The 66,445-nt window shown below is 40.7% G+C and overlaps 10 protein-coding genes across 12 annotated transcripts; 4 read left to right on the plus strand and 6 right to left on the minus strand.

Annotated features, from left to right (window-relative positions):
• Positions 1-10,767: 10,767 nt before the first annotated feature.
• Positions 10,768-11,512, plus strand: LOC108604360 (putative glycine-rich cell wall structural protein 1). Its single transcript, XM_017993800.1, has 2 exons — positions 10,768-10,945; positions 11,247-11,512. The coding sequence occupies exons 1-2, from the start codon at positions 10,871-10,873 to the stop codon at positions 11,397-11,399; spliced, it is 228 nt and encodes a 75-aa protein (XP_017849289.1). The 5' UTR covers positions 10,768-10,870; the 3' UTR covers positions 11,400-11,512.
• On the minus strand, positions 11,267-15,481 carry LOC108604359 (conserved oligomeric Golgi complex subunit 1). Of its 3 annotated transcripts, none has more exons than XM_017993798.1 (6): positions 15,293-15,481; positions 14,532-15,229; positions 13,405-14,468; positions 12,690-13,343; positions 12,585-12,632; positions 11,827-11,909 (listed from the first exon to the last, which is right to left on the minus strand). In XM_017993798.1, the coding sequence occupies exons 1-5, from the start codon at positions 15,424-15,426 to the stop codon at positions 12,615-12,617; spliced, it is 2,568 nt and encodes an 855-aa protein (XP_017849287.1). In that variant the 5' UTR covers positions 15,427-15,481; the 3' UTR covers positions 11,827-11,909; positions 12,585-12,614. The 3 variants fall into 3 exon arrangements, with proteins under 3 accessions (XP_017849286.1, XP_017849287.1, XP_017849288.1); XM_017993799.1 differs by having other exon boundaries at positions 11,884-11,909; positions 12,576-12,632; XM_017993797.1 differs by lacking the exon at positions 12,585-12,632 and having other exon boundaries at positions 11,267-11,909.
• Positions 15,482-15,650: 169 nt separating this feature from the next.
• LOC108602323 (telomere-binding protein cav) lies at positions 15,651-16,962 on the minus strand. Its single transcript, XM_017990408.1, has 2 exons — positions 16,773-16,962; positions 15,651-16,716 (listed from the first exon to the last, which is right to left on the minus strand). The coding sequence occupies exons 1-2, from the start codon at positions 16,896-16,898 to the stop codon at positions 15,748-15,750; spliced, it is 1,095 nt and encodes a 364-aa protein (XP_017845897.1). The 5' UTR covers positions 16,899-16,962; the 3' UTR covers positions 15,651-15,747.
• A 180-nt stretch (positions 16,963-17,142) lies between these two features.
• On the minus strand, positions 17,143-18,564 carry LOC108602417 (short-chain specific acyl-CoA dehydrogenase, mitochondrial). The gene is made up of 3 exons (XM_017990532.1): positions 18,499-18,564; positions 18,203-18,433; positions 17,143-18,150 (listed from the first exon to the last, which is right to left on the minus strand). The coding sequence occupies exons 1-3, from the start codon at positions 18,545-18,547 to the stop codon at positions 17,180-17,182; spliced, it is 1,251 nt and encodes a 416-aa protein (XP_017846021.1). The 5' UTR covers positions 18,548-18,564; the 3' UTR covers positions 17,143-17,179.
• Positions 18,565-19,198: 634 nt separating this feature from the next.
• LOC108601915 (translation initiation factor IF-2) lies at positions 19,199-20,821 on the plus strand. Its single transcript, XM_017989892.1, has 5 exons — positions 19,199-19,460; positions 19,514-19,992; positions 20,045-20,125; positions 20,184-20,201; positions 20,260-20,821. Exons 1-5 carry the CDS (start codon positions 19,277-19,279, stop codon positions 20,731-20,733), a joined length of 1,236 nt encoding a protein of 411 aa, XP_017845381.1. The 5' UTR covers positions 19,199-19,276; the 3' UTR covers positions 20,734-20,821.
• On the minus strand, positions 20,789-21,750 carry LOC108601916 (chymotrypsin-2). Its single transcript, XM_017989893.1, has 3 exons — positions 21,691-21,750; positions 21,035-21,627; positions 20,789-20,986 (listed from the first exon to the last, which is right to left on the minus strand). Exons 1-3 carry the CDS (start codon positions 21,746-21,748, stop codon positions 20,813-20,815), a joined length of 825 nt encoding a protein of 274 aa, XP_017845382.1. The 5' UTR covers positions 21,749-21,750; the 3' UTR covers positions 20,789-20,812.
• Positions 21,751-22,994: 1,244 nt separating this feature from the next.
• Positions 22,995-24,042, minus strand: LOC108602380 (chymotrypsin-1). The gene is made up of 3 exons (XM_017990492.1): positions 23,947-24,042; positions 23,293-23,894; positions 22,995-23,239 (listed from the first exon to the last, which is right to left on the minus strand). The coding sequence occupies exons 1-3, from the start codon at positions 24,023-24,025 to the stop codon at positions 23,084-23,086; spliced, it is 837 nt and encodes a 278-aa protein (XP_017845981.1). The 5' UTR covers positions 24,026-24,042; the 3' UTR covers positions 22,995-23,083.
• A 3,624-nt stretch (positions 24,043-27,666) lies between these two features.
• Positions 27,667-28,954, plus strand: LOC108602393 (chymotrypsin-1). Its single transcript, XM_017990505.1, has 2 exons — positions 27,667-28,342; positions 28,405-28,954. The coding sequence occupies exons 1-2, from the start codon at positions 27,698-27,700 to the stop codon at positions 28,594-28,596; spliced, it is 837 nt and encodes a 278-aa protein (XP_017845994.1). The 5' UTR covers positions 27,667-27,697; the 3' UTR covers positions 28,597-28,954.
• Positions 28,955-30,190: 1,236 nt separating this feature from the next.
• On the minus strand, positions 30,191-31,283 carry LOC108602022 (phosphoglycerate mutase 2). The gene has a single exon (XM_017990025.1). It carries the CDS (start codon positions 31,204-31,206, stop codon positions 30,316-30,318), a length of 891 nt encoding a protein of 296 aa, XP_017845514.1. The 5' UTR covers positions 31,207-31,283; the 3' UTR covers positions 30,191-30,315.
• A 29,638-nt stretch (positions 31,284-60,921) lies between these two features.
• On the plus strand, positions 60,922-61,236 carry LOC108601325 (keratin-associated protein 19-2). Its single transcript, XM_017989223.1, has one exon. It carries the CDS (start codon positions 60,922-60,924, stop codon positions 61,234-61,236), a length of 315 nt encoding a protein of 104 aa, XP_017844712.1.
• The last annotated feature ends 5,209 nt before the right edge of the window (positions 61,237-66,445 follow it).

Below are 66,445 nucleotides of genomic sequence, written 5' to 3' on the forward strand. Positions count from 1 at the left end.
TTGAGACCAATAGCAGCAGCTTAAGACTTGCCTACAAGTTTATGTTCTATTTACTTTGCTTACTTTAAGCAAAACTTTTTGAGAAACATCAAACTTCAGTTTGTACACTTCAGTTTGTAGCTTGCAGTCAATATAAATAGTGCCGCTGACTGCAAAGAGTTTCAACTTATTTGCAACGAAACAAACAGCAACAACAACAGAAATTGGAAAAAACTTTGTGCAATAAAAATATTGTTACGCTATTGCAAATGCAATTTTTGACAACTTTGGCGCAACTTCATTCGGTTTATGTTTATGACTGACAAAGCAAAGTGAAGTGCACTTCACTTCACGCTGCGCTATCGAATGCCAATGACTTGAGCTTGAGTTTGACTTTAAATGCAACAATTGATATGTCAATGTGGCGCAGTAAGTGAAACAAACAGCTGCGTATCTAATTCAAGCTTAAACTTGCTGCTGACTTGTCTGCAGTTTGCTGCTGTTTGTCAACTGCAGATTGCGTATACGCCTGCTTGTGCGCTTTTATTTGTTGTTACTGTTGTTAAGCTACTTGACGCTAATGGACTTTAAAGTGTGTTCTCGAGCGTAGATTGCCAGATTTTGTTGCGACACTGTCCTGAGCTTAAAGTGCACGCTGCATTGTCACACACAAGCATATAACGCATACGCCCCATTGCAGTCAACTGGCAAAGTCACAGTATTAAAGCAAAATGTCTTACTGAGCATTGCCACATGGCTATTATCAAATAGCGAAAATTTGCTTTTTGCTCATTTACACAAACACACACGCATACGCACACATAAGTAGCAGCCAACTCAAACATGATTTTCTTTTGGGGTTATCTAATAAATTGCTTTTACTGCTGTACTGCGCGCAAATAGTTTCCTATATACAGTGCACGCTTCCTAAATAGGAAATTCATTATAAAGAAATATTGAAATTGGTTCTGGCATTGGAATATAGAAACTCTAATAATAATATTCAATTATTGATACAGTTCAGTTGTTGTATATGTTGAATAGCAATTTAGTTAGTAGTAGTAGCAAGTCATAAAGGCAGTTTTATAGATCAATAAAATTCTTTGATAATATGTTTGTTTTATCGATTTCTTGGTACTAATTACCAAATGCTAAAATCTGCATAAATTAAATTTGCTAAGCTGTAAATTTCAGAATGACTTATTATATAAAAAATTGAAGTACATGCTGCTGTTTACATTGCGAGTGTGCACTGTACTTTATGCGCGGCCTTCGCTAAGTGTGTGTTAATTAGAATTATCAGCAACACTTAAATTTCATTGCGTAGTTTTACTGCCTCAAAGTCGAGCTCGCTTGTTTTTAGTGCGTTGAGCACAGCTCTCAAGACAGTCGTTTAAGAAATTAAATAAAACAGGCAGTAGCGTGTTTAAAGGCTTGTTTAAAACAATATTTGTTATAACAACAACTAACTAACTAGTATTTCTCTTAAATTTATTATATGTTTGCATAGTTTACGAGTTACTTTGTCCACTTGACTCTCAGTCATGTAATCAAATGTCTGAGGCTCATTTAAACTACATCAACGAGTTAAGTGGCAGCAGCAGGCTCAGTTGCCGTTTCCCAGCTACAGTTGCAAGTATCAAAAACACATTTGCGCACATTACGTAAATTGTTGTTGCATGGAGAGCGAACGAGGCAACGGCAGGAAGCATTTGTAATATAAAAATGCGCATTTAGCTAAAATGAGCTGCGCTTTGGAAATTAACTTTCAACAACATGTGTTGAAATGCATTTATCTTCCGGACTCATAACGACTTAGCCTGGCCAGAGCAGTAAAGAAACTTCGCTTAACAACTAAAAAGGTGGAAATTAATTTCAAAGACATCCAGACCACCACCCCCCACAGTAAGAGGGAGAGAGAGAACCTGCCAAATTGTGCTAAATGAGCGCAACGCTCAGTGCAAGTTGAAATTAAAAACGAAATGCAGACGCAGGCAGAGAACTTGGCAGGCAGCCCACCCGCTCTCTCTCTCTCTCTCTCTGTCGAGTGCACACAGCAGCGCTGCTGTTGGAGTGGCGCTGCCTGAAGCTGCTCGCATTATGATTGCATCATTTGGGGCTAATTTGCATTTAAATACTTGGCTCTGTTATTGTTCGAGTGCAGCATGGAAACTTTGCCACCAACTTACAGGCGGGTAGAGCGGGCTGCTTGGCTGTAAGCCTGCCACGCCTTAGGGGTCACTTGTGCAGAAGTTATGCCAAGTCAAGGATATCATGAAATTGTCCTGCAAAGTAGCGCCGGACAACTTCAGCTTCAGTTAATGCGTTTGAATAATGAATGCATAAGCGAGCGAATGAGCCAACGAGCCAACGAGCCAGCGAACGAGCGGAGCACCTTGCAACACAAGCCTCGAGAGGCTTTAGCAGATAACCCAACTACAAACTGCCGTTCAGCGCACAGCCAGCGACAGCTGCACGGTCATTATTTAAAGCGGCGTCCGCAACAGAAACAGAGCTGCTCGCTCAGCTCTCGAGCTTGCAGGTGCTGGCTACAGCTCTAACATGAACTCTGCCTGTCGGCCAGCGGGCCTGCAAAAAGCGTTAAGATTTATTGAACGCCAGATGAATCATTTTCTCTTTTTTTTTTTTTGCGCAGCTCAAGTTGTGTTAGCGCATGCCTCTGTCTATGTCCATGTCTATGTGTGTGTGTTGGCTTAACCCCGCGCACATTGCACTTTTAATAACTTGCATAAAAGTTTTATGTCGCTCTTGGTGGCAGCAAAGTTGCATGTTCGTTGCAAAAACTTTGCGTGTGTTTGGCACTTGAAAAAAGTTTCCGGAGTTTGAGTATGCAAAACAAAATAGCTGGAAAATAATCGCATCAAGTATTTAAACTGACGTTAAAAATATTGAGAAACTCGATAAATACTTGTTAAGTCTAGCTGCAAGCTATGCAGCGATTAAACAACAGCGGTTAGTTGGCTTAGCGCTGCGTATGCGTAATATTTAGTGTGAGAAAGAGCGCATAGGGTTATGCATTTAAATAAATAAGCAGCTTTGATTACATTGCTTTACATTTTTGTTGAATGTTCGTTGCTGGGCTAACAACATTTCGTTGTTTGATGTCAAGTACTTAGAAATGCATCTGTGTCGACTGTCGGCTGTCACCGCAAATGTATTTACCGATATCGCACAATTTCATTTCATTAATTGAATTCGATTCCCTATTACTTGCAAGTGCGGCATCATTTGAGGGGGAATAGTCATCAGAGCAGTTGTCAATTTGTACGTGCTGTGTGCTTTGCTCTGCTCTGCTCTGTGTGTATCGCTCCGACTGCTTAAATGCATTTAATGTGCTGCCACATGCAACAGGCGAAGATTGGCATTGAAGCTAATACAAAATGGGTTTTCGTTTCGACAACTAACCGTAAACTGTAATGGATAATAGCACCGCATGAGTCCTCCATGCTGTTTGGTGTTCCCCTCTGCTCCACAGCGCTGGCAGCTAAGCCACGCCACTTGATTTGCCAATTTAGCAAATAAACGAAATTGCAAGCACAATCCATATACCCAAAACGAATATTTAGTTCACTGGTTCAAGCAATTACTGCTGCATGCAGATACTTGCGACAGACACAATAATTACGTTCAGAGTTTGCAACTAGAGTTTGCTATTAACTATAAACAAAAGCGTAATGCAGTAGTGAGCTTTAATTTCAGTTGTAGTAGCTCGTTGGAATTGTAAATTAACTTAACAGCAGCTTAACAGAGCAATAAAGTTTACAGTTTACTATCAGCATAGCTCTATGCTCTGTTTGTGATACTAAATATTACGCATACGCAGCAATTATTCAATTAACTCAAGTCTTGGCAGCCCACAAATGAGTATGAAATATTTTTATGTATTTACATTTTAAATTTCGGCAAGCTCACGCCTATCTACAACCACAATTATGTTTAACATGTGGGTCGACTTAACGCTTTAGCAGCGCAGCAGGCCTTAGGCTGCTACTAAGAAATAATTAAAGCTGGCGCCAACGACTTGACTAAGTTAACACTGCCAAGCTATATTTAGCATATTAAATTGTACAACATTTATTGTAAGCACTGTTGTAATAATAAAACATTAAAAGCACAACATAATTTACATTGTTATAGCCAATTGCAGATTAATTGTTTTGCATGTTAGTTGGCTTAACTTGTAAGCTGAATTGTTTGCTAATTAAAGTTTGAGTGATCAATTAATGGCAGCTGAACTTTTAACAATTGTTGCTGTTTGGCGATTGGCAATGTAGTCTATAATATTTATATCTAAGTAATATTAGTGTAAAAGCAAATGGAAAACATTGAGAGGGGCAGACATGATTAAGGATCTGCTGTTTGCTCTTGGCTGCTTGAAAATGCATTTGTCTATTTAATTTCAAATTATTTCACATGAGCGGAGCAACAATTTTTGCAGCCCTGAAAGCGCAGAACATGTGTTTTCTAGTGAAGCATGCTTCAAACTCAGACTGCTAGCCAATTAGCAAACGTTCTAATCTATGCAATGGTTATAAACAATACTGCGCTCAGTTATCCAACAGACAAATGAATCCTGTCTATAAGCCAAAGTTTTGAATGGAAAGTTCTGTATAGAGTGATAAAATCAATACAGCTTTATGAGTTAATTAAGCAATGTGCACAGCCACTTGTTAGCTTGCACTTGTGATCCGAGCTTAAGTTGTGTGGCATGCGGGCTTTCATTTGCAAACACTCATTAATTGAACACTTGAGGCAATAAGCTGACTTCTTAGCTCCAAGCAGTCAATTGATGATCGAATAAACATGCTGACTTTTCAATAGCGCACAGCAGTCGACGAGAGCAGCTTGTTGTTGTTGTGGCTGCAATGTGAGTTGCAAATGCATGTGAGCGCAGCAAAGATGCCATAAATTGAAATGGCAAATGCCACATGCAACATGCCACAGCTACTACTACTTAGTGCAGAGCTCAGCGCCAAAAGCAGGCCTGAGACACACACACATAAAGCGAGAGAGCGAGACGCAGACTTGTTGGCGTCCTTTGGCAACTTTATCCTGAGCATGTTCACAGTTCATAAAATTGAGCCAAGGCAGCAGCAGCAGCCCCAACAAATCGAAATAAAAATTGATGTGCACACGTTTGAATTTATTGCTCGGGACAGCACTCACAGCGAGTATCTCTCAGTGTGTGTGCGTTTACTGTTTTACACACACACACATGCACACGCATACAGTTGCCAATTGAGGAGTTGGCTTGCGTGTGTAAATGTTATTCAATCAAATGTGAAATCATATGAACGATTGCGTTCCACTCATAAACATTTTATTTACCTTTAATTTCGTGTGAAGCGCCTTTTGTGCCGCCCCGTGATTTAATATGATTTTTAGACACCACCCCATCCACCATCGCCCACCCACACATGTGTGTGTTGATATTTACAGGCTTAGCTGCTGGCATGTTCTCTACCAATTGTTGAATTAAACGCCTGCGATTTTTATGACTAAATAAAATTTTCATTCAATGTATTTTATTTTTTATTATTTTTTCTGTGTGTGTGTGCGTGTGTGTGTCTGCTTTGTTCGGCAGTTACATATATCGCTTTATTGACACCAACTGCCAACTGCTGTTTATACAGCAAGATGAATTTCATACTCAGCTGCGAATGCGACAATTGAACTTTTACAGCCAAAGTATTTATGCATAAATAAACATGTACAAATTTTGTTGAACTTGCTTTATGGCATTTTACATATTTTATGCTCCACAACGAATGAATAATCAAAATTTACCATTGAATTTTTCACTCTTAACAAAACAATATGAAATTTAGGCAATCTTCGAAATGAAGTTAAAATTTATGATTGCCGGAAAACATTAAATACGATTAACGGTTTCAAGGCAACATCAAATGCTAACCCTTGGCAAGGGCAGCTCAGAGCTTTATGCTGATTTGTATTTATCTCATTGCTTTAAAATTTGTGCACCAAATGTTTAAAATATAAATCGTTACTACTTTAATAAATTTAAAAAAATTCAAACTGAAAGCTAAGCAGCGAAAAAATATTTTAAATTTTATTTTCATGTTTAAGACGCTAAAATCTAAAAACAATTGAATGAGCTCTAAGGAAAAATGACGAATCAACAGCAAATTAAATGTTCAGAGCTTATGAATTTTGGTAACGAACATAAGAACTTTAAATAAATAGGATAAATAACTTACAATTAATTTTCACACCGAACAAAGAATAAATTTATGTTTTTTATTATTTTTTTTTTAGTTTATTTATCAATTTATTTATTTATTCGCTTAGCTATTTTGCCTCTGCTGACAAGCAGCCAAATAGCGATTAATAAAACGTTCTTTAAATCATAATTTGCGGTGTAAAAAACACATTTACTTTTTCCTTTTCAATGGCTACCTGTAGTATTATCATTATTATGATGCTGTTTATTTTTTTTTCGTGGAAACATATTTTGTGCATAGACATCGCTTATTTGGTAAGCACTCAACTTACATTTAAGCACATTTTGTAGTATGCCATTAAAATCGACGCAGTTGAATGCAACTCTTGTGCTGCAGCTAAAAAGAGAATTAAGCAAAAAGTAATAATAGTACGAGAAAAAAAAAAAGAAAGCCAAAATGGCATAGCCTGTGAATTTTCTATTGCAGCCAAGTTTCCGTTGGTATAATCTGCCAATTCAATGCAATTGAATAGCTTTGGTTTCGGTTTCCTTTTTCCTTTACACACATTTCTATATACATTTTTTTTCTCCTTTTGCCTTTAGTTAAATTCTTTTTAACATTTTGTGTACATACATATATATATATATTTTTTTTTTAATTTTGCGGCTGACGAAAAAGTTGCTGGAGCGAACATTTATTTAAATACCTCAGCCAAAAGTTTTCTCAAGGTATTTGCAAACATCTGTTTCCTGGTCTTTTGCCCAGTCCCCAGCCCCACCCCTAAACACCAAGCTGAGTACTCAACCCGCCACATCAGCAACGTGGTAGAAATCAAGTTCCAGCAAAACCAAATACTGTGCCACCAGCTGTAACGACAGTCGCCTGATGATGAAGTTCGAATGCAGTTCCCAGCCAAGGACTCTATACAGAGTCATTCATTTGTCGATTTAGCCAACTTTACTTAAGCTAAGATCAGCAGCAACAATGGAAAAGAATTAGTTAAATTATTTATTAAGTAAGCGTATTTAGTAAGTCACCAATGCTATTAACTGAACGCGTTATTTGCGAATCGAACGATTCGTGCTCTTTATGTTCTTGCACTTTTAGCAATGAAAATGAATTAAAATTGTAGCACAAAGGTAAGTTTGAATTGAACTTCAAGCATATTAAATATAGTAAATAAAAATGAATGAAAATAAAAGTGCATTGAATGAAGTGCATTTCATTTGAAATTTAGTTGTGGCACAGCCAAGTGTATAACGCATTTGTGTGCAACTATTTTAACGCTAGTTCTCTTTTGTTAATGGCCAAGAGCAGCGAACACAGCGCATCTTAGTTTGTCGTATTGTGAAGAGCCTTGCTTGATTTTTGCTTAGACGTTGCTTTTGTCGCTTCCTGTGCTACTTTCACAATGGCTAACTAGCCTAGGTTACAACTATGTATGTATGTATTTAGTTTGCGTTGCTTAGGTTTAAGCTCAAGCTCTTGGCTCAGCTCAGCTCAACAGTCTGTTTGGCTGCATGTCCAATTGCAAGTGCTGGCAGTTCAAGTAATTCACATTCTTGTCCCGCTTCCACCTTTTGTAGCTGCAATGTGTTATTATGGCCCACAGTAGTTTGCCATTTTTTTTGGCTTTTTCTCTATTACACACACACACACACAAGTTTTTCATTTGTAATTCAAGTTGTCAGTCAGCTGGGAGAACCAAAACTTAATTAAAGTTCCGCACAGCACTCGCATCAGCCCTTTTACCGTATCCGTCCGTCCGTCCGTCCGTCCCTCCGTCCGTATGTATGTATGTATTTAGTTAGTCCGGTACGCCCATTTTATCCATTTCGTTTAAATGCAGACAGTCTGTCCTTACATTTGCGCAACTTTTCTCTAGCTATTTTTTTTCTATTCTCTGCGCTAGGGAGGAGTTTATCTTGCAGCTTGCTGCACCTGCTGCAAATGTTGAAGCAGCGACTTTGTTGCTGGCATCCGTTTAACTGTGCATGTGTGTGTGTAATTTTATGAGCTTATTTTAGACTTTTCACTTCTAATTTGGTTTTATGCTCTATACAGATTTCAACTTGTTGAATTGGCAAAATACAAGTCCACTACACTGGCTGCTAATATGGCAGCAATTAGCTGGCATAGTTTGCTATCCTATTAGTATCATTTTAGTCCAGCTAAGCGCTTCTAATTAGTCCGTTGACCAAAGCCAACACACACACACACACACATGAATGCATGCATGTCTATGTATTGCATTCATTAGCTATGCATTGAGTTTTGTGAAATTCTTATGCTGTGATAATTAGCATATGAAGAAATCATACAACACACAGATTTTTATCTTTCTTCCTTACACACACTTTCTCTGTCTGTCTGTATTTCTCTCTTGCTTTCGCTCAGTCTTTGTATTTGCATAAGAATTTGACTTTGTATGCAAACACCTGGAAAATTTCAAATTGCTCGTGCACATGCATGCAAAAATTTAATTGAAATATTTTGTGCACGTGTCGAGCTGCAGGAATTAATTCAAGAAAAAATTGTTATACAAGCTATAATAAATTTGTTCTTGTAAAAAATACCCAGCAGCCAGCGTCTATGCAGTTGACTAAACAATTACATTTTACCAAAGGCAAGCATAAAGAGCAGCATCAAAATAAACGCATGTATTAAAGTATAATAAAATTAAATAGTTAAGCAATGTATTGCTTGCCAGCTTAAGTCGATCACGCCACTTTTGTTGTTTAGTCAAAGCAAACTTCCGTTATCTCTTTATATCTGCCTGAAGTTAGGCCTGCATGTTCTCTCGCTCTAGCGCTCGCTCAGCTGCAGTGCTTTACCGTTAAAGCAGCGATAAGCATCGTTAAGTTGAGACTTTCGTCTTTAGCTAGGCGACAGTTTGACGTGGGTGAGTTCAGTAGCTAAACAGAGCTGAAGCTGAGCGCACGTGTGATCGCTGCTTGAGGTTAAGCCTGCATGCTCTCTCGCTATTGCGCTCGCTCAGCAGCGCTGCACTTTCGTAATCTCTTTATGTCTGCCTGAGCTCCTGATAGAATAATACAATGTAGCGGACTACGCATGTAGCGGACTACGCTCCTAGGTTACTTAGCTTCTTCTTCCTTTTTGCTGCATTCTCGCTCTCGTTTCTTTTTGTTTTGTATACGGTGTGAGCGCGACCGACTGAAGCTAAGTACCCAAACACTCAAAAAGAAGAGTGCAGTCCGCTACCTTGTATCATGACTGAGCTTAGGCCTGCATGCTCTCTCGCTCAGCTGGTCTGCTTAAGTGCTAAGGCAGCGACCACGCACGATAAGCTTCGTTTAGTTGAGAGCTTGGGCCTTAGCTTGCCGACAGCTTAGCGTGGGTGATGAAATTTTCCATCATGGGTGAGTTCAGTAGCTAAACAGAGCTGAAGCTGTGCACATCACTTGATCGCTGAGTGCCGAATATTTGCTTTGACTGCTGCTCAAATCACAAAAGTTAATTGCAAATGCGCCCATCAACAAATGCATAGCAATTTAAATTTTAATTGTAATAATTACTAAATGAAAATATTTCATCTGGGCATTATTATTATATTGAATATTATTATATATCATTATCATTATTTACAATAATAATTTAATTGTTTAGTAACTAAACAGCTATTGAGCATACAATATTATTAGGTATGTAAACGAATGCCAATCACATTTTCAATTGACTTATTAGATGATTTGAAATTAAAGCATAATATTATTCCAATTGCATTAACAAGCTTTATGATTGTTCAGTTGTAAAAGTAAAAGTTAAAGTTAGTTTCATATATTTAAATGAGCATTTGCTGCTTCTACATTTGCATAGATTTTATCAGCCAGACACTGAAAATTTATACGCCTTGCACCATTGACTGTGGACCGCTGCTATTCATAGATAAGTATATATATTTTTATCTATATTGCATATATTAAATTTTTATTTGATACCAAACATTTCTTACTTCCCCACAGCCATTTAACCTGAAAAAGAAAACAAGTTCTACAAACCTTTAACATTATTTACCGCAGGCTAAGTGAAAATAAAATTATGCACATTAAGTATACGCAGTGTTGTACATATGTATTCATTATTAACCGTCGAGTGCGCGCCCTTGTTGCCAACCCACTACTTGCAACACTTTCTAGGCAGCCCCCAAGGCACAACGCAAATGCAGACGTGAGACAAAGCCAATGTCAATGCCATTGCCAACGATTGGCGCCTGCCGAGCGGGTGAGGGGAGCACATGCAAAAGAAAATGAAAAAATACAAAACAGAAATGCCAAATACACAGTCCGACTAAATAATCCACTGCACGGCGAGCCAACGGCCATGCCAACGCTTGGCCAGAGGGGAACAACGGACGAGGCGAGGTCCACTAGCTAAATCAGTAAACTGAGTGAGAGAGAGAGAGAGAGGACGCTGTGGTGGCCCCCACTGCTCAATGGCGCACTATGCTCAAGCATTTTGTTGTTGTCGCAGTTTGGTGCATTTTGTTTTGGTTTCACGGTTTATTTTCCCTTCCGCCTTGCGCATGAAAATTTATTTATGCATTTTGTTCTACAGCCCGAGCGCTTATTAGTTGCAATTTGCAATTTGCTTGCGGCGAAAGTTGCTCGCCAACAAGTAGAAACGGATTAAATTATTTATCGCATAGAAATTTGATAAAAAAGAAAAAAATGGGCAAGAATAAAGGCGGCGGTGGCGGAGGAGGAGGCGGAGGTGGTGGTGGATCCGGTGGCGGGGGTGGCAATGTAAGCAATATTTGTGTTATGCAACTAACAATTTAATTGTGAGTCGAAAAATTTAATTATAGTCAGCACTTTAGTTTAAGAAGCTTGAGTCTCGAATCTCGAAAGTTTGCAAACAATGAATGAATGTTAAAATGTAAGAAAGTTCAGAGCGAGAGAGAGCTGCTGCTACTAATAAAGACTTGAGCATGCTGAGTTGCGTTTTCTTATGCCCTTTGGGTTTAATTGTAGTTTTAATATGCTTTTCTCATTATTTACTCCCTTTATGTTGCCATACCTTTGACGCTTGACTGTCAACATACAGAAAAAGGGTGGAGGCGGTGGTGGTGGCGCAGCAGGTGGCAACCAGAATAAAGCAGCCGCTGACAAAGGCAACGCCAAGAAAGGACAAGAGCAAAAGTCAGCCGGCGGCGGCGGCGGTGGTGGTGGTGGTGGCAAGAAAGGTGGCAAAAAGTAGAAGCCAAGCTGCATTGTTATAAAGCGTATTAAATTACAAATCTTAGTTTACTGCAATTGCTAAGCATAGTTATATATTTTAAGTTTAAATAAATACAATAATTTACAGTTGAAGTTGTAGCAGCAGCAGCAGCAGCAGTTTAAATTAAACATTTTGAATGCTCGTTTAACAGTTAACACACAATTAATGACTACCTCGGACTTTCGTCTGTCTGCCAGTCATTATACAACTGACTACACATGGTGCGGCGCATCCTTCTTCTTCCTTTGGCTTCTGCTTACAGTTGGCTGAACGCGAACATTTCGCGCACTTCACTGTTGGCCAACACTTCATTAAGTTCATCTACAGCTGAGGAGAGGGAGGTGGTGTCTGTTGGCTCTATCGAAACCACTCCTGGGACATGCCAAAGAATGAGGCGGCACTCGACTTCGATTTGCTGCTGCTGTTGCTGGAGCTGGAGCTGGATTCGGTTTTACGTGTTGTTGGCGCTTTACGTGTGGGAGTCATGGCCTAGGAGTGAAAGAGCAGGGAAGTTGGTAACTATAGCGTATATGCATACATATGTTATTAATTAAGTGGGCATATTAATTGCTAATTTTGTGTGATTAATCTATTAATGTGGCGTAACGGTGCAAGATTTATGGCCAACAACAACACAAATCAACAACACACACACACACACACACACACACACACACACACAGACAAACATAAGTAAGGGCATAATTAGCGCTCGATTTATGTCATGGCAAATTCCAAATAATTGCCAACCATATACTGAGCCGTAATTAGCAAAAGCATGCGCGTAACTGCTAAACCGACAACAACTAAAGTCAGGCGGCTACTATAAATTAATGCTTGCTTTACGATTTGATTTCAATAATGGACAATTCATTAATTAGCATTTAAGCCGCGCCGCTAAGTGTTGCGGCATCATGTTGAAATACTTGCTGTGGTGGCTAATTGTAATTAATTCTATAAATGCTACTATTAATAAAGATTTATGGTGAGTAAATAAACAGAGTTTTGTACAGCAGTGCGGCAAATTAAAATCAAAGCGCACCTAGCGGCAAAAAGCAGCAATATGCAGCGAACATGTTCGAGTTCGAACGTACAGTGTAAGAAACTTGTGCATGCATAAAATTGAAACGACAAACAACGCAAAGTATTACATACGAAGTTTACCAGCAAATCAATTAAACCATGATAAATAGACTACAATTCAAAGAATGCCTAGAATACAAATTGAAAGATTGCTTAAGGTATTAGCAAATAAAAAGGTAAACTTACCTTTTCACTTGCAGTGGTCAGCGACTTGCGCTCGCTGTGCAGCGGCGTTGACTGAGCTGTAACAATGGGCAGCAAAGGAAACCAAAGCGAGGTGGAGCCTGAGGAGCTTAGACATAAGACATTTGGATCCGCCTCATGTGCGAGCGTAGCATTTGCAACGCCGCCTGGTAGATTAGCCGGCATGGCTGTGAGCACACCCAGCTCGCCATGCAGCCGCGCCGCTGAACGTGCCACATGCTGATTAATATGCTCGGCAAACAGCTCAAAGTCAAAGGGATCTATAAAGTCACGCAGCCTGCGCTGCAGCGCATGGAATTGTTCATACAGTTGTCGCTCCTCGCGTGTAACGCTAAAGACGCGCTCCAGAAACTTTAGATCAAAGTACAGCTGCAGCGCGATATTTTGACTGGACTTGGTGCAGTCCGCAGCAGCGAGCAGTTCGTAGTGCGCCAGCAGCTGTGTCAGCAGCTTTTGATTAAAGGCATGCAACACCTTGGAGGGCAAAGTTTGCGGCACGGCAACGTTCAGCGCTTGTATCAACTGATGCAGATAAGTTTGTAGCGATAAACGTGGCTGGCTGGGTATCCTAATGCTGCTTTGCACGCTCTGTTGCTGCTCCTCGTCCTGCTGCTCCAGCGTTTGCGTATGCCATAGCTGCAAATGCGCATAAAATGACTTTAATATATATATATTTGAATTATAGTGGCGCACTTACTGCAAAGTCCTGCAACACCATATTGTGTGTTATGCCCTTGGGCAGCTTATCATCGCAATTATGCGTGCTCAGTACATCGTCTACGATCAGCAGCCACAGGCGCAACATTTCCTCTTCGATGAGCGCACATAGACGCTGCCAATGCTCAGCACCAGCTGCAGTCAAGTTGCCTGCCCACTGACGCCAGCTGCTGGGTTGGCAGAAGCACAGCTTCAGGCTGGGACACAGCTCTATCAGCGCCAGCGTGCAACGCAGCGCTTGCAACAGCGCTTGGCGCTCTTGCAGCTGCAGCGTTTTCAGCTTGCTCACATAATCCATCATCTGCTGCTGCGCTGTTTCGCGTAGAAAGTTAATCAGCGCCAGTTTGTGCTCAGCGCGCGTCGATTGCTCCTGCAGCAGCACATTCAACTCCTGCACAATCTGCGCCAGCTGCTTGTCAAACTCTGCGCATAGCTCAATTGTTGCTGTGCTGTAGCCTTTGGTGCGATTAGCTAAACGCTTTGGTTGCTCGCTCAAAGCCGCTGCCAGACTCAACGGCAGATCTTCGTTCTGCTCACGCCATATTTGCAATGGAGCTGGCTCCTGGCTATGACTGGACTGCACCAACTGTACAACCAGCTCATAGGTATGCTGCATAGCCGCAGCCCAGCTGCTGCGTATGATTTCACGCACACGCGCATTGATCAACGGCACATACTTGTGCTTATAGAAATTTAATTGCGTCGACTTTAGCTGCAGTTGCTGCTCCAGTTCTGCATAGCTGGACTGCGCTGTGGCTGCAGCTGCTGACTTAATGTCCTGTATGGTTTGCATGCTGCTCACCAGCGAAAAGATCTGCTCCAGTTCCTTGGCCGCCAGCGTATCAATCTTGCGTAGCCAAGCAAGCAAAGCGTCCGATATTTGTTGCGCTGCCAGCTGCGGCTTGTCAAACTGCGGCCTATAATTGGCTATAATATCGGGTAACAGATGTGCCAGCTGACGTTCGCTTATATCCATGCGACTAATGCTGGGTGGAGTTGTTGCTGCACTGCACTGCTCAATCCTTTCAAAGAGCAAACCATTTGCTGCGGGCAACATAGCAACATTTATAAAATATACAGAAAATGTTATTTAAATTTGATACTTACATAGCAAACACTTGTCCATTAGCTCAATGGTGCCGTTTAGTATATGCAAGCTAGCCAAGATGCGCTCTTTTACCCGCCTTGACTTCTTCGCCTCCGCATCGCTGCTTTGGCTTTGAAGGCAACGCACAAAGGCCGTAGCACGAAGTTGCAAGAACGTTTGCAACACATGATGCAAGTCACATTTTTCCAGCAGCAACAGACTCTGCATGCAATCCACAGCCACCTCAGCGCTGAGCTGCTCACGCTCCAGCACATTCAGCACTGCATGCTTTATGGTCAAATGGAATGGACGCAGTATTTCCCATTGCTTGTGAGCCACAGGCAGACGTTGCATTAGCGCATTCTTGGCATCCAGCTGCAGGCCAGTGCTAATGTGGCGACTGAATATGAACAGCTCTGTGGCAGCGTAAAACTGCTCCTGATCAATGTGCGTCCAAATGAGCTCCGGCAGGCTGGTCAGCAGTTTTATCTGCACCATGGTGCTGTAGTAATTGTTTAATTGCTTGCTGGCAGTGCGCTGCTGCAACAAGATGTCTGCCTCGCATGCCACGGGCGTTGTCTTGAAGCCCAACAGCTGCTGCTCGTTGAGACTGCGGCAATTTGACTGGATGCAGTGCACCTGCTCGATGAGTGTGCCGGCAGAGCTTTGCATGGCGGCTATGGTATCTGCTGCCTTTAGCAAATCGCGATAGCGTTCACTGTAAAAGCAAAATTTGTATAATAACTTTTTTTTGTTTTTCGCCACTTGCCACATCACTCACCCAACCATAGTGCGTAGCTCTTCGCGTTTGTTCTCAACTACCATTTGTATCTTTTTCTGCACCGCATCGATTTCGGACACACTGTGCTGCTCAAACAGCGTGTCCACATTTAATTCCAATAAATTTGCACTCATTTTTGCACAAAAACAAGAATTTTATTAAAGCATTAGCAGCACGTAAACGTAAATATATCAGTTGCTAGTGATGGCACAAAATGGCAGTTGGGACAACAGCACCGCAGCTAGCAAGTATCATCCACAATAGTCAATCAGCTGTTCAAGGCGGACAATTAAAACAATTTATATTTTTGCTTAACGTTTATTAAGTAGAGTATGATGCGTTCAGTTGTGTTGGTTTATAAATGTATTGAAGTACATAATATTGGGAATTTTTCAAAAATCCATGAGAAATTAAATTAAATTTTCAGTATACAAAATTTTACAAAAGAGCTTTGCTTATGGTAATTCCTGCGATTGTGTTGATGTAGCAGGAACTTGAGTATTAAATAAAGCGTAGTCTTCAGTGGAACACAATAACTGTTCACTCCTCATTTGCTGGCTCTGTGTTAATGGCTGGCTCTGTGTGAAGGGTTGGCTTTCAGTATTAATAGAGTTTATCATGGACTCTGTGTTTACTTCATGAGCTCGCTCAACCCAGCTTAGGGAATCGCTATTGGAATCCAGTAAGCTAACCGGGATATCATTTTCTACATTGTTGAGGTTCTTCACCAAATTATTGTTATTTGAAGCATTGTTAGCAAGCAACTTAGGCTGACTCTCCAGTTGTTGTGGCGGTTGTGTTACTGGTTCGGTGTTTACATCATTTGCCATTGCAGCCCAATCCTCATCAGCTTGAGTAGGCAGTATAGAATCTGCGCTAGCCAGTAGCACAGGCTGACTTTGCATTGGTGGTGCCTGGGTACATGGCTCAGTGTTAATATCATTAGCCATGAACGCCGAATCATCATCAGATGTCAACGGTTCGGTGTTAATATCACTGCCCAGTAAACCAACATCTTCATCAGATGACGATAGGTCGTCAGTAATATCATTGATCGAGCTTAGATTTATATTATCAGGCACAGATTGGTTTGCCGTATTTTTATTTTCTTTATCACTGCGGCGCTTCCATTGATCCAACCTAAAGTTGTTTGCCTTTTTCAGCTCGCATCGTTTAATTTCATTATACTTAGCAATTTGCTCATCCGTGTAAGGAATACACATTTTCCTGGTGATGGCTTTAACCAGCATGGCATTAATAAAACGCTCCGACTTGTTTTCCAGACGACCCTTTTTCATAAGGCGTCGCTTTGCATCCCAAACACAGTTATATTGAGTCATATCCACACGCAGCTTGGTGCGCGTGCAAAGCTGTCGCACTTCATCTGGTGTGTAAATGCGTCTCATGTCCTTTTCAGTTACCTCCTGTAGTATTATTTAAAAGTTAGTAATAATCTGTAATGTTATTTTTGTTTACTTACAAACGCTTTGCAAGCGCGCTTCGCTATTCTTTTGCCGATTTTATCGCCATCCTCAAACGTGTCCATTAAAGCAGCAAGTTCCTGCTTTTGATAGTTTAGAAAATACTCAGATAAATGACGCTCCATCGCATTTAACTGTTTTGTATTTATTATTATTTGTACATCAAAATATTTTAAACAAGATTGTGCTGGAGATTTTCTTTGCTTAGTGTTGAACAATTGCAAAGAGTGCGCGTTGACAAGCGATAACATTGTATTCAAAGTATCGAATAACTTGTCGAAAATTAGCGCCAATCAGCTGTTGCGTTGCTTACTATTAAAATTTAAACACCAACTGAAAATTGTACGTTTAACAGTTTATTGCAATATCACTTTTTAATAGTTACATTATTAAAGTCTCAAACTAGCTAACTAGCATATTCTCTTATTACTGACGCGGCAATCACCAAACGCTGAATTTCCGAAGTGCCTTCGTAAATTTCTGTAACCCGTGCATCCCTATAAAGGCGCTCTGCTGGCATATCCGTAACGTAGCCCATGCCACCCAGAATCTGTATCGCCTGGTGAGCACAAAAGGTGGCTGCTTCGGAAGCATGAAGCTTCGCCATGGCTGCTTCCTTAGTTATTGACAGTCCATTATCTTTTAGCCAGGCAGCACGCCAAGTGAGCAAACGAGACGTTTCGACTCGCAGAGCCATATCCGCTAATTTTTGCTGTATAAGCTGCAGTCGCGACAAGCGCTTACCAAAAGCCAAACGCTTCTCTGCATAATCGGTGGCCAATTCGAGCGCCGCTTGTGCTATGCCAGTTGATTGTGCTGCAATCCCGATGCGACCGCAGTCCAACGACTGCATAGCAATCTTAAAACCGCCGCCAAGCTCACCAAGTATCTGGGATTGCGGCACTGGCACATCGTCCAGCGTTAGTTGACACGTGCTGCTGGCGCGCATACCCATTTTGCTCTCCTTCTTCGAAATGGTAAGTCCGGGCACCTGCTTAGCTGTTAGAAAAGCTGTAATGCCTTTGTGTTTCAACGCTTTGTCAATTGTTGTAAAGATGAGACCGCCACTGGCTTCCTTAGAGTTTGATATCCAAGCCTTTGTGCCATTCAAAAGATAATCATTGCCATTCTTTTTAGCTAACGTGCTGAGCCCGCTGGCATCCGAGCCGCAGTCCGGCTCCGAGAGCGCATAGAAGGCAATATGCTGCCCTTGCGTATAAGGCGCTAGAAACTGTTGCTTCTGCTGCTCCGTGCCATGTTGCTGCACTGCGCCCAAATACAGATTGTTGACGCCCATGACAATGGATAGCGCAGCATCTCCGCGAGCTACTTCTTCCATGCCAATGACATACGCTTGGTAATCCAGACCAGCGCCACCTGCAAGCGACAACGTCAAGCTCAGTGAACAAGCAGCAAAACAAACTCCTACCGTATTCTTCCTGCGCTGTCACCGACAACAGTCCCAGCTCACCAAGACGCTGCACTTGCTGCGCGGGATAAAGCTCTTCACGATCATGTCGCGCTGCATGTGGGGCCAGCTCTGCATTGGCAAACTCACGACACGTTTTCTGCAGTATCTGGTGCGTCTCCGATAGCGCCGCAAGGCAAGCGATGCGCCTGCTTTGGCATTGCTTCCAGGTGTTCCAAGCGGTTCGTTGACCTGCCAAAGCACAAAACGTGCGAGCTGGAGTAGTCTATTTCGCTTGGTTTAATTTATATAATTACCCAATGTCAATGCGGCTCGACACAGCGGCTGCATTCTGACCAAGCACATCGAAGCTTCGGCACCGAACTGCGTCAATCTGCGAAAGTGAAAATACTTTTTAATGCTCGCGAGTAAATATTGTTGCTGGATGGGTTTGCCCTCTCTCTTTGCATGTCAACATGCGTCGCCAGCAGCAAGCAGCGGCGTTGTCGTTATCTTTATAACTGCGAATACTGGAAATAAGTGTATCCATCCCCTTTGCTACAGCGCCACTGGCTTCATTAATATGCAGTGAGTAAAAAATAATACAGCAATGTTATTCAAGTTCTTTGTTTCCAGATTTCTGTACCCTGCACAGTTGCAACCAACTGCTCAATATTCGTTTTACATATTTACCATATATATAATTTAATAACAGCTCAAAACTCAACATTTTCAAATTTTAGTTTAGCTGCAGAGCATTTTGAAGTCGCATAGTTATAACTTTTTAATTTTAGGCAAGCATGTGCCCATAGTTAGGGTCATTAACTGAAATGAAAAGCGGTTCAACGCTTTTCGGAAGTTGTTTAAAAGTCAGCTGGCTTCATATTTTGCAATTCAAATTCCAAGTTGGACTTGATACATTTTGAAAACACACCCACTTTTACCAAATGACTCACGTCGTATCGTATTGTATACAATTGTTAACCTAGTAGACTATAGAAAAATCGTTGATAGTTTTCCATACGTAAATATTGAACACAGTGCTGCCAACAAATAAATCTAAAAATCTAAATCTGTAAATTTATCAATAACACTATGAATTATCTAATACAGCGAGGCAAGGCACGCCAACAGGCAATCAATGTGCCCGATGGATTCCCCGAACTTCTATCCGATATAACACGGGAAGTGCTGCGTTGCCAGCCCACAAAGGAGTGCCTATGCCAGTTCATCATTGACTATCTGCACTCGCTGATTGTTACACGAGAGAAGGCCATGGGTAAGCGCTTAATATAAAACTTATAATTGTTGCTAATTAACTTTAAATTCTAGTGGCCAAAAGCATACTCGATCGCGCTTTGCGACAAGTTGATAGCATTATATCTGATTTATGTGTTTGCGAGCTGTCGCAGGAGAAGTCTGAAATGATGGCATCGGTTATGGAGGAATGTTTCCGCAACTTTCTCGAAAAGCGTCGCTGTGAGATGCGTCGCGGCAAGGAGGCCATCAAATTTGCTGACATTGATATGTTGTCGGAACTGTTGGAGAAATGCAAGTTCAGCGAAGAGGAGCTGGACTCTTCGCGTCCGGCTATTGAGAGCGCCTACAAGCGCTTCGTGGATGCCTACATGGCAGCAGCTACCGAATCCCAAGGTACTGAGTTGCTTTATCAGTATTTCCGGGATCGCGAGCTAAAGCGTATTGATGAAATGATGCGCAACCAGGCGGCCATTACTATACAGGCAGCCTTTCGTGGTTATATCGTGCGTCGAACAATGGCGCTCCATGTCTGCACTTGCACCTGCATGATGGTTAGTATAATCTTTAATCTTGCCAAAACTTTAAGTACTGAGTTCTTTGCAGGATGACGAGGAGGACGAAGAGACTAAGCGTCAAGATGCTGCGGCGCGTATTATACAACGCTTCTTCCGCTGGGTGATGGCAGTAAGTTTTATAGTTATATTAAAATTAATGAAATAATGACTTTTGTTTATTTCAACAGCGCCAGGCTATTAAACCGGTAAGTCTTTGTTATTATATAATCTTTAAATAAATTTATTTATATTGCTGCTTGCTAGATTGATGATCCCTGTGTGGACAAAGAAACTCCGCCTTCGAAAGACGACGGCTCTTCACCGCCTACACTGGCAGTTGAAAGTGCCGCTGAAGTTGCGCCTGCTGCCGCCGAATCAGCCGCTGCAGTTGGAGCAGAAGCAAGTGGCGAGGCTGCAGCAGATGAAGCTGAGCCTGCTGCAGCAGTTGCTGAAGAAGCAGCACCAGCTGCTGCAGCAGCAGCTACCGAAGAAGCTGCTCCAGCAGCAGCAGAGCCAGCAGCAGCAGAGGCACCTGCTGAAGCTGCGCCCGAAGCGGCTGCAGAAGCGCCGCCCGAAGCAGCAGCGCCAGCAGCAGCAGAAGAAGCTGCCGCTCCAGCTGCTGCTGAGGAGCCAGCACCAGCAGCGCCGGCTGAGGAGCCAGCTCCAGCACCGCCAGCAGAGGAAGCACCACCTGCAGCTGAAGCTGAGCCACCAGCAGCTGAGGCGCCAGCTGAGTAAGAGCGCGCATATTAATTTGTTAATTGTTTATTGAACTCTCAAACGGGCTTGTAAATTATTTCGATGTGTAGCCAACAAATTAAAGCGAAAGAGACTTAGGAGCTGTTTGCTCTGCTATCCAAGTACGAAAAGTAGAAACTCTAGTGTAGACATCGGGGGAAACAAACAGACCGCAGACTACCAGACCATAGGACACGACGCCAACCTGCTGCAGTCCATTGACGTTGCTTACAAGTGGCCCACCCGAATCACCCTAAGAAAAGAGTTAACATTTGTTAATAAGCAAATGTTAGCTACTTACCGAGCAGGCGCCGCGGAAAGGTCCTCGCGCACAAATCTCTGTGTCCGTGACATCCTCCATGCCTCTGGCGCGGCACAGCTCATTGGTAATGGTGGCGTAGCTCATGCGCTGCAACGTATTTGGATAATTGACATTGTCTAGAAAGGGCAGCGCCACTGGCACCCTCAAGCCCCAGCCTGTTAATGTAACAGGCACACCGCCGCCCACAAACGCTTCAGACTGATACGGAATGGTTGCTATGCTCCTGTTGTTTATAACAAACGCTGTCTCTAAGCTGAGCACTGCAATGTCGCTTGTCTTTAGTTCCTGGTAGTTCGGATGTATGCTGTAAGAGATTACGCGAGCGCGCGAGCCCTGCGGATCATCCAGATTGCGTATGCCTGCCACAACCGACATGCGGGACGCATTGAAGCCTTGGCAACAATGTGCGGCAGTTAGTACGCGATCGGGCGCTATAAGCGAACCGCCACAGAAATGCATCTGTCCGCCACTTGTTTGATACTGCAGCGACACCTGGTAGGGCACATATTCGCCCGCTGGCACATCCGCTCCACCCACAATGCGTGTGGGCGCATAGCCACCAGGCTGACGAGCTGCAAAATGTGTGCGCAATTCCTTTTAAGGATTATTCTTTAGTCTATGCGTTTACCACTTACAATTGATGCGCGCAGCGCTGCTAGCGAGCATCGCTGTTAGAAAAAGTAATTCCATCATAGCTTTTGTTTAATGCCAACATTTCGATCCACACATCGAGCTATATAGCTATAGCACCTGACCCCCATTTGCGATAAATTTGCATAACTATCGCGCACTCAGTATTTGGGTCGCTCAAGTTATGCCATTCATTTTGCTCTTGAAATTTAATAATTAATGAGTTTTCACGCAGGTAATTGGCATTGAGCTGAACTAAATATGCGAGTGCTTATCATATAAATTCTTAATTATTTATTAGTGCAGTGAAAAATTAAAAAATCACAAACAACAATCTTTGAATTAAACTAAAAGTGACTCTATACTTTAGCTTTATTTCTTTTATTATTGTTTATTAATTTACGCATTGCAACATTGTATTACATGGAAGCGTATTATAAATCATAATGTTAGTTAAAATATGTACATATATTTATAAGATATGGAAGTAAGTTGTCTATATTGATAATAATCATCGGTTGTGGTGAGGGCTTCTACATTATTTATAAATAAATAGAAATAAAAGCAAACTTGAATTAACCTAATTTAATAAATACTGCGCTGGCGCCATCTATCGCTTGTAAATATATTTCAAGCTGAAAAAAACAATGCATGCTTTTGAGTAACGGCTTTAAATTAAAGCCGAGTGCAGTATAAAATATAGCACGCATTTTTTTTATAGCATACAACTGGAGAAAACAAAAAACTGTAAACAAACTTTGGTTTCTTAAATTTGTAAATCATGTAGCCATGTCTTTTACAGCTAGAAAGAGAATCTATAAGTTCGTGAAGCACAAAATAAACACAATATAATTTTAATATATATATTTATATGAACCGACAGTCAGTTTAACTACCAGCATTTGTCGTTTAATGCAGTGATTGGCTTTGACTGCATTAAACGACAAATGCAGGTAGTTAAACTGACTGTCGCTTAGCTCAGAGCTATTGAGCGAATACAAACAAGATCCCCATATTTTCTGTTTTCGCTAGAACTGTGGACTGATAACAAAAGCATTTGCTCTCATTCAGTCTCTTACTGAGCGGCTGACGCTCTCAGCTTCTACTATTGCACTTTGAGGCTGGCAGGTATGCCTCATGACTTTCAGTAGGGTATGGACTAAGCAGTGAGCGCTTTTCCAGGATAACAATAGTCATATTATTTAAAATGCTTGCATGCAATTTTTATTTATTTATCAATTTCTACAATCAAAACGATTCATTGCATTTACAGAAAAGATGAAGAAGAACTTATTACTTTTAATTGGGGACAATGTTATTAAAGTAATGAGAAAGAGATTTTAATTTCATTTGCTAATAATTGTAAAATTTAAAGAGTGTGAAAATGCGCTGCCGAATCTAAGCCATGCGCTCTTTAATCCAAGCGTCAAACATAGAGACGCGTGTATAGACATCGGGACTGTTGGAGGCACAGAAGGCAGTGCCATAGGAGACGACGCCCACCTGCTTCAGAGATTCACCATTGCTCATGACCAAAGGACCACCCGAATCACCCTGAAAGCAAAAAGTTAACAAAAAATGAGATTAAATTGAAAAATGCTGCTTACATTGCAGGCGCCTTTGCCAAAACGTTCCAAGGCACAAATTTCCGTATCGGTTAACTGCTCCATGGTCTGCTTGCACTTTTCGTTGGACAAGGTTTTATACGAAAGCTTCTGCAGCACAGTAGGATATTTGGCGAAGGGTCCAGTGCCAAAGTGAAACACTGAGCCCCAACCGGAGAGCAGCACATCCTGATCAGCGCCCACAAGATCATTGCTGCTAACATCGATGGTAGCAATGCGTTTGTCATCCAGCTCAAAGGCTGACTCAAGCTTAAGTATGGCTATATCACTTGTGACCAGCTCCTGATAGTTCTCGTGCATTTCATACGACTGCACCTGAGCACGTGGCCCAGTGCTGTCGTTCAGATCACGCACTCCCGCAACGACTGTGATGCGACTGGCGTTCTGGCCATTGACGCAGTGCGCGGCAGTCAGCACACGATTGGGCGCAATGAGTGAGCCGCCACAGAAGTGACGCTGCTTGCCGCTGCGCGTAAGGAACTGCATGGACACCTGATAGGGCACATACTCATCATCGGGCACATCATAGCCGCCCACAACGCGCTCCTGCGAGCTGCTGTCCGCTTGCTCAAAGTATGCATCGACTGTAAATAAAGTATTAAAGCATTTATCAGTTTAAAATAGTTATATACCTACGATCTATAACTTTGTTCATGGGCAGCGCTGCGCTCAGCTGCAGCGTTGCTAGCAAAACGAATATTAAGCCAACTGCCATTGTTAACTACTGTTTGCTGCAAGTTGCTTTTGGGCTTATATAGGCTGCAAATGTGCGGCTCATTTGAATTTTATCAAATGCGCTTAGTGGGCGGTAGCTGTGGGTGGTCTATGTATAACAAGGTCGCCAAGCTAGTGATAAAAAAAATATATACTAAGCTGCATTATATAAACATTTTGTTCAGTCTTTAGAGCAAATGAAATGTTGAATGCCACAATCGCTGTTGAGTTGACTTCATCGAGCTTGCATTTTTAATCAAGAAATAATTTAAATATTCTGCTTCTTTTAATTCCATGCTGGGTGGGTCTCGACTCCTGCCACATCGCTGCTGACTGGCAATTGGAACATCGGGCTCTGTGCTCTCTGCCAGTTGGCAATCAACACCTTTTGGTGCAGGCTATCTGCAACTGCAACTGCTGACTGCTGCCCAGACTCCTTGTACGATGCAAATCAAGCTCAAACGTCTGGTCTGGTTTGGTCTGGGCTGGCAACTATCTGACTCGATCCGTTGCTGGGCGTTGAGCTTGTGTCAGTTCCGGCCTGATTGCAAGTCAGCTAATGAATCATTTTAGTGCATCTCTCCACACTGAACTGGCGAACTGAATCTGTGTGTGTGGCGGCGACTGGCGCAAATTAATTATGCACACCTTTGGGATGCTGTTCGGCTGCATGTTGAGGTCTTGATCTTTGGACTACTGTGTTAATTGTAGGTGGGCCCAGTGCTGCGCTCCGAACTGATTTGAACTTGAAATGGCTTTATTATAATACGCGCACAGGATGTGCCAGCTCCAGCTCCAGCTCCTTGCGCAGTGGCATTGGCGTGGGTATTGGCGCCTGTCTTGTCGCTTTATGCTTCGCTTTTGTTAATTGGACCACCCTGACAGGTTGCTCGGAATACCGGGTAACGTGACAGGAGCTTATCTCTGCTCTCTTTTATTTTATTTTTATTCTTTTCTTAACTCTGCATATCATTTGCATATAAGCAACGCAGACAACCGTTGACAGGTTAATCCTTATGTTAACTCATTAGGCTTTGTTTTAGTTTCGTTCGCACTCGGAATTTCAATATATAAATTAACTCCAGCTTCAAATCGAAATGACGACTAGGTCTTGAATAAAAAGGATTTTCATTAAATATATGTAAGTCAATAAAATAAAATAAATAGTTTTGAGCAAGCTCAAAATAATGGCACAGCAGCTAATCAAATTAATTTAAAAATAGAATAAGCTCAACAGACAGCATCAAATTTTTATTGATATCAGCAAGGAATTGTAAATCTAACCTAATTGTTGTTATCACGTTTGCATTTTTAAGAACATATATAATTGTTTCTTAGTTAGATACTAAAAATAGTAAGTTTGTAACTAACTTACAAAGCTCCATCAGTTAAATATGATTGCTTATGATATATTTAATATTTATTGCAACAAATTTGCTGTCTTAAGACTTTGATTGCGACTTTAATTGAGTGAAATATAATGCCAGAGCTACCTGGTCTCGTTCACATGTCCACTTCAATGTCTGCGGGTAGTGGGGGGAGTGCCGTGGAGTTTGCTACAAATTTGAGACTCCTGCTGTTCTGGTGTGCGTGTAGGCAAATCATAAGCATATCTCAGCTATCAGTTCGCAATCATATAATATTTTTATTTCGCGCTGAGCTCGAGCGATACTCGGGCTTGACAGAAGCGCCTACCTGTTGTCATCAATTAGGTAACAAGCTCACGCGACCAATAAATATGGCCATGTCTCTGTCCCTCAGTGACTCTCTGACTGTGGCTGTATCTACAAATGGTTAAGCAGCTCGCTGTGTGCAGAGATCTCTTATCTGATTTGCAAATAAAAATGTGTTTAATTTGCCTCGTTTGCAGTCTGAGACTGAGGCTTGTTGCAAGGTTGCAAAGCCATAATTTATAGGTACTACGTATGCACCTGTAGCGAAGCGGGAGGAGGCTGAGACTGAGACTGCGGCAGTGTCGCATTTGGAACGCGTAAAATAAACGACCAATTTACTGATTATGCAAAACATGCAATTAATTTTGCCACAGCACTACTTTATTTGAATAAACTTATGGCTACTCCCCATGAAATATGTGCAGAGACTCTGAACTTTGGCTTACTATTTATTAGAAATATTTATTAATTAAAGAGTCAATCAACTGCAGGTGACAATTAATTGCTTTAAGCCGCAGATAGCTACTGAATTTAAAACAATAAATGTGCCAGACATAAAAAACGCGGCTTTGCTTTAAGAACTGAACTATAAATCACATTGAAGACTCGCTGCGGCAAAGACAACAAAACGGCCGACAGGCCATAAAAGTTGCATTCACAAATGTTTGTTGTTTTTGTTTTGTGGTGTTCTGGTTCAGCCTTTTTCTTGATCTTGACCACACGCACAATTCTACAGAAGTTGGCTGAAACAAGCTTGTGCATCTGGCTGACAATCAACCAAAATGTCATAATAATGATGGCGTTCCAGGCAGTCACAGCCCAAGCCGCCAAGTCCAACAGGATGCTTATCTTGTTAACACAAACAATCTTTGTCAGGCGGCGTTAACCCCAACTTCGCTGAAATTGAATGCACTTCATTAAAAATATAAATTCAAATTTTATTTCGAGCAAGAATTTGCAGAATATAATTTATATATTTTGCTTATACTCAGCTATCAAATTATTTGCAGTGAACGCTGTTTAAGAATTGTTGAAAAATAAAATAAAATGTAATGTAACATTTATTGAAGCTTAAGCTTGTAGATTAAATTAAGACAGTCAGCTGCAGTCGACAATGGAAGAATATATGCATATCTAATTAGTTTGGTGAATTAATAAAAAAATAATAATTATCAAACTTAAGTAAATATATGTAGGAGATGAGGCTGTCTCTGCTATTAATTGCCATTCATTTCGAGTAGCGGCAGACATTTATTGCACGATTTTACTTTAGCTATCACTTTTTGTTATTCTACGCTCTAAAATAGTTCAGCGAGTATCTATAGTTGTTACTTCTTCGACATCCCCAAACCAAAGAGACCGGATCTCGACTTTTGACTCTCCAAGACAACTTTTTCTTTTCCGCTTTTCACTACGACCAACTTCATGTTGTTCGTCATCAGTGGTCTATCTTATCTTATATCTATCATTATATAATAATACGGTCCTTTCAAGCACTACAAACACTACGGAGCCGCTAGAGCTCACAGTCTAAATAGAATTATGCGACATATACATGATATAGTATATAGACAATACTATATGTATATTTAATAAAAAAAATTACATGCACATTAATCAGCATTTGATTGATAAATTAAATTAAATGTAATTCATACATATTACTTAATAACTATACATCAAATTGCATTTAGTTGTTGTTGGAATTTACTATAGCTTTATAAACGGTACTACTCTTGCTGCTGTTTTAGTTAAATTATATAATTGATTAAAAATAAGCTTAGATCTCTTTCTACTTAACTTGTAGACTCTTTGTTCTTTATTATACAGCGTACTGAATGAACTTGAACTTAAACAAGCTACAATAAATATGGAAGTTATATAATATTTATCAAGCAAATAACAAAGATATATATGCTTGCCAAATTTTGCAGATAAGAATTCAGCAGCTGCAGCTATAAAAAGTCTTGAGTGTGCAACATTTTTATCATTTTATCGCAATGTTACAGACATATCAACAGCTGCTGAAACATACACTTGTGTTCTATCTGTGCTTGGAGCTGGTGGCGCCAATGCATCTGGAACTGGATGCACGCATCAATGGCGGGCAGCTGATGAATGAGTCGGTGCCGTTTCAGGTGTCGATGCAAATGCTGCGACGTGGACGCTGGCAACACTTCTGCAGTGGCTCCATCATCAGCGAGCAGCATGTGCTGACTGCAGCGCACTGCGTGGACAAGCTTAGGCCGGAAAACATGACTGTGCTGGTGGGCAGCAACAATTGGCAGTCGGCTGGTGGCATGCGGCATAAGCTGGCGGCGGTGCATGTGCATGCGAAATATGCAAGTGTTCCACGCATTGTCAACGACATCGCAGTGCTTAGGGTCAGCACAAAGTTTGCGCTGCAACGTCCCGAGCTGAGTAGCGTGTCTTTGGGTGGCGCTGAGCGCATTGGCAGCAAGGCGCGTGTGCGTTTAACTGGCTGGGGCTCAACTGTGGCCGAGACTGGGGCGCCGCAGCTGCCGGCGCGTCTGCAGGTGTTAAACTATCAGACCATTTCGAATGAGGAATGCGCGCAGAAAGGATTTCGCGTTACGGCGAGCGAGATTTGTGCGCTGGCTACGCTTGGCCAAGGCGCATGTGTGGTAAGCAGGCGGCTTTTCAGCTTGCAACTTAATGTTGGCTTAAAAACTTGTCTAATTTGCAGGGCGACTCGGGCGGTCCGCTGATCTTGTCGAGCGGCAAGTGTCAGCTGGTGGGCATTGTCTCCTATGGCACGAGCACCTGCGCTCAAGGCAAACCTGATGTGTATACGCGCGTGTCTAGCTTTCTGCCCTACATCAAGCAAATCCTGCAGCAGGACGCGGCTCTTTATAAACAAGCTTTATTGCAAGACTAATAAATTCTGTTGTGGTTTACATATTATGGCGCTTTTTGCTTTTATTTCTTTTTTGGCGGCTAATTAAAAATCTTGTTCAATATTCGCCACAGTCTCTGTGCTTGCCTTGGCTTGGGCTGCATCTTCATCCTAGGCTCGGCTCCATGCACCATGATAAATGCAAAAAGCAATTTATCGCACATTTAACTCAATTCAGTTTCTTTATGTATCCCCAGACCTCAGTCGTAGTCGTCGCTGCACACTGCCAGACAAAGTTTCGCTGACACGCACACACAACTAAAACGTCGACTCCAGCTCCAAGTCCAACTCCAACTCCAGCTGGCTGTTCAACTGTTGAGCGAGCACTGGACTGGCGAACTGTGTGGTGGTGTCTGCTGCGCTTGTAATTCGATATTAGATTTTATGTGCGACAAATACAAACTGCAAACATTTTTATGTTTCTCGCAAATTTGTATTTGTAGTGGAAAGAATTGAAGATGCGCCCTTTTGGCGCTCGCCCATGCTCTTTAATTAAGTTTAAATGCACTAAGGCGCGCACTTAACTAAACAAACTAAGCAAGTAGGTTTTAAAATAAATTATTTAAAATTTGTAGAGCAATTGATATGGAGATATTCACGTAAAAACTCTCAGATGCATTCAAATCGAAGTTGGCATTCTACTTCCAAAAATGTTACGCTTGACTTTTGCCATAAAAATAAATTAAACATTAAATTTATTTAAATGCATCAAGCATTTATTTAATAGGTAGATAGATAAATATAAATTTAGAATTTCATTTATATAAGCTAAGACAGTTTAGATAAGTTGGGTGCATATATTAAAATAAAAAGAGAACAACACACTCGACGTTTTATACACTTTGGTAAAAATCAAGCATACGTAGATTTTATAGCTCTAATAGACTTTGCTATATAATTGTTCCTAATATTAAATTCACTTCTTCTCTCTGTCGCTTACCTTAGCCCAATTTCAAAATAAATTGTTACTCTAATATTGCTTTAATATTTCAATTTGTTTGTCTGAACTTTTATGTCTTCCTGCATTTCAGTTCCTGTTTAGTCGACTTGTCTCTACTTGTTAATAACAGCACAAACAAGTTTCAGCTGCAAACAATATTGTAGCTAAATAAATAAATATTAGCTGTGTGTGCTTGTAATGTGAGAATTTGTATTTGAAGAGAGCGTCTGCTATGGGTAGAGACGCGCTTATGGCTGAGCGCATAAATTCATTTAGATCAATCAATTCAATTTGTTTGTCAATAAAAACCTAAATGAGTATTTCATTTAAACAAATTAAAATTCGACCCATTTGAATGTCGCGCACAAAATTCCAGCCACAACAACAGTCAACGACGACGACGACGACTCATCAGCGTAACCAAGTGAACCCATACACCAATTAAAATTGACGCAGTCTGGACCTGGCTGCTGGTTGCGCATACTCTGATTTCTTAACGATCTCAATATGAATATGGAATATGGCGTTCCACAGGCGCAGAAATACACAAAGTGTAGTGAGCTTGTCTTTGTTGACTTTTCATTGTCAATTAAAATCAAATAAATTTATTTGCTGCTTGACATACAGAGATTCGACCAAGCTCGCTGCCCAGCTGGGAGGAGACTCTGTTTAGCATGCAAGTGCATTGAGGCAATATCAGTTTGACCTTCCGCAATTTTATTCAACACAACACAACATTTTGAGTGAAAACAGCAGTTTGGCTACTTGGCCTTGCCCTGCTTGGCCACAGACTCCATGGCCTTCTTTACAGTCTCGGCATCGCCGAGAAACTTCATGGGTGCCAGTGGCTTAATCTGCGCATCCAGCTCGTAGACGAACGGTATGCCAGTGGGTATATTTAGCTCCATGATGGCCTCGTCGGACAGCTGATCCAGATGCTTGACAATGCCGCGCAGACTGTTGCCATGAGCAGCGAGTATAATGCGCTTGCCCTGCTTGATCTGCGGCACTATCACATCGTTCCAATAGGGCAGCGTGCGCTCTATGGTCAGCTTGAGTGACTCCGCATTGGGAAACTCACAGGGCTGCGGCTCGTCTTTGTAGCGTGCATCCTTATGTATTGCCTTGTAGTACTTGTGATCCTCTTCCATGGGCGGCGGCGGCGTATCGAAGCTGCGGCGCCATATCTTAACCTTTTCCTCACCGAACTTCTTTGCCGTCTCCGCTTTATTCAGTCCTGTCAGTCCGCCATAGTGACGCTCATTGAGTCGCCAGCTCTTGCATATGGGTATCTTGGTCTGCTCGCTAACCTCCAGCACCGCCTGCAGTGTATCATGTGCTCGCTTCAGCAGCGACGTATGCGCCAAATCGAACTTTAGCTTTGCATCCTTCACTGCTTTGCCCGCTGCACAAGCCTCCTGTTTGCCCTTCTCAGTCAGCTGCGCATCGTACCAGCCGCAGAATAAATTCTGCTCATTCCATTCGGACTGACCATGGCGCACCATTACTATAACAAACTTTTTCTTGTTATCTCCAGCTGGACCAGCGCACTTTGGTGTTGCCTTGGATAAGCTTCTTGAGTGGCTCAACTTGCTGCTTAGTAAGCAGCTTAGGCATTGGCTGAGGTTATTTATTTTCATAATTGCAGTCATGCTTGTTCTTGATATGCAGAATTTTGAAAACAATATTAGAAATATATTTCAGCTACAGAGCAGTTGCTACTTTGATCGTCAAGCTATTTAACAGCTGCTTTAAAATTTTTAAAATTATTTTATTTATGCCTTGGAGGATCTGCAGCATGGGCGTATTAATTATAATTTTTTTTAGAATTCTTTCTAAAATTGTATTCATTTTATACTCATGCTTATGTCAGCTGTAAGTCAATTCCCAGACAATATGAAGAGCTTGCTATTCTGTGCTTAATCGAAGAAATTAAGAACAGAGTTTGTCAGTTAATTTATCAAAATATTTTAAGCTTATTTAAAATACAAGATTGGAATAAATTAGCTTAAGGCAAATAAGAGTTCAGCTAAATGGTGTCGAATTTAAATATCTACGCTATTTAGACTAATGAAAATATATTTAAAAAGCATCTCAATAAGAAGAGTTGAGTAAAGATTTCAATAAAATGTTACTAATTATTATATTATAGCAAGCTATTTTATATATTGAATACAATTTGAGCTTGGATTATCCTATATACATCTGCTAAGTTTAAATTGTTAGCTTATCCATTTTGAAACTACAAACTGCAGCTTCTGCGCCATTGACTTAAATCAAATCTGGGCATAAAACAAGTGACAGCTGAATGCTCCATGCTTGTCAATAAAATCAAAGATTTGTGCTGCTGCATCTCGGACTTGAACGACTTCATTCTGGGTCTGGCTGCCAAAGATGAGGCTCATGAGTGTCAAGCAGCAGCAGCAGCAGCAGCAGCAGCAGCAGCAGTTGCATGCCATAAAGAGCTTTTATGGTTGCACTGATGGACACTGGCCGAGTCCGGTGGCAACCGAAGATGATAAATTGTCCAGTGGAAAGCCATTTGCTGGAGCAGGCTACCATAGATCAGCGGCAGCACTAGCACCAGCAACAGCAACAGCACCAGCTGTAGTGCCTGGTAAGATTAGACAATTTGTAGTGAAGCCTGCGCATAGAGATTTGCCTCCAAGCGCCACTCAGGTGGCGTGTGGAGTGGAGTGGGCCAAGCGTTCAGTTCAGGCGTTTCACAGTTGCCTCGTGTTAATTGAAAATTGTACGGTAATGTTGCTTATCGCTTGGCTATCAGGCAATGTCTGGCGTTGCGTTTGCGCCAGCGCTGGGTGCCAGTTTGTGGTCATGTTTGGGGCCTGGGGTTTGTTTTTTTGGGTTTGCGTGTCTCCATGTTAGATGCGCGTGTGCAATGCGCGCCACACCTTGAGGCAGGCGCAGGCCTCACGCATTGAGAGTCTCGAGGTGTTTGATAAAAATCCCAAAAGCCAGCCTTGCGCTTTATAAATTTTGCTGTTGAAATTTTTCCTCTTAACGTGTGCGGCGGCTGGCGGTGAAAATTTTTCAAACGCTATTGATTTTTTTTTCTTTTTTTTTTTTGTTGTGTTTTTTGTCAACTTTCATGTGAACGCACTTAAAAATATTTATCGCCTCTGACATTTTTTGTGACTTTAATTGCTTAGGCTGGTAAGTAGTTGTCGTCGTCTAGTGCTTCTATCGCTGCTCGCTTGGCACCTGCGCTGGGGCTTAACGCGTCATAAGCTGTGCCTTAAACAGACTAAGCAGTTGACACGATTCACGGCTTAATTGCTTTTAGCCCAATGATTGATGATAGCGAGTGCGAGGCGAGCCTAGAGCTGCGACTTTAAATTTCATGCCACATGTGCAACACGTAGCGTTGCGCCTAATAACTTAATAACTTTTTCAATTTTCTTTGCCAAAAACTAAAGCTACAGGTCAGCAATAGAGTCATGTGTGTTGTGTATTGACCAAAACACGCGCCGCTGTCCAAGACCCCGAAATGAAATTGCAACCGCCACCAAGCGGTAGCAACTACGCAGCTGCAACTTGCAACCTGCTGCTGCATCCAAGTCTTTCTCTCACACACACACGTAGCGCGGCCATGAACTTTGCACGCTTAACCTCTCTCGTGTGGTGGCTAATGTTGCAGTTGCAATTGCAATTGCCAGCAATTGTTGCTGTTGCTGTTGTTGTTGTTTTTGTTGAATTTCGGCTCGTACCTGCACCAATTTGAGCAGCTGGCCATATGTGCTTTGATCTCATTTTCCGTTTTTCCGCGGCTAATTTGCATTTTTATTATAACTGCTCAGGATAATTTGCTGCAGCTGCCAATGATTGCTAAACTAATTTTAAATTTATCAATAGTTTTTAATAAACATTTTATGTTTGATTTTTATTGCTCTGTTCCCAGCCGCGCCACCCAAGCAAACTTGGGAACACGCCTAGTCTCAAGGCTTGTGAGCAAGCAATTTAGTCTCAGCGTCAGCCTCAGCCCAAGCTGCATGTGGGTGTGTGAAATAGGGCTAAACTCCAGGCTGGCTCTATGCGTGCCTTAGCCGCTTGGACATGGACATGGACATGGAAGTTGCTTGCGCTGAGCGCAGCATGCGATTTCATTTTGATAATAATGGCAAAGGCAAATAATTATAATGATCATGATTACAATCATTGACTCTGGCAGCATCTCTAGCTGCTGTTGTTGTGTGTGGCTGGCTGGCGTGGCTACAAACTTGGCCAATGACTAAGCAATTTACCGTTTTGTATAGATTTCAAAGCCTGCCATTGTTGGCCGCCAGCTCCTAAGCCAAAGCATCTTCAGCTCCAACAGCGCAAGAGCCGATAGATGCAGCCTCTCTCTCTGTCTGTGGCACATCTTCAATGAAATTTCAGGTCAATTGTCTTCGGCTGTCTGGGAGACTCTATACAGGTCCATAGAGGCAGCCACAGCAGACCGCAGCTCGGCAATATGTTTGCAATTTTCCATTTTCGTGCAGAATTGTTAGTTTCTTAAACATAAAAATACGCTAAGCTTATGGGGTATATTAGCTATAAGTTTTTGAATTGAAGACATTGTCAATTCCATAAAAGTACTTAAATTAAATTTAGTTTGAAGTCAAAAGTAATATTTTGTTAATATTAATAAGTATTTATTTTAGTACCACTTTTGTTGGTTTAATTTAAACAAATTAATTAGACTTAATCCAATTATTGATCTATATATTTGCTAAAACTTATTTATACAAATTGTAATCAAACATTTAACACTTTTGTAGCTTGAATAGTTAAGTTGTCAAACTATGTTTGGAATAAAATTTAGTTTGAAGTCAAGGTAAGCAATCAATCTGTTAATATTAATAAGTATTTCTTTTACTATCAGTTTTGATGATTTCATTAAACTTAAACCAATTAGTTATCTATATTTTTATTAAAATTTATTTATGCAAATTGTAAGCAAACATTTAACACTTTTGTAGCTTGAATAGTTTAGTTGTCAAATTATTTTGTGAATTAAATTTAAATTGAAGTTAAAGTGAACAAGCCTTTTGTTAATTCTAATAAGTATTTTCTTTTACTATCACTTCTGATGGTTTAATGTAAACAAATTTATTAAACTTATTGATCTACATATTTGCTGAAACTTATTTATACAAATTGTAATGAAACATTTAACACTTTTGTAGCTTGAATAATTTTCAAACTATTTGTTGCAATACTTTAGCAGCGACTTTATGAATTAAGAGCATTTAAACGTCGTTGTTCAATTGAAGTTTTACAGTCTTTGTTGTTGTTCTTTTACTGCGCTCTTTGGACTGCACACTGGCTGCGTAGGCGCTTTCACAGATTAATTGAAGTCATAAGCAATTGTAAACTTATCGCTTTTTGGTCTCGCAGCAGACGGCAGACGAATAGCTTGGAAGATGGAAGCGTTTGGATTACTTATTTTCTTCTCTCTGTGGTTTTTCTTCTTGTTTTTTTTTTATTGCGGTTTCTTCGATTTATCGATTTGCAGTGGGTAACAACAACAGCGAAAACATTTGCGCTAAAGTCAACCACAATGACAGTTATATTATTTTTATTGTTGTTGCATTTTGTTTGGTGTTGGCGTTTGCTTAATTTGTTGCTATATTTGATTGTGGCACACTTTAGCGCAATTATTTGATTGCTTTTCTATTAAGTACCGATACAGTGCAAAAGTTCAACAATCAGTAGCCCAATGGCAGTTCGATTATATCATCAATGTGGCGGCTTTCGAGGTTAAATTCCATTTGCTAAATCGGACGTACAATTAAGTGAATGTAGATAGAGACAGAAATAAATATAAGAAAAGACTATAAAATAGCATAAGCTGCAAATAAACTATTTAAATGTATTACAGCTTGATGTTGCGCATACGCCATGCATGCCAGCTTCAGAATTTTACATTTGTTGCATAACAATAATAAACTTTTGCCAAGCGTTTGTGCGTGACAACAATTATAGCGCGTCGAATTGAAAGCCTGCAGGCGCAGCATGTGTGCCTGGCGAAAGGATAAAAGCCGGATGTCAAAATATGGGTAATAAATGCGCTAAACAGCCGCTGCTGCCAGATAATACACTTTGGCCACATCTGTGTGTGTGTGTGTGTGTGTGTGCACACACCAGAGATGATGAGTTAAAAGGCAAATGGCTAATGGAAATGTGACAGGCTCTGCCTGTTGCCCAGGAGCACTTTATTGGCCCCACACACACACACACGCACACATATGCAAATAGCTGTGTGGCAACGCCGCATGAATTTAGTGGTTGCGGAAGTTATGCGACATTAGAGCAATTTTATTGCCTTGTCTTGAAAGTTTGCTTACGCTGCTTGGCATAAATGAAAAGACGCGACGCGAATTGAAATTCATGGGGCACCCTTAGTCGCGTCCTAGCCAAGTCGAGCAGTCAAGTTGAGCGTGCCGCAAGCGTTAATCTCTGTTGCTTTGCATATGAGTGGGTGGGGCTGGGGCTGGGTTGGGTGGTTACTCCGCCTAACAAGCGTGTAAATATGAGCATAACATATGTTTGTTTACTTATTCCTTCGCTGTTTGTGAATTTTCGGAGACAAACAATTAAAATGTTGTTGCGACTTTAATTGAAAATTAATTGTTACTGCCTTCGAGTGCGCACACTTATGCATATGGCCGCCGAGCTTATTATTTTAATTAATTTTTAGCTACACACAGCTCTAGTTTACAGCTGAAAATTAACGAATTTTTCTGCAGGCGCGCTCGAAACAAGTTTGATAAATTGTTTACGGCCACAGATTTGACAAATTTGCTAATTCTTACGCCTTGGACAGTTTTTAATTACTCCGCGTAGAGTTGACAGCAGCACAATTAAGCGAACGTAGCTGCCATTTAACCAAATGGAAAAGTGCAAATATTGTCAGAGCGTTTGAATGAATCCCAAGCAGTGACATTTCAAGCAAAAGCAAGAGTCAGGCAAGAGCTAAAGATGCCCGAAATACCCACACAGAACATCATTAGTGAGCTGCTTCTGCTGCTGCTCAGGGGTTAGGGGATGGCTGCTCCGACTCCTGCTTGACTTTGTCTTTGGCCCAAAAGTCAGTGCTTTAGAAAATTGACAAACGCAAGGCGAAATGTAAACAGCAAGCGGAAATATTCAAGCTCAGTCTGTCTCGCTTACACTTATGCGCAGATTTTCTAAAACTAAAATAATTTGCTAATATTTGCACAGCAGCAAAGTTGAGAGACGCCACAGCCGCCGCGCCACATCATTAATTACTCCTGCCACAAGCTGAGGAGTCGCTTTGGCTCTCACTCAGGCTCTGGCTCAGGCTCAGTTTCGGGTTTGCTGCAATTTACGTGGATTTTCTAGTTGCAGCATTTGAAAGGCTGTTAATTAATAAAAATTTGCAATGGAATTTCACAATTTAGCAGGCAGCAACAATTAATCGTCGCTTATTTTGCAATGAATACTGTAAACTGTTTGAAAGATTAAATCAATTAGCATTATAAGTAAAAGGTTAAAGCTAAAGTTAAATTAAGACATACATTATAATTATTAATGAATGGAAATAAAAGAAAGGTTCTATAATTTATTTAGCGAAACAAAGTCATATGTAATTATAAAAAATTCTCAACAATTTAATAATGTCCATAAGTTTATATAGGCTGCTCAGATATTTTTAAAACTTTCAAACCACAATTACTTAAATGACAAGTAAAGCGAAATTTACCATAATAATAAATTAATTATTTATGCAGTTTTATCCGTTTATAGCACACATCCGTTTATAGCAAATATGAATTTGCCATAAATATGTGTCGCACTCTGTTAAATATTCTGTAAACTGTGCCAATTTGAAATATGCTCACTGCAAATGCTCAACAAGAATGCAAAGAGAACTGGACGAAACTCAAACGCGCTCAATTCACGCACTCAACACATGCACACACACACACCACTGTAGATTGAGCGTAAACTAGAAAGCAACGCCCCTTGCTGCGAGAGAGCGACTGAACTGCGTTTCTCATTTGTGTAAGTGAGAGAGCATAGCAGTGGCGGCGCTCATTTTTATTTGTTAATCAAATCGTGTGCTACTCTAACCTTCGGACTTGCACTATGAGCTCCAAACGCACAGCTCCAAGTGCGTGAGAGCGAGACAGCAAATCGATTTTAGTATGTTTAAATTATAGAGGAAACACGCCAAATGAGAAATTTTCCAGTTAGAGGCGGCAAGGCAAATGCGACAGTGAAGTGGAGCACGCTGCTCCCAGCGCCAGCAGCAGCAAAATACGAAAAAATAACGACAGCGGGATGCTGTGGTGCGCTTAACGGTTTCTAGTCAATCTTGTTTTGTTGTTCGCTTATGCTTATCAGGGGCCCGGTTCGCTTATCACGCTGAGTAATGAATTTCTCGTGTGGTTGTCACTGAGGCTCTGAGGCTCCTCTAGCTGCTGCTGTTTTGTTTTTGGAGAGAAGCCATAAAATATTGAGATTTTTACAGTTGCAGGCTTATCAGCCACAGCCAAACGTCTATAAAGATTAAACAAAAAATAAATTTCGAAAAAAACGTATAAAAATAAAAAACCATGTGACATAAGCGCGCAGATAACTGCGAAGTCCGCTTCGAATTGAAAATGAAATCATATTGCTATATTTAGTTGCCAAACAATCTGCGTAATATAATTAATACTTGTTGTGCCAATAAAGTTGAACCGCACTGCCGCTTACCCCTTGAACCCGAACCCTAAACCCTTAACCAAGATCACGTTTGCCCCTTGCCCAAAAGATGCTGCTGCTCATTCATAAACATTTCTTTGCGTTTTTGGGTGTAAAACTGTTAAAAAACGAAAGAAAGAAATCATTTGTTAAAGAGTTCAGCAAAAAGGGATGAAGCTGCGCCCTTTTGTTTACAAACAGATCTTTTGAGATCAAAGATGCTTGCGCAATTTGGCAATGATACGGGTTGAGAAACCCCTTGACAAAATTTGAACTTTCTTTATTAATTGTAGTTGACATGAGATAAGAGTTGGTCAACAGTTGAGACGGGTGCATAGGTCCAGTTAAACTAGATCAACTGCCCAAGTGAAGCTGCATTTGATGGACAGCTGACCGTTAGCTCAGCAAAATTTGATTTTTTGAAACTTTTTCTCACAGTGCTCGATTTAATTTGAAATATACATAGAAAACTTGCTTTGCTTATTTAATTTTTTAAATTTCTATTTAGTTACATGCTGTACTTTGTTTTTAGGCGCATAAAAATCAAATTAGTCACATCAGAGCGATAAAAATTATAATTAATGTTACTGCATGCTGAACAGTTAACTGCATTTAATTTTTTCCACTTTCCTGAGGGTGCAAATGAAAATATCGTTACAAAAATGTCAAAAAAGTAAGGAAAAAATCATGAAAACTGCAAACGGAACTATTCGCAATGGAAAATGTGCATTGAAAATTGGCTAAAAATAATGTCAAGCGTAACGAGGGACAGCGCTAAGGATCTCAGACTGGGACTGGGGTGGCGGGCATAAGAGAAAATTTTTGCATATAAACGAAAAACCAGCGGCATAGAAAATTGTTGCGAATTTTGTTGATGCTGCCGCTGCCACACCCCACTGTATGTTTCACCTTTGACCCAATTTCTTTAGCTTGGCAAATATTTTTGCATCTTTTGCCTTTTGCATATGTGTCTGTGTGTGTGTGTGTGTGTGCATATGAACCTTTTGAATAAATTTCCTTGCCTGCGTCAAAGGCAAACAAATAGATTTGCTTGCTTTTCCTTTCAGCACGCATTACGATAAGGAAAATCTCTCAATACAAAAGCCGCGTGTCTACGGGTAGCGCCTATTTCCATTATTTTTTATATATACAAAGAGTATAATTCAATATTTTTTGCAGTTGACTTTATTATTTTTGTTTACGTCGCTGCACAAATATTTATTGACAGCTCCAGAGTGTTGAGCCTAACGGAATTTTCGCGCATTTTTGCTACAATTTGGAAAGAAAATAATAAGAAAATGGCTACGCATTTTAATTATGTGCAGCATAAATAACAAATTAACTACAGTTGCTGCACTGGCGTAGTTTCAATATCAAATTGAGTTTATCACACTTTCATAAAATTGGCTAAATGTCCAACCAAATAGCAATGGATTGCAACTGTCTTTTGTCAATGCGAATTTAATACGCTACATAAAAACGAACGCGGGAAGATTGGAAGATGGTGCTAATTGAATTAGGCAAGTATTGAGACATTGCGAGGACATCTGCCTTCAATTTCGTTGGCGCAATAGTCAAGTATATAGGACTTGAGATATAACCACTGCGATATGATTGTCATGCTCATAAATGTTTTTGTAGGCTGTCACGCATAATAAGCCGCTCTGGCTTGGCGATTTCATTTTTATGATATTCGAATGAAAAATCACATTTAACGATCAGCAGAGCTGCAGCTGGACAAACAACGAAACAACCCTTCAGCCGTAGAATGACCTTTGCGCTGACCTCAAACGTCTTACATTTGCATAGTAAAAATTTCATGACTAAGCTCATGACAAAAACTTGTATTCAATTTGAGGCAAAAAACGTAGAAAACCAAATTTTAATTAAATTTCTTTAGCATCTCTAGGGATATAGTTGGAACCCTCCTCTGTGCATTGAACCATTTGATTTGCGCCTCAATCTTGGCTTAGCGTTTATCATTGATGTTAACAATAGCTGTATATATATAGCTAATGCTTTGCTGATTGACATTTCGCTGGCATTGCAATCAAAATGCTTTTTGTGTTTTTTAATTATATTTGACAAAGTTGTTAAACAAGATGTTCATTTTTTCGGCTTTTTTGCTTTTTGAGGGTTGCACAGGGTCGCGCAGCATCTTGCAGCATCTCAAGAGCTGACAGTTTGTAACTGACATTTGACCAATGGTCTGGCTGAGAAAGTTGCGCGCGTCTGTCAATCAAAAAGTTAGCTTTGGGCTAATCAAATCAGCTAATAAAGTATCAAATTAAACATTGGTTTATGCCGATTAAAAGGCAACAATAAAAAGGCAAATATAACAAAATGGGCTTACTAATGTTTTGCGGTTTGAGTTTCAAAGGATTTGATCTCAAATGGGATGCCACAAAGTCAACCGAATTGATACGGCAAAGGGGTGGCAAAGGGCTGAGCTGGGCTACCTTTGGTGGCAACGAGTTGCTGCTGCATTTGTAGGCTCAGCGGATCATATTACGCCTCAGATTGCAATCTTTAACCCGCAGCCAGGCCGCGTGCCTACAGCAGCCAACGCTGCTGCTGCTGCTGCCTCCGCTTGAGGCATCAAACTAATTACCGCATTAGGCCGACAAACTGGGCATTGACAACAACAGTGAGTGGCCACGTGGGTGTTGCCACAGTCCGCAGGCATTTAGCGTTATACAATTGTGTTTTAAAGGCAGGTTGGCTTTTACCTTTTTGATGTCTTTGTTAGTTGCAGCAGCAGCAGCAGCCGTTGCCCATTTGTGGCACAATGGTCAATGGGCAACACCTACTGTGGTTCACTTCATTGTTTGGCTGCAATTTCAATGTCATGATTTACGTGCTGACGAAAGGACCACAGGACCCAAGCCCAAGACGCACACCCACACACACACACACACAGACACAGACAAAATAGTTGAGCATATTTATGGACATTTTAGCCTTTTATGTTAGCATAGTTCCTTTGCCATTTGCGCATTTATTATTATTTCTTTTGGCTCGCTCCAAGTGACAACTATTTTAGTCTCCGGACTGAACTGGCCGCTGCCAATTGTTTTAGGCCATGTTTTTGTGGCACATGAACTTACTTCCGTAAGCAATTTCATGGTCATTTTGTGGGCGGTAAAATTGGTTTATTGTCCTTCGCACAGATGCCGCAGCAACCAACAACAGCAACAGACCCAACAGACATTTGACCATTTGGCATGTGGTTGGAGCAAAGGTGTGAATGTCTTTATGCCCAAAGGCAATAAGTTTTTTGCCAAAACTACATTTTTGTGGCATTTGATCCTCAGCCGTATGCTTGTGTAAGATTTATAATGTTTCCTTAACAAGTCTGCATAATTATTGTTGTTCAATTAAAGTCTAAGCTCTGATAAATGAATGCCTAAGTTTCATATACGCATTAAATATTTTAAACGAACAACAACAGCATAGCAAATATCTAAATATATTTACAAAATATTGGCAATAGCATGAAATAATAGATTAATCTCTAATGGAACTATTTTATATAATTTCTCTATTATTTATTTTTATCAAAGTGAATAATTCTATACTCGTTGCTGCTCTACTTACTGCTCTAATTAGTTGATGCTTAAGATCTTTCTAGTTACGAAATTCTGACACTTTTCGTAAGCTTACCAGCTGAACTTTGCCCACTGAGCTGACCTCTGGCCGCTGCTGTAGTTTCACAACCCTAACCCAAATATGAGAAGAAACCCCAAAGCGGCTCATGTGATGCTCTTGAGCTGAAGCTGCCAGCGGCCGCCGAGCGAGATCAACATCAACGTTTAACCCTTTTAATTTGCCTGGGTCAACTTTTGACCAAACTAATGACAATAAATGCGCTTGTTTTTTGTTGCTTAAACAATAAGCGAATATAACAAATGTTATATTTGAAGCAAACATATTAAAATGTCAAGTGTTGCCGCCGTCGTGTGGCAAATGTCAATACTTAACAACATTAATTATATAATAGCAGCTATGATTTTTGCTTTTTTTCGCTCTTTGCAACTTTTATTTGTTTGTCATTTGCCGCTGCGCTGGCGACGGCGGCGGCAGTTGCAAATAATTGTCGCCAAGTTTTTTTTCTCTCAAATGATTGTGGAAAATGAAATGCATTTTGATTTGGCAACAAGTTCAGCGCTCAGCGCGCAGGTTCGTGATCTGCGACTCTTTGACAATCGCTTGACATTTACAAGGCGGCTTACTTTTGTTTTTAATTAGATGCCCCACAGTTGCACAAATGCTAACTAGCTGGGTGGTCGCTGGGCTGGCCTCTCTCTTGGTCTGGGACTGGAACTGCTGATTATCGACGCCAGCGCTTAGATCTTGCCGTCGATTAAGCTGCTTAATGCCATTAACATGATTAACTGACTTAACCCAAGGCAACAACAACAACAACTACTGGCAATTGTAGGCTCTGCCTCCCGCTGGCGCTGCCCCTCTGGGAGCTGCGGCAATCGAGGGCAGTGCATAGAGTAGAGTGTGTATTCAAATCGAATTTAATTCATTCATAATTTATACAGGAGCTTTGCGTTCAGCTAATTGAACAATTGAACTCTGATCGCTTATTAATAAGCAGCTTGGAGCTGTTGGGAAAATAATTCGTTCGACTAGTAGTCGAAATTTTGATGCGTGTAAGCTCAATGCGTATGGTTGACCTATGAGGTCAACGGGGTGCGCTGGTTGGTTATTCAAAATGTCCTGGCTGGGCAGTTGAACCTGTTTGGCAGGATCGGGGTGGTCAGTGTCAAAGGTCAAAATGGACGAAAACTTCCCATGGGTCAGTCCAAACTGAACTGAAAACTGTTTTGCAACTTGAAATAAAAAACATGTTTTTAGTACGAATTTCAATTATTTTGAGTTGGCATTAAATTTTTCGTAGCTGACCTTTGAACTTAGCCAAGGCCCGTTAGTGTATAGGCCAAATAGCTTTTGCTGGGAACAAACTTCAACATGCTCAGCAACAGCAGCAGCAGCTGCAACAACAGCGCTTATCACAATAAAAACAAAAGATAGACAATCTTATTTACTTTTAGCGGCAACATTTGTTGATATCTCAACTATGCAGCTCTGACGAAATCTAACGCCAAAAACTATTTTCATGAATGAACTCAGTTCAGTTAAAAGACTTTAACAAGTGCGAGTATGCGTAATGCAGTAATAAGCAAACTGAAATGAAATGAATGAAGATCTTGGGGCTAGTTTATCAGTTGGCAAATATTTACTTTGCTAGCAGCGAAACTAGTGCATCTGGAGTTCCGGTAGTTCAACTCAGCACATGGTTTAAGGTGAACAATGTTATGGGAACGGAACGTAAATTAGTCAATGCATTTGAGACTTAAAGTCGCAGGCAAATTTGAACTTGAATGCCAGCTGGCACATCCGGCTGCTTTGCATATCTAAATAGTTGGGATCCATTTATACGATTTCCTTAAGGTTTGCATTACTTGCAACGTTAATTAGCGCGTTGACCACTTGAGCAGAGTTACTAAACCGGAACCGCTGGTTATTTAACACTTTTTTAGGGTTAGCCCCTACAGCAATCTAAATTCGAAACGTATCGAGCACGCAATTATTGATTGAAATCCAATAGTTCTCAGACACTTTGACTTTGATTGCCGTGTGGTTTCCAATTTCGTGACTGTAACTCGAGCGACTGTTACCAATATATTGATATCGAAAGGGGTGCGTGTCATAAAACAGTCAATAAACGCCCCTAGGGGTTGCTGTTGTTGCTGGTCAACCAATAATATTTAATAACAATTGCTATAAATATTGAAAGTATTATTGAGCCATAATTGCTGGTAAGGGTGCAAGCGCTTGCGTGTGAATTGTTTGAGCCGCAGCGCTTATCTTAACTAAAATTTGAGCTGCTTTAGCGATAAGCATGAGCAGCGTCTTCAACTGCAGCTTATCGTTAAGTGTTATACAGAATCAGAGCATGTCGACGAGATAATAAAGCGTAGACACTCCGATTTCAGCTCGTAAATAACTCGTTAACAACAAGGATCGTTGGTTTATATCTTTGCAACAGCGATAACAAATTTCTGTACAACATGCAACTTAAAGTTTATTAATAAAGGATGCAGCAATAATTAAAAGTAACGCTGCTTATATGGCGCGCATATGTTGCTCCCCACAAAATTCTCAATCTGCCTGTTTAACATAAAAAATTCCAATCAATTCTCACGGAAATGCTGCCTGGATTTTCTGCTTTTCCTGTAGCATAACAAATTCCAACGGGTGTATGAAATGCACGCTCCAAGCACAATTCCCCCGTTTATAGTTAAATATTGTTCGATCGCACACACACAACCATAAATTGTCATCCTCCACGGCCAAGTAGCTGTCGCAGTTGCGAGACTCGGGAGGATCCAATCCTGCCTTGGCATATTTCATGCCGCGCGTATTTTTTAACGATTGTCCAGATGTTTTTCTTACACTGTCACCATGTGTCGCATGTAAGTTTTTCAATATTCAAATACAACGTTTTGTTCTCACACTCGTAGCTCAGCTAATTTGTGATTTTTTTCTTGTTGTTTTCGGTATTGAATTTGTTGGTTGCGCGTGTTTGTTTTACGGTTATTTTCCGGCTATTGAATTCTGTCGGTTTATCGACACTTCAAGCTGACATGGATGACATGCAAGTGCTGCATGTTAAAATGATTTATTAAACTATTTATGAATAACAATTTAGCGCTACCTACACCTGTTTATAAGGCACAGCAACCTGCACATCCTGCATCCTGCGCCAGGAAATCAAACTGCTCCAAAATCACGTAAAATCAAACAGTCGCAGCAAACAGTCGTAGGCGCTTCCCAAGGATATTCAAATACCAGCAGGAAAAACTCAGTGCCCCCAGCTCTTAAATAAAATTGCTGGGGCAAGTACTGGGCCTGCGCACAGGCGGCGTAATTTGAACACCGCGAGAAATAGAATTTTCCCAATTTGAATTTTCCAACGCAAAGATTTTCCCACACACATAATATTTATTTTTAGGCTGCAAAGAAAATTAGTTTCTTTATGCTTAATTAGTGTGTTGTGTATAGAGTTTCCTATGCAGGAAATGCACGCAATTGCAAACTGGCTTGACCTTTGAACTGCGCTGCTGCTGTCCTGCACCTTGCGCTACCTGCAGCACATGCTGTGGTTTTGCTTTGTGCTCAGCCTAATTGCATTGCGAGCTGCACAAATCACGTCAAGCGGCCACAAGACCATAAACAAAGCAAGTCAAGTGCTGCTACCTGCAGGACATTGTATCCTGGGCAGCACTTTTAGCACTCGCGCTGCGGTTTTGCGCACATGTGTGCAGCTGAGTTCATTAAGAGGATCACTCAAGCTCAAATTTGTTTTGCTTTGACTGCTTTTGAAATTAAATATACAAAACTTAGGCGGCAAGCTCTGGGGACTGGCTTTGAGTATCGACTACAGCTGAAAGTTGTGGCATGTGTCGCTTTGCTTCGTTAGCCGTCTAATCGCTGTTGACGCAGCATAAATTTAGTGTTTGCCTTTTGTGGCAATTAATAACAAATGCCAAGCTCTGATCACCCCTTTTGTTTGTTTTGTCAACAAGCGCATTTGACTGTTGGGGTTTCAATAGTAATACGATCGCGGCTGCTGGGCGTGATTTTCGTCAAGGTGAGCATCAAATATTTAAAAGTAGCTGCTAGAGCTGTCAAAGTCATAACGACACTATTCTATTTTAGTCTAACCAAAAGTTCTCAGCAACTACCCCTCAGCTGCAATTAAAATTTAATTTTAAAACAAATATAATTGCATTGTCGTTTTAGTTTTTTCGCCCCCTAGACAAGCGCGCACCCCTCAGCAGCTTCAGTGCCGCTCTAGCGGGGTAAGTTGCATGCCACACTGCTGCTGCTGCTGCTGCAGGTGGTTTGTTTCATTTGCGTGCTAGTTGCACGATTACAAAACATTTACACACAGATTTTGTCACGACAGCGTCTCGTTCTCACTCTCGCTCTCGTTCGTGTTTTGTTTTTTTGAGGTCGCGCATTCAATTTTATGGTTTCCGGATCAAAAGATCATTTCCTGCAAAGGCAATATGACAGGATGCTTGAGGACTGCAGCCCACTCGGCGATTGTGGGAAAATTTCTAGTCAATCGAGCTGCATGTCCTGTCTAAAAAATAAATGTTTGTGCTTTTGATTAGGAAAATTTAGCTGCAGCACAACTCTTTGCTTTGTTATTGGTTTTTTTTATTGCAGCTGAAATTAATGCAGCCTCAGATATGTTACAAAAATCGCAGCGTGTAATTTAGTTGACTTTTATCGCTTTTGCTGACGTTACGCCGAGCGCATAAAATGCAAACAGCCAGGACATTCGCTTAGCGCATTACATGACTAAGCTGTGAATATCTTTTAAGCAGCCAGTGCCGTCTGCTGCTGCTGCTGGGCACTGAGCCAATCTCGAAGTCATATATTTGCTAACCCTTTCGCCCAACCGCCCCCCGCGCGTTCATTGGCAAAACTTTTCGCAAAACATGCATGCCACAAAGGCAGATAAGCTGCTGTGAACTATTGCCGGCTAGATAAACAAAAAAGGCAAACACACACACACACACACACACACACAGAGAGACACACACATGGGCAACGGCAAATCCTTGAAGTCCAGCGCTTGCGTAAATGATATCCCGTAGCGAAAGGATTTCCTTTATAGGCCGCTGCACACTTTAGCAACACTCACTCGAAGCAGCGTCTCACCTCGATTGTCTTTTATGAAGACGATGATGATGATGATGAAGCTCAACCCTTGCCGTGCCTTGCCTTGCCCAGTGTCCTGGCTTTTGCATATTACTCAGAATGCGGCCTGAGCTCAGTGGGATGTTTGGCATGTTGTTGTGCTGCTTGCTTCTCTGCTGTTTCTTTAGCCCATTATGCTATTTATCATAATTTTTCAATTTAACACTGCTGCATGTATACACAAGGGATCGACAACGACGATAGTTTACTGAATTGTTTACTGAATTGCGCAAACATCCTTTGACGAACTTTCCCATTGTCCAGTTGCCTTGTCCGGCTTAGGCGCTGTACTTTCCATTTTTGCATTCTCATCGATTCATCTTTCGCAAGCTGCCAATGTGTGTTTGCTCAGTGAGCAGCCCCTGCGAGACTGACTGCAGTCCTTGCGCCAAGGACATTGTTATTAATGAGCATTTTGACACTTACGTCTTGACATTTGCACAGCTGCACGGACTTTTGGTCCAGCTACAGCACAGATAATAATGAAGAAAGGTCAACTAGTCTGCTGGAAATTTAAATAAAAGTATAATTGTGTTTGATTTGTCGCTGGCTAATGATTGATTTCTATAGATGATTGAATAGTGAAAGATATATAATATTAAATTAAAACATAAATTCAGGAAGTTATGGTACAGCACAGATAATAATGAAGAAAGGTCAATTGGTCTACTGGAAATTTAAATAAATGTTTAATTGTGTTTGATTAGTTGTTGGCTAATGATTGATTTCTATAGATAAATGATTATTCAAGTTGAAGAGATATATAATATTAAATTAAAACATAAACTCACGAAGTTATGGTATCGCTAGAGCACAGATAATAATGCAGAAAGTCCTATAATTTAAATAAAAATATAATTGTGTTTGATTTGTCGCTGCCTAATGATTGATTTCTATATTGATTGAATAGTAAAGCTTTCTAACTATTAAATTAAAACATAAATTCATTGCATAAGCAAACAAAATTCTTTCGCTGCTCAAGCTGCCAGCTGCCATTAGCCCACCCCTTTGAGTGTCCTGCCTGCTGCATTGGAATGCAGGCGCTGCGTCTTTTGTGCGGATTGTTTGGCTTCAATTTGACTACAAACCATAATTTATCTTTTCAGACGTGTTGGCTGCGTTGGTCAGCGCCTGGACAATGCCCGGTTGCTGCGTCAAGGATTATTGATTATGCAAAGTTCCCGAACCGGACAATAGACAAACAAAAGGCTTATGCAAAGAAAGGGTAAGTGCATGTAAAAATCTCAGCTAGTTTCTTCAAAGGGGTTGGACTGGACAGTCGGAAATTATGAAATATTCAACTTAAAGAAAAAGTATCCCCTTACAGGCAAAGGAGAGCGCGTGTGTTTTCGCTTATTAGAGAGATAATAGTTTTTGACATTGACCGTTGTGTGTGGAGTCCTGCGCGTCGTGTTAATGGTCAGTTGCGCTATTTTGGCATGGTTAATTATTATCCTTTCGCGTCTCAGTCCGAGTGTGAGAAAGTTGCGCCTAATGATGTTCAGACTTTTGTCAAGCCAAAAGGTGAGCGCAAGGCTGATGGATGCTGATGGATTAGAGCGATAATTAATGATGCCTCACTAGCTATCTAACTGGACTGTGAAATTTCCACAAATTGACCAAATAAATGCGAGCCAAGGCAACAAAGGTAAATGGTCAATGGGTTCACAGCATTGCCCTAATTTGCTAAAACACTTTCCCATCAACCAGTTGCAAAAGATTAATTACCTTGTAAGCAATAAAGTCAACTTTAGTTTTTCATGTGTGTCAACTGTACTAGAAATTTGTGTGCGCATGTTTCATTTACATTATTATGATTGCATTTACTCACTTACAAAGCAGCTTAAGACTCTTTTTGTATTCCATTCATTGCACATCAAATTACGCATTCACATGAAGTACACGGGCGATGGGGCTCAAGTGCTCTAAGCATTATCCTTTTACGCCTTTTGTCTTGTCTCTCGAAAAGATAAGTAGTCTAAACTCTTAGCATGATGTGCTATATACTCTGTAAAAGTTAAAGCTTATCTGCTAAAGTAGAAATTAAATAAAAATAAAATTTATTGTATATAGCAGTTAAGGCTTATTTAATAAATGAAAATCAATAGACAATGAAACTGGAATATAAAAGTATAGAAGTAAAATCAAAACACTTTTATATAAACATAATTCTGTTCTCAAATCTTTAACGACTGATTAATTTGTTAAGATCAATAGAACTCTTGAATTATCTTTCGATTATATATATTGCATATAGTATATATGCCAGCCAATGACAAATAACAAATACTAATGCAATCGAATCCCTTTTGAGTTTAGTTTGACGCTGCACTTTTGGTTCATTTGAATCTTTGGGCTCTTTGAGTATCCCAAAGACATTTAAATTTTATGAGCGGAAGGAAACATTTTTGGAGGCACGTAATTCAAACGCCGCGTCCCGACAGTTTTTGTGGTCAAACAATGCGACGCAACATAAAGTAAGAAGAATAATGGCCTAGAGTGGCCGTAGCGGTAAATGGAAACGATTTCTGTTTTGGGCACAGAGGACAGCCGGCTCGGCTAATATCAATATCCTTTGACAAGATCTACAAAATAGGCAAGCTGTGCTCATTAAACGGTATTTTTGTGGCCAATGGCCAGTGCCCAAAATCCTCAGTTGTATCTCACCATGTGCATCTTGTTATATGTGTACGTGCGTGTGTGTGTGTGTGTGTGCGTGTGAGGGTGCACATTAGGCAAGAACTACTCGTAACGCTTCCTTGGCGACAATTTTGCGTCAATTTGCGGTTGGCAAAAAGAGACAGCGCCAGCCATTCATCCATCCAGCTAGGCAGGCAGACAAAAAGCAGCCTTTGTTCGTCTAGAAATTGGTATTGGGACTTGGGTTTGGGTTTGGGTTGCGGCTTGTGGGAGCAGCAGCTTGCCACTTATGCAGCTTGCATGTCGTTGCTCCTGTCGCTGAGTGGGACTCTAATGTGCTTCTAATCGAGCCCAGGCAGACAGACAGACGGACAGACAGACAGTTATGAGCATGTGCATAAAGCATTGTTCGAGCCACTCAAAATGAGTGTCTTTGTTCCAAAGCGTGGGATACTTGCCACAACAATTACATTATCAACTTAAATAGTATAGTAAATATTAAAACTAAAACAGCTGCTTATGCCTGGCTGGCTGCATTTGTTGTTAATCTCAATCTCGGTTCAGCGTCAACCTAATTGAAATTGTTCACCCTAAAAATTGATGTCACCAAAGATCGACAATTCGCACTACACGGCCACAGATCGGTGGAAAAGTTAAGACGCCAATCGAATATTGAGCGCAAGCCAATCAAAGCCAAACACAACAAATAAAACAAAGCAACACACACTTTACAATATAAAATATAAAAAGTACGCAAATACAGATTGCAATTAATGATAAGTAACGAAAAATGAGTACAATGTTATACAAAAAATTATAAAAAAAATAATAGCAAATCAAATGTAAATATTGTCGTTCTTATTTTTTTTAGCTGGCTAATTAGTTTTGTGCTATTTTTACAACAAACTTTGCTTTTACAATTGACAGCTTGTCATATTTACTTAAATATGAGCAGCAACACAGACGGACAGACAGACGGACATTTGTTGGTGGAGCAATCTTGAGAGCACTTTTGTTGGAACGGACGTATACACAAGTTGCCGCTTAAAAGCAGGTCAATCGACCTCCAGTATTTTTTAATGGAGGCTGCTTATCAGTCGTTCAAAAGAAGCACAAAATGCTTCTTATCAACAACTGTCTGCATGCTGAGCAACAAAAGCAGCATAAATAATAAACAGCCATATTTATATATATATATGTATACATATATGTATGTGTCTGTTTGTGAGTAGTTGAAGTTGTTATTAAAAATAAAAAGTTTATAAATATAAAATGTATTTTATGCAAGTTACATATTTAGCAGCAGCTTGTGTGATTAGTTTTAGTTAAACAGTGTGCTTAGAATGTATTATTCAATATCAAAATAGTACCAATATATAACGTATATATACTACTTTTAAATTTAAATATTTATTTAAATTAATTTCAAAACATTTTCTGCTTTCATTTGCATTTACAGTGCACATTCCATAAATAAATATAAAAATAAATTAAAGTAAGTTACTATATAAATGCAATTACTTTTAATTTTAAATATTTTGCTATCATGTTCATATACAGTCTACAGTACATAGTCCATTAAATACATAAATAAAAGTTCTTTAAAATTAGGAATCTATTTTATAGAACTTTCCTGTTGATAAGCAGCTCTAAATTGTTTTCAAATAAGCAAATTCTTTTCAATGTATCAAAGCACTAAGAACATATGCACTAGTTCAGCTAGCATATTGAAAAGATTAGTTTGTAATTGATTGCGGCTTCTCATTTCAGTACAATTCAATAGTTAAGCTCGTTGCCGTGAGAACGCGCTAAGTCGGCTTAATGAAATAAATAGTCAGTGGGCAAAACTTATAAGCTTCGTTCCAAATGCGATTAGCGCAATTTAGCGAAAATGTAAAATAGCGCGCATGAACACCTTTTCAATGGCACTCGATAGACAGACAAAGAGACATTGAGGCACGTCACCCACTGTGCGACAAGTGCACTCATAATGGGACGCACAGCAGAGCAGATAGTGAAGGGGAAACCCCGTTGAGCGGTTTGCCTTGGGTTTGGGTGCACTAAATGTGGGAAAACTGTCACTCGTCACTTGTCAACAACGCCCACAACAACCCTCTGGGCTGTAGTCAAAACCAAGTGTTAAATAGCCAATAAACAATGGGCAACAATTGCAGATCCTGGCAAGCGGATTGCCTATGCTAAACGGATGCGTAAAACTCAATGAGCATTCAAGAGCCAGTTCAAGCCCAACAACAAACAAAGCAAACAAAGCGACAGACAGTCGATCGCATAATCCTTTCAATGCGCCACTTAAGCCGATCAGGCGTGGCAACAAGAACGAGCCCAGCATACCCTTTAGGCTGGCACAGGCTTCAAGGTCTCTCTGTGGACCCTACGTTTCAGTTTCAGCATCCTATTGTTGAGCGTTTAGTGTGTGCGGTTCGTTTGGCTGTTTAACCCATTTATGTTAGCAGTCGAGGCTGCCGAGCGACAAATTAGGGCACTCAGCATCATCATCATCATCAAGGCGAGGCGAGGCGCAGTTCATTGAGGTCGTTTGGCTGTTTTTGTTTGCTTTTTATAGTTAGCTGCAAGATCAAAATGTTTGCATGCCGAAGGGTTGATCTTGTTTTTTAATTCTTTCTGTTTTTCTGCGTGTTTTTATGCTTGTTTTGATTTATGTGCGAGTCGATCTTGATTTGGGATGCTGCATGACTTTTGCACTCAGATCCTTGAGGCTGCACGTGCCACACACAAATAATTGTCAAAACGCAATAGATTTTGAAGTAAATACTAAATTCGCAGTTGTTTTTTAGCTATTGAAAGCAAAGCTCATACTTTGATTGATGTTGGCATTGTTTTGTTTTGTCAGCAAGGATCTCTGGCTTCAAATTACAGCTGCATGTGTAGAAAACTTGAAAGCAGCGCAGCGCCCAGGCAAACAGATTATTTTCATAAATTAGACTTTATTAATCATTAAGACGACAGGCAGGCAATTTTTTTTTTTTTGAAGTTGCAGACGCGACGTGAAAGAAAAAAGGGCTGTTGTCTTAAAGGATAACGCAGCGGTCAGCTTACAAACTGGACATTGGTCAGCGCATTGGTCAGTCACGCACGTAATGAAGTTTGGGACAGGATATATAACTAGGCCCAACGGGATAGCTGCCGCCGAGTTCAGAGGTCATCACCGTACTTTCGAGCGTTTCTTCTCACAGTTGGAAACTTAAGACGTTTTCGCGTTGAATTTTAATGATTTTTATATTCAAATTAGCTGAGTGCGCAGAGCTTTGCTTTGTCTACTCGTTTGCCCAGTTTCGCCTGTGTGGACAAGGGAGAGTGTCCTGGTTGGTCAAGCTGCGCGAATCTAAACAAAATGGCCAATGTTTCAAAGGGGTCAAATCGAAAAGGGCAACAGTTGCTGTTGTTATATTTGGCGGGCAATCTAAAGTTGCAGCCATTTTGTAGCTCAATTGGCGAATTGCTGGCGCGCTTGGCAAAAAGAGTTTCAACAGTTTCAACTAATTATGTTTTGAAACTTACATCCGGTGCGTTTTCACCGAAAAAATGCTTTTAAAAGAGTTTTTCGAATGAACTTTGAGCACCTTAGCCGTTGACTCGTGTGGCTCATAAAATTTTTAATTTATGACTTCAGCCAAAGTGTCTAAGGCTTTAATATATTTATTTTTTTTTTTTTCGTTTTGTAGAGCGCTCAAAATGATTTTCATGTCTTTTAATGGCTTTTTAACTGCCTGACCGCCGTTTGTTTTTTTATGGCCACATCTTGACCACCTCAGTTGACACCTGTACGCGTGTGTTGACAACTGACAATTCACTTAGCTGTGTGTGGACTGCCTTTGTTTGCTGCCTTTGCTAATTTTCTCACATAACTAGAGCTCTGTGGAGCTTCGGCTGTGGCTGCAACTGTTGACCCCGCGCAGTTTGTTAGTTTAGCTTGCTGCTGTAACTTGCTTTGAACTGAGCCGTCATCTTGTGCGGATGTTTACTGTGCCTATTTACAGGTAGTAGTGCACTTCCGGAACCGCAACGCTGCGCAACTTTTAATGAAGATAAATCGCGTGCATTGCATCTGTGTTTTGGGTTTAAAATTTCACCTCTTGACACGCCGCAGAGCAGCGCAGCGCAGGGCAGCAGCAGCAAAGAGTAACGGTAACCCGTGACTTGACATGTAAATTAATAAACTCGAGCCCAGTGTCCTCTAACAGGCGCATAACTGTAGTCAATTATTTGAGCCTGCTATGGCGATATCCTGTTTCCAGCATCCAGTTTCAGCGGTAGCAGCAGCATCATCATCATTGTCTTTATCGGCGCGATTATTAACACTTTTGCCTGCCTTACTCAGTTACAGTCACCACTTGAACTTGGCCAGCGGCTTTGTTGTTGTTGCTTCAATGTTATATAATTACACCATCAAGTTGACTGATGACACAAATGAATCCTTGTCGCTCCCTTACAACCCGATCTGCATAAATTCATAATTTTTCTTTGCTGGTAGCAACCCCTAGCTCTAACTTTGCTATGAGATGCTGTTTGCCTACGATAGCGCTGGGAAGTATTGTTATTGTTTTTTAGGCTCTTTAACACCTAATGGGAAGCTTGGAAGCAAAGCTATTCGAAGTGAAACCAAAGCGCCAGAGACTGAAAGTAGAAATCGATTTAATAGAAGCTTAACAACTTTTATTTAAATAATTTAAGTATAACTTGCTTTCGTTAAATGCAAATATATTATAAATTATAAAAAATTACTCTCTGTTCCAAAATTCAAATTGTTGCAAGCAATATTTATTTCTTTAAAAAATAAATAATCCTAAAGCTACATTTTGATGACAAATTGTTTGAGAGCAGTGTGAAAAGTAAAGTCTGTAAGGATTTATTTATTAAATTTGTTGAGCTGATCAAACTCACTAATCAGTAATTGTTTATTATATATAATTGTATATGTGCTTCATTTAATTTGATGAATTTTGCTTTACAAATTATAAGCAAATAGCTTAAGTAGTTTAACGAAAGTCTGATTTAGCTTGAGCCTTTCAGTTTTAAATCAATACTAGAGCATCATCGATGCTTCATTTTATAAACTGCTTAATATTTATTTATTTTTTCGCATATGAATATTTTTTTCTAAGCCTGCTTGGCGGTAAAATGCGATTGCGATTGTAATCTGCAAGTCAAAGGCATTTGCCACATGCTGTTGCCGCTGCTTTTGTCCTAATACGTTTCTATAGCTCGACGGCCTCTGGCAGAGCCGATCTGTCATATAACACAATTCAAACGTCAAAATTTGTGACACTTCAATTTCTGGCAAAAGAGAAGAAGCAGCAGACAAGCCAAATGTGCGACAAATGAGCAACAGTCGCGTTTCCTATTGCATTACCAAGCCCAAGGATGGGCTATGTAACTGACTATAGCTCTGGTCTGTGTGTAGGTGCTGCAGCCGTTTGGCAAAGCAAACAGAGCGATGAGGACGAAAGGACGTGTGCCTGTCTGTCATGCATGCGTTGTCATGCGTCAAAAGAAAAGGCAAAGAGAGCAAGTCAAAGCAAACAAGAAGTGCTGCGAGATGGCAGCAAAGAAAATTAAATTGAAAATTTCAACACACACACAGATACACACAGGAGCAACCAGGTTGCCACAGTTGACTCCTTTGCTAAAAACACACACAGATACACACCAACACGCATATGATGTGCAGGTTGCCGTTGGCTCTTGGCAAAAAATGTTGATTACAACACGAATCATCAACAGCACACGGCGACACATGAGCTCGACATTTCCGCCTTTGAGGCCGCAGCCGCAAAAGGACATGCGCCAAAAAAGACGCACAGGAAATGAAAAAAGTAAATAAAAGTAATAACGCGTCAGGCAAGCTATGAAGCATACCCTGCAAAAAGATTTGCTGCAGTAGTAGCATAAAATACAAGCTTAGCTGCTTCGCTCTACTCTCTGAACAACATGATACCCTTATCAACGAAATTTATCTGCAGTATATATATCAGTATCCATGTCTGCTTGATTTCGCTTTGTTGTTTCGCAACGAGTTGTCAAATAAAAAAGCAGCAAGCGGCAGCAACATGGAGCATTGGACTGCGGACTGCCACAAAATGGCGACGCGCGTCACAGTGTCTGACTTTAAAAAGCTGCTGAGCGAAAATGTGATGTGGAAAATTTAACGTCTCACCTGTCCTCGACCAGGCAGACAAGCGTCTGTCCGTCTGTCTGTCTGATTGAAAGCAGGACACTTGAAGCGGCGCTAGAGCAAACACAATTTTAATGTTGAAAAAAACGAAAACTACAAATCACATTTCCTGTGCTAGCGTCAACTTCCTGTTTAGAGTAAAAAATCTCCAAGTCACAATTTCACACGGCAGCGTTGACGGGCGCTGTGACAACTGAAAAATCAAACGTACCTGCCACACAGTTGAGGGCTGCTTTGATATTGCATGCAACGTTGACTATTTTACGGCTGTAATTGTTACGTCTGTCATGTTCAGAGAGTCCTGGCTGGTCCTGGTCAGTCAGTCATGCAACTGGCGCCCTAAATGACTCAGGACTTGCTATGGGCGTTACACGCACTAAGTTCTGCAGGAAGTTTGACTTCCTAAGCGGAACTTGCTGCATTATCCTTTTATGGGAATTTGAATAGTCAACAGGGGCGAGCAGCAATTGCATTATGAACTTAATTCAAACCGCACCTGTCAATTCAAATAAATCTACGTTTAAGCTGCTTGGATATTATTCAAAATACACAACTACAAAATTCCACAAATGCTTGAGCAGCATGCAGCTCACTCCACCCTAATCTCAGCTACTTGGAGTAAAGGCAATAAAATTTAATGTGAAGCGAGTGGAAGCTGCAGCGAGTTGCCGTCAAAAAGACATAAACGACTTCATTTTATCTTAATGTGCCAATAAATTTTCCACAGACGAAATCTCAGCCAAAAACCAAATAAATTTACTAATACCCGAAAGCTGCAAACGCCCCGAAATATCAAATGAAGCGCACGAGCGCCAACTCTGGGCTGAGTGGCATGTGTGGCGTCGAATCAAAGAAATGCAATTAAGGCAGCCAAAAATTTCAGTCGGCCTCCCTCCAAAGTCTCTCGGAGATGTCTCAAGTGCTTAAGTAGCCTAAACGCATGACAACCGCCAAAGTTATGGCCCATCCTGCAACTGTCGCCGGCGCGTGCTTCTCCGCACACGCCCACGCCTACTAGCCCCTAAGTATTCTGTCAACACACTCACAGCACAGACTGTAGATCGAGTCAAGGGTTTACTCGATCGCCACTTGAGCTCTCAAGCGACGCGTGTTGGTTACGCTTCAATTTCTGCAATTTCTTTTGCTTGCTGTCACCTTTGATTGGTAGACACTGTTGACTCCCTAAAAGGGTTCGGGCTGCTGCTCATAAATTTCGATAGCGCTCAATTGTTATGTGTTTTTACAAATATAAAAATTATGTTCAGTTTACCTGCAATTCATTCAAAATGGTTTTCAAATTAATCTCCGATATCTGTTTAACGACCAGTAGATGGAAAATTGTAATAAATTTTGACATTTACGATGAGAGCGACGCTCGCTTCTTATAAAAATCGCCAGCTGCAGTGCTTCAACTTTAATCAGTTTGGTAGGCAAATCTAATTTAAACTTGTCTTGTGCCATTCAGTTGAGTCCATTGTCTGTCTTTGGTCTTTGGTGGTTGTCAAGCGTTCCTTGGGCGCCTTTCGTCCAGTTCCCACCCCTAAGACTGGACAGTCCAAGCTACGCGGCATATGTGCAACCTCATGTGCATTATTTTGCATGTCTGGGCGATTTAGCTATTCAGGCGTTAAGGTCAAAAGATCAATGTTGACAATGTTGTAGTCGTTGCAGCCTTGGGTGGTTTCTTTTTTCCTGAAAAATGCTCCGATTTTCATCCCAGTTCTAGTTTGAATATGCCAAATGCTTTCTTTTGACCAACGTCTTAGCTGTTGATTAGGCGTGAAGTCGGCATTTGAATACGAATTTTTGGTTTCAACTGTGCCAACAGCTTGTGCAAATTTTCTGGCGGGAAAATTAAAAACCTTTGTGTTTTGCTATGCTAAGTGTAAGTAAATTTAGAGTGCATAGATTAGAATTTATGTTCAAATAGAAATGAAAACAATGCAAGCAACTTTCAAACTAAAACTTTTACTTATTAAGAAAGTAAAGCTAGCTAATAAAAATGTTCAAGTTAAACTGACTTTGGGCTTTTATAAATTGTACATTTATACAATAATGAGTAATAAACTATTAAGTAAAAAGTACAAGTATTCAATAGTAATGCATAAACTGTATATATGTTTGTTTATAAGCACTTTCTGATGTGCTTTAGTTAATATTAATATAAAGTTAGCTGCGTCTACTTTAAACTCGCCATAATAAAAAACTAATGTGTTAAATATTTTGCTTTTTACTAAGAAGTGATTAAAGTGGAATTTTCTTTGCTGTCAAATTCTAAGAAAAAATTTAAATCAGCAAAGGTCAACATCGTCTAATTGAGGTCAGCATAAGAGCGCCTTGCATCAAACACGACGCCTTATTATGACTGTGTGAATAAAATAAACACTTAAAAAAATGTTTTGCATACAAAAAACCGAACTTCAAACATTCACACACACACACAACAAAAATTAATTGCAAAAACTGCAGTTAAGAAAATGCAAAATTTATAGAGTCCAGCTGCGTTTTGCATGCTCAAATTACCTGAGACTCTGTGCTGGTCTCCTTTGTGTCTCACTGGGTAAACTAAGTAGAGCGAACCATACGGAAACTAGGGCGCCCCTTTGCGTGTGCGAAAATCTCACCCCATAATCTGGATGAAACTTCCTAAATTAAAATTTATGCGAACAAAGCCAGAGCGAAATTCAAATGATTTTTATTTGCGTATCGAAATGTGCGACATAAATCTTCAGTTAGATAGAACAAAGGTATTAATACTAAGCGTCCAGTTATATATAATGTTAGAGTTATGAACTTATAATAAAGTTTGTTTAGCTTTCGAAGCACAGCTGACAGCACTTGTCAAAATCATGTTACATTAATAATAATATACAAATAATTGGCAGCCATTGAAGTTAGTTAAGTTAATTTGGATGCCAGTCAAACACGTAACTAACGCTACAGTTTTATTTGTGGGGCTATTGAAACTTTAACAAAAGTTCAACCACTGCTCAGCCCTCAAGTAAATTTAATTACAGTAGTCATTGCGTGATGGTGACACATTCATTGTTTCAATGACATGTCACATGGTTTGACTATTTGTGGTTGCTGATTTAGTTGCTGTCGACGCCAACAATAAAAATAAAAACTACAACTAGCGCATTATTATCATTCATATATGAACTGTGCTTATATGTCAAACTAAATAAATTAATTAGCAACATATTTATGTTGCTATGAAAACAACACTTGCTGCTTGATAACAATATACATTTTTATATTTTTAGAAATTTATTAGAACTTAATTTAAATCAAAGCTGTACATTTTGTTTTTGTTAGAAAGTTATCTATGACATTTGCTCTTTTGTTAGTCAAGTCTTAAACTGTTACTTTTTGAAACGTAGTGACTCAGCTGAATGTTTTGCTTGACTGAGTTGCAATGTCTCAAATAACAAAGAGTCGTGTTGACAGAGTCTACAAGCGCAATTGCAAATACTGATATGAGAGCTGAGATAAAAACAAATGTGGCAACTGCAAGTGCAAAAGAGTCATCGATAAGTAAGCACAGCAGACAGTTGCAGATAAAGATATACAGACAACGATCTTGAGTGCGCCTGGAGGCACTTGCTCCGCTGCGAGCTTGCCAAGTATGCGCGGAATTCGAGGCGAGACGAAATTAGACATGCAGTGTGATTTACGGAACTCTTAAATCACTTGACTGAACTGAAAATCGAAGTGAAAATGTAGCTCAAAGTCTGCGGCGCACATGTGGATGAAGTGCTAATGATGAACTCTGGAATGGTCTGCTGGCGACACAATCGATCGTTGCCTGCTGCTGATTTATGGCACAAAAATCGATGCTGCAACATAAACAAGTAACAACAAATTAAATAAAAAACAAAATTGTTGATCAAAGCATATCGAACACAAAGCTGACAGACGCTAAAGACGCAGTCGGGTAATTTAATATGCTTGTGGTTAGCATCATGTCATTGATCATTTTGGGCATTTCCAGCTGTAAACATGTCCAAAAATTTGAAAGTCATTTAGCTTCCGTGTTTTCGTATATGCTGCTATTACAAAAACAAGAATATTTCACACTTGAAGTTTAATTTAATCATAGTAGGGCATGCAGCAGCCTTAAAGGCCGCATATAGTCTAAACAACATCTTATATAATTGTTTTAACTTTCGTTTGTTATTGTCTTGTCCTTCTAGATCAACAATCTGATTTCTTTGCTATATTTAATTGCTTAGCATAGATTTTTTATTAGCAGACGCAGTCATTAAAGCAAACTCGTTCAATTTCAGCAAAAGTCAACGATCATTTGCTTAGTCATAACTAAACCGGAATGCTAAACTGATTACTTAACAAGTGCACACAAGTTATAGGAAGCAAGCCAATGCTCTATAAAAGTTTTGTAGGTCATTCCATATTGCTTAAATTTTAATAAATTAAAAACTAAATGGAAACTTTTTGCTAGTTATGCAAATTTATTAATTTATGTATGTCCAAAAAGCGGCGTAACCCATTTTTGGTTGTCGCGTATTTTTCCAGAATTACTGCAAGCTAATTAAATAATAAATAAAAATAATATTTATTCTATAGTCATTAGTCATTAGTCAATATAAAACACAAAAAGTTCCCCCCTGTGGAGAAATATATCACATTAGCTTTTTGCATTAGTGGATTTGCATATATTTGACAAGGGCAAATTTAACTTAGAGCACATTGACTTGGCTAGCCAAGCCGGCCCACACTTGAAGCCCGGCTTAGAGCTTTGACTTGCCCATTTCGTCACAGAAACTGTAAACAAAAAATCCCCAAATTTAGTGATCAAGCTGATTTGTTGTTCTTTTGTTTTGCTGTGGAACGAGTTTTGATTTAGTAAACAATGCGGACTGTTCTTGAATTTCATTAATATCAAGACGATAAACAATAGAACAGTCGACTATATAAAGCCAGGCTCGCAGCCCAGTCTGTATAGCAGTTGAGTTTTTAAATTCGTTAACTGAACATCCCAAAATACAAGATGCGTTGCTTCTTATTGTTTGCCTTTGTCGTGGCTGTTTTGGTGTCGCTGGCCTACGCTCAGGAGGCTCAGGAGGATCAGACCCAGCAGGTGCGTGAGAAGCGCCAGTTCGGCTTTGGTAGAGGATATGGCGGCTATGGCGGCGGATATGGCGGATACTATGGCGGTTATGGACATGGTTATGGCGGATACGGAGGCTACGGACGTGGTGGATTCGGCTATGGCGGCTACCCCAGATTCGGCGGTGGATACGGCGGTGGATACGGTTTCGGTGGATTCGGTGGTTACGGCCGCGGATACGGTTTCTACGGTTAAACATTTGTATGCGATCCAATAAACGAGACTGACGCTGTTGATGTAAAATTTTAAATTTGATGCTTATTTTGCTTTTACTTTGGTTTGGCTCCAAAATTATCCCAAATACTTGACCTCAGCTGCGGCAATGTGTTGACCCGCGCTAAGTTGTGCGTGCCGTTCGGTCTGCTGCGCGTTGTTTTAAAAATAAATAAGAGCTAAATCTGCATTTATTTATTAAGGCCCTGTCTCCACAGCAGTTTACCTACTAATTAGAATTTTTGTGTGTGTGCCGTTTGTTTGTTTATGTTACTTTAGCTGTCACCAGTCTGCGTTCAATATTTTCTGGAGCGATCTATAGAGAGGGAGACTGCAGCAATTATCACGTACGATTGTCATAATTATCATTTAAATTTTTTATTAGCTGACCTCTGCTACGGTTTGTTTCTCTTGTTTGTTGCTTTGTGAGCAACTGCGTTGTGCTTCTATTTTAATTTGTTTAGCAATCGTTGCGTCACTAACGACGCATAAATTAGCTTTAGGGCATAGACTTAACAATAGATATGGCCAGATATGTTCGAAAACAATTCACAACATATGCAGACTGTGGCAAATATTAACTGATTGGATTAATGATCAACTAATCCATGCTAATAAACATAAAAATCTGCGCAAATTGCTGCGGCATATTAATTTGCACGACTTACAGTACATTGATAGCTATCAAGGGGCATGAGGATTGAAGGGGGTGCGACTGAAGTTGTGGCAACAAAACGCCCAGCTAACTAGCAGGTACTTACCCTCGCGTAGCAAGGACGAAGGGCCGCCCACGTTAGCGTGGCTACGTGGCTATTGTTTAATTGTCAATAGACATCGGCTTCTATCAATATCATAAAAGCTAATATTTCTCGGTTGGCTGCACGACAGACAGGGGGGGTGGGGTGGTGCTGGGGCTGACTGACAAACTGACTTGTGGGCATAAATAACCGCAAACATCCCCCATACTGCATTAATCCCGGCGGATATGCTCAATCAAAGCTCAAAGTGTGCGTGCTGGAGTGTGAGGTGTGAGGTCCTTGCTGCTGTTCGTGGTGGGTGTGAGTCCACAACCTGTGCCGGGGCATACCTTGAGGGGTTGCTCAGCCTGTCATTGAATATCGTCGTCGTATTTCATTCATCATTTTTCGCCTTTTCAACGCTAGCCCGACAAACGGCAGCAGCAACCCCCGCCCCAGGAGCAAGGCTTAGACCTGACTGCTTCCTGCCTAGTTTGACTTGCGTGCCATGCCATGTTTTGATATTAAAATTGCGTAATTATAATTAAGCACACATGTGTGGCGAGCGGAGAGCGGAGTGTCTCGTCTTTCGCTCATTTGCTGGCTTTGTGCTGGCGTAGCAGGAAGCAGGACTCTCGACCTGCTCATGTGTCACGTGCTGCTGGCCGCCGCAACGTAAGCGATACAACGAACTGTATGCGGTTTGTCGCTTCCCCGGGGCATAATCCATAATTTAGCATACTGTCAGCCAATTGATATAACTTGGCTTAATCTGATGTGTGTGTCGCACATGATTTAGCTAAAAATTTACAAAATTTTAATTAGCCAAAGGATTTTACAGTCACACAGATTAAAATAGAAATTAAATTACATTTTTGAATGAGAGAGCGGGAGAGCTTGAGCTCTAATTGTAATTAAGCATGGGAATGACCAATAAAACGAATGTGCATGTGTCTGCTGCTTGGAGTTCGTTGATGTCGATGAGTTTTGCTTACAACATTCCACTCGCTGTGGATTGGGGGTGTGGGTGCGGTGTAAGAGGCAGAGATTACAAACGTGTTGCCATTAGTTAACTTCAGCTTTGATTGATTTCAATTAATCTTGGACGCGTGTAATTAATCATTGAACACTTTAATATGGTTAACAACTCTTGACCAAGCAACGGTTAAAAAGGTTCAACGAGCCAGCCGCTCCACAGACAGCCAGACAACGCGCCAAGACAGATTCAACTTCAACTCCCAGCCCCAACTGACAAACTGATGTATATGCCAGGGGGTGGGGAAACTAGTTGCCAGGGCAGCCGCCGCCACAGTCGCTTAAGAAAAATGAGCAACTTTTGGAAAATGCGTTGGAGTTACAGCCCGAGCTCCAAGTGTTGGCCAAACTGCTGGCACACTGCAGGCCAAGTCTACCGACTAATTGTAGTTACACTTGCGTAGTCCAACGTTCAACTAGCCTGGGATTGATGGCTATCAATGCCGCTGACTTATGCTGCATGTACGCCGTCCACAGTTGGACTCCTTGCCGTAAATCCATCTATGTGGCACATTTGGCGCGCACTCTAAGCCGCTTGCGTATTGATTTTGCCCCACTCAACGAGCACATGGCTCAGCTGCTCATTTGATTTTGGCTTTTGTGGCTGCCCACTAAACGAGGTCAGTGTGTGGTTAGCCGCTCTCAGATTTGCTTGTATTTCACTTTCATGCAGCTAATAAAAATATTGTGAACTTTAAGCTAATACGCTCTAGCCCGCGGCCAAACTATTTATTGACTTTTGTATGCGAACGCATTTCACACATGGGCGCTAATGAATTTAATGAAGTCATTTTTCTTAAAGCGATTAACAAAACTACTCACAGCTCCCCACAGACTGCGCGTCTGCCACGTCACTTAGAACAAGCGAGTTCATAATTTCGCATCATTAATCATTGGGCCATAACAAAGAGATCTGCGCTTCACTTGGAGGCTGAGGCACAATCAGCGGCAACGATTGACAGCTACCAAAGTGGCTGGTTGCTGGTTGCAGAGAAAGTAATTTGAAGCTACTTCAAGCGATTTTGGCTGTCGATGAATTAAAAAACAATTGTTAATTATTAAATTTTAAAATTTTACACTTTGCCACAAATGAGGCTCATCAGCATTTGGCAGCCAATCAGCGGCAGCGTCTGTGCTGAAGTCGACACCTCGCTGCTGCGATCATTCATCAAACTCCAAGCCAGCTACAGCTAAAGGGTAGAGGGCCCAACAAAAGACTACACTTTGACTGCTTAATTAAAGCGTTCAACGTTCAACGGTGGCATGCCACTTGGCATCAAATATCAGCCCACATATGGTTACAGTTAAGACTGTTAACTGATAAATGCGTAATAAGAATTTTGAAAGAATTTGGAACCGCAAAGCGTTGCGCTTCATTAAAATCGGATTAAACTGCTTGCCACAAGGCGTTGCAAGCTGTCGGCTGACTCAAGACTGCGTTTCCCACGCTGGCCGCAGGGACAATGTCCAATGTCGCACTATATGCAAAAAGGTAATATAAAAACGCAAATAGCTCAAGATGAAATGCGTAGAAAATCGACCCAAAAATCAACCCCAGCAGCTTAAGCTGACCAAAAGACGCTGAGTACAGTTACCTGGACGTGCACCCTTTTCATTAAAATGTGTAAAATTTTGGAAAAATCAAGCAGAAAATTTACGCAAAATTCTAAATTGTTTGAGCTGACCAACACACCAACGAGGGTTGCAAGCCTAGAGAGAGGTTAATTTTCTTAGAGCAGCGAGGTCAGGCGCTGGACACTCGAACACGAGTTTTTGTTTGTGGATGGATGCTACCTGGTACAGCATCTGACTGATCTAGACGCTATTGTTGCAGCCTCTGACCTTTGGCAGTTTGCCGCAATTAGACAGAAGTTTTGTAAGGTCAGCCAGCTATATAGATTTGAATATTTTGCATTTACCTCAAGCAAACATTTTGTATAAAGCCTGTGTAGTCGACGAGTCCGCCCCATTTGCTGACCTACGTGCACTCCGGATTTGAATATGTGCTAATGATTTGTGACATGTTCTCTACTCCAGCCCAAGCTCAGCTCATTTCCCACTACCACACGCTGAAATGACGCTCAGCCTTTTATCGCAAATGTTTAATTCATGGGGCCTTGCTATACAAAATGTGCACATCGATATATATAGCGAGTATATATATATATATATTGTGTTCATGCTGCTTTGCTTGGCAGACACATAAATAAAATGGGGCGTTTAGTGGCTCATACTAAAAGGGGGAGGCTCTCATGTAATTACATACTATCCAATGCACACACACACACACACATGTGAGCTCAGCTGACCTTTTGACATGCGCGCTTGAAATACATTTCGAGTGGCGCACACAGTTGGGCTTATGTATTGCCCACTGTACATAGCTGTACATAAGCTGGCTAAAATGGCATTTCAAACCCTTAATTGTGCTTGCATGTTGAGCTGCTTTGATTCGATTGGATTGCGTGCATTTAAAGTGCAAACTTTCTAAGAAATTTATTTATTACAAATTTAAGCTTTAAAAACTTGCCACTCTTTGAAATTGAAATCCATCATCGACACGTTTGTAGCTTCATCGCCATATAGAGACTTGACAAAGTTGTGAATTGTGCAAACATTGTAGACATCCTTAGAGTCTGTGCTGTCTGCAATTCCAGCTCAAATATATTGCGCGAGTTTATTTTGTACATTTTGCGGCGGCAGCTCCACTTACACAATGAATCATCAGCAGCAACAACTGCAAACAGAGACAAAGTCTGGGCTCCAAAAACAAAAGTAAAAATCAACACCGAGTGGGTGGCTCGTAGTCTCGTCAGTTTAACCAGAATGACATGGCCCGGTCCATTGCGGTCCTGGACTCTGGCATTTTAGCACTTATTCATAAAGTCCTTGCCTTGGCAGTAGAACTTGCCCCAAGCTGACAAAACAAGGCAGCAACAGCAGCAGCAGCAGCGGCAGCGGCCAAAGAAGAATTACGAAAAATTTATCAATGTAAAAAAGTTGCCAACAAATGGGAACAGACGGATATGCACACTAAGCTGGCGCAGCAGCCAAAGGAAACAAGCTACAATGTAAATTATATGCCAGTTGCCGTTATTTTCTAGCAGCAGCGCCGGAACACAAAAGTTTGCTTTCGACTTTAACTATAGAGCGAATGCAAATATATGTGCAAGCTTTTATTTTTAACTAGCTCAATTTACTATTATTTTAATTAATATTATATTATAAAAATGTAGCGTACAAAGTTGAGCGCTAAAGTTCAAGTTCTCAGGCCTACTAAACAAGCTGCTAATGTTAGCTGCTAACTTAATTTAACAATTTTTAACTATTATTAAAAGCTAACTCCAAGCAAACGGTCGAGTAGTGCGCCTAACTATGTTTCTACTATTGCTGCTACTGCTTTGGATTTGTTACATATG

This window comes from Drosophila busckii, chromosome 3R (assembly GCF_011750605.1).
Source record: "Drosophila busckii strain San Diego stock center, stock number 13000-0081.31 chromosome 3R, ASM1175060v1, whole genome shotgun sequence".
Lineage (NCBI taxonomy): Eukaryota > Metazoa > Arthropoda > Insecta > Diptera > Drosophilidae > Drosophila > Drosophila busckii.

What these genes read in the sequence shown, in the direction of transcription:
- LOC108604360 (XM_017993800.1), top strand. Translation starts at nt 10,871, where the DNA reads ATGGGCAAGAATAAAGGCGGCGGTGGCGGAGGAGGAGGCGGAGGTGGT. An exon ending in CCGGTGGCGGGGGTGGCAAT is followed by an intron (nt 10,946 to 11,246) that starts GTAAGCAATATT and finishes GTCAACATACAG; the next exon opens with AAAAAGGGTGGAGGCGGTGG.
- LOC108602323 (XM_017990408.1), bottom strand. Translation starts at nt 16,898, where the DNA reads ATGGAGCGTCATTTATCTGAGTATTTTCTAAACTATCAAAAGCAGGAA. An exon ending in AGCGCGCTTGCAAAGCGTTT is followed by an intron (nt 16,717 to 16,772) that starts GTAAGTAAACAA and finishes ATAATACTACAG; the next exon opens with GAGGTAACTGAAAAGGACAT.
- LOC108604359 (XM_017993797.1), bottom strand. Translation starts at nt 15,426, where the DNA reads ATGAGTGCAAATTTATTGGAATTAAATGTGGACACGCTGTTTGAGCAG. An exon ending in AATGGACAAGTGTTTGCTAT is followed by an intron (nt 14,469 to 14,531) that starts GTAAGTATCAAA and finishes TGTTGCCCGCAG; the next exon opens with CAAATGGTTTGCTCTTTGAA. An exon ending in TGGTGTTGCAGGACTTTGCA is followed by an intron (nt 13,344 to 13,404) that starts GTAAGTGCGCCA and finishes GCGCATTTGCAG; the next exon opens with CTATGGCATACGCAAACGCT.
- LOC108602393 (XM_017990505.1), top strand. Translation starts at nt 27,698, where the DNA reads ATGTTACAGACATATCAACAGCTGCTGAAACATACACTTGTGTTCTAT. An exon ending in TTGGCCAAGGCGCATGTGTG is followed by an intron (nt 28,343 to 28,404) that starts GTAAGCAGGCGG and finishes TCTAATTTGCAG; the next exon opens with GGCGACTCGGGCGGTCCGCT.
- LOC108601325 (XM_017989223.1), top strand. Translation starts at nt 60,922, where the DNA reads ATGCGTTGCTTCTTATTGTTTGCCTTTGTCGTGGCTGTTTTGGTGTCG.
- LOC108601916 (XM_017989893.1), bottom strand. Translation starts at nt 21,748, where the DNA reads ATGATGGAATTACTTTTTCTAACAGCGATGCTCGCTAGCAGCGCTGCG. An exon ending in CAGCGCTGCGCGCATCAATT is followed by an intron (nt 21,628 to 21,690) that starts GTAAGTGGTAAA and finishes CACATTTTGCAG; the next exon opens with CTCGTCAGCCTGGTGGCTAT. An exon ending in CTTTCCGCGGCGCCTGCTCG is followed by an intron (nt 20,987 to 21,034) that starts GTAAGTAGCTAA and finishes CTCTTTTCTTAG; the next exon opens with GGTGATTCGGGTGGGCCACT.
- LOC108601915 (XM_017989892.1), top strand. Translation starts at nt 19,277, where the DNA reads ATGAATTATCTAATACAGCGAGGCAAGGCACGCCAACAGGCAATCAAT. An exon ending in TACACGAGAGAAGGCCATGG is followed by an intron (nt 19,461 to 19,513) that starts GTAAGCGCTTAA and finishes TTTAAATTCTAG; the next exon opens with TGGCCAAAAGCATACTCGAT. An exon ending in GCACTTGCACCTGCATGATG is followed by an intron (nt 19,993 to 20,044) that starts GTTAGTATAATC and finishes AGTTCTTTGCAG; the next exon opens with GATGACGAGGAGGACGAAGA.
- LOC108602022 (XM_017990025.1), bottom strand. Translation starts at nt 31,206, where the DNA reads ATGACTGCAATTATGAAAATAAATAACCTCAGCCAATGCCTAAGCTGC.
- LOC108602380 (XM_017990492.1), bottom strand. Translation starts at nt 24,025, where the DNA reads ATGGCAGTTGGCTTAATATTCGTTTTGCTAGCAACGCTGCAGCTGAGC. An exon ending in CATGAACAAAGTTATAGATC is followed by an intron (nt 23,895 to 23,946) that starts GTAGGTATATAA and finishes CTTTATTTACAG; the next exon opens with TCGATGCATACTTTGAGCAA. An exon ending in TTGGCAAAGGCGCCTGCAAT is followed by an intron (nt 23,240 to 23,292) that starts GTAAGCAGCATT and finishes TTTTGCTTTCAG; the next exon opens with GGTGATTCGGGTGGTCCTTT.
- LOC108602417 (XM_017990532.1), bottom strand. Translation starts at nt 18,547, where the DNA reads ATGTGCTTGGTCAGAATGCAGCCGCTGTGTCGAGCCGCATTGACATTG. An exon ending in TCGAGCCGCATTGACATTGG is followed by an intron (nt 18,434 to 18,498) that starts GTAATTATATAA and finishes GTGCTTTGGCAG; the next exon opens with GTCAACGAACCGCTTGGAAC. An exon ending in GACAGCGCAGGAAGAATACG is followed by an intron (nt 18,151 to 18,202) that starts GTAGGAGTTTGT and finishes TGTCGCTTGCAG; the next exon opens with GTGGCGCTGGTCTGGATTAC.